The sequence below is a fragment of the Lactuca saligna genome, chromosome 9 (genome assembly GCF_052625555.1).
Source record: "Lactuca saligna cultivar CGN05327 chromosome 9, ASM5262555v1, whole genome shotgun sequence".
NCBI classification, from domain to species: Eukaryota; Viridiplantae; Streptophyta; class Magnoliopsida; order Asterales; family Asteraceae; genus Lactuca; species Lactuca saligna.
In genome coordinates, this window is record NC_136425.1 from 49,089,755 (window position 1) to 49,155,421 (window position 65,667).

Genomic DNA, 65,667 nt, shown 5'->3' on the forward strand with positions numbered 1-65,667 from the left:
CAACATAATCGTGAAAAACACTAATTGGGTTTGGATGCTTGTTGGGCCATGTATTGGATTACATACCTCTTGTTGTTATGTAGTAATAACAACTTAAATCTTGAATCTCCTTATCCTTGAAAGCAAGTACCACAAGTGTAGTACCTCTAATGGCTCACAAACACCAAGAGAAAATGGAGAGGAAAGGGAGAGAGGGAGGAGGCTACAAAATTCAGCCTTAGGGTTCTTAGAGAAGCAAGTGGCCGATTTCTGTAGCCTAGGGGCCTTATTTATATTGTGAGCAACTAGGGTTTCCTCCAAAACCCTAATGGACAACTTAGATATTAAGCAGCCCATGGAACCTTCTGGAATAAGACCATGGACAAAAATATGATGGGCTCCCATCATAATTTCGTTCATCCCTTTGTCCCATTGGGTTTCCCAGCCCAAAATCCAACTATCACACATTTGACAGTTTAAGTCCCTTTATTCAATTAATCTCTTTTAGTCACCAAATTAATTCTTAATTTTATGACTAATATTAATTAAATAATATGATTTCTTTTAATATATTATTTTTATAATATATTAATAAACCATAATAACCTCTTTCTTTGTTATTTCTCCAGTCAAGTTACTTTTGTGAAGGTAACCCAAAAGGATCATGCACAACCGGATCAAGTACTTACCAAATATGGCTACGGGCTTAGACATTAATCCAACAGTCTCCCACTTGGATAAGTCTAGTAACCATAAATGCAAGTAGAATCCGATTAGCAACCGTAGCTCTCAAAGACGTTGTCTAACTCTGATATCATCAATACTGTGTCCTTTAGATAAGGGATCAAATGATCATTTGTTCTAGATATCATGCGGAAAATCACATGGAACATAGTCATACTTTTTTTCCAACATTTTGTTTCTCGATCTCAGATTCTTCTAACATGGAACTTAATCGAACACATCAATTTAGTCCTGATCGGGCCCGACACATAAGTCAAACCAAATCATCAAGGTGCCCTGCTATTGCTTTTACCCTCTTAGGATAAAAGGAGCAGATAAACTTCGACTTATATGCATTTAATATTCACTAATTAAATCATACACAAAAAATGCGTTTGATAACATCAAGTTACTGATGCGTTTTCGCATTATCAATGCACAACCAATCAACAAACAATAAATCATATATCTAGGTTTTAAGACCATATGATATTATCGTCTTGTGATCACTCGAGATAAATTCGATGAAGTGATTCATAAACGTTGCAGCAAACATTTGCTATGTCTAATACCTTTCAGACAATCTACACACCGATTTATGACAGTCTTCATTCATATCTACTTCCAACATATGAACGACTGTAGACCATTTGAATAATCTTATTATTTAGGAACTCAAAACATGCAAAATGAAAAAATTGGTAAACAATTAACACAAGACAGTAACCTTATAAATAATACCATTTATTTAATCATCAAATTTCAATTACATTTATCTATTACACGTTTCTAATCTATCTAATCTAAACTAATATCGTCCTTCAGCCCAATGCTCCTAGCGTGTTGCAGGTGCTTAACCCTACTCAGTCCCTTCGTAAGTGGATCTGTTGGGTTATCCTCTGACGATACCCTCTTTACTATGAGGAGTCATGTCGAATAAAGTGATATTTTTTGTCGATATGTCGAGATCTACCATGATCCCTTGGTTCCTTGGTCAAGGCAACCACTCCTTCATTATCATATAAAATTTCCATAGGATCTTGTATGGCTGGCATAACTCTAAGGTCTCCAATAAAATTCTTTAGCCATATTGCCTGGATGCTTCGCTCGCTGAAATATACTCTGATTCGCACGTTGAATCAGCTATTGTTTCTTGCTTGGAACTTTTCCAAGTCACTGCTCCTCCATTTAGTGTAAAGACCCAACCCAACTGTGAACGGTAGTTGTCCCTGTCGGTATGAAAACTGGCATCACTGTACCCTCACACCTTTAAGTCATCACTCCCACCGAGGACTAGAAACCATTCCTTGGTCCTCCAAAAGTACTTAAGAATATTCTTGACTGCGGTCCAATGTGCTTTTCCAGGGTTCCCTTGATATCTACTGATCATGCTCAAAGAGAAGGCCACATCTGGGTAAGTAAAAGTCATAGCATACATGATTGAGTCAACTGGGGAAGCGTAAGGTACTCGACTCATCTTTGCTATCTCATCTTCGGTACTCTGACTTTGAGTCTTACTCAATTTGGCATTACTTTGGATTGGTAACTCCCCTTTCTTGGAATTCTCCATACTAAAACGTTTTAGTACCTTGTCCAAGAAAGTATTCTGACTAAGTCCTATTAGTCTTTTACTCCTGTTTCTAACTATCCTTATTCACAGAATATATGCAGCTTCTCTGATGTCCTTCATAGCGAAGCACTTCCGGATCCAGGGTCTAACTTCCTGCAGTGTCAGGATGTCGTTTCCTATGAGCAGTATGTCATCGACATATAATACGAGAAAGATTCCATCTGCGAGACGCTTGCTTAATTCCATAAATGGACTTCTCAAGCTTGCACACCCTATTGGGATGCTTTGCATTGACAAAACCTTCTGGCTGAGCCATGTAAACATCCTTAGTAAACTTCCCATTAAGGAAATCGGTTTTGACATCCATCTACCATATTTCATAATCATGAAATGCAGCAATGGCCAGCATCACCCTAATAGACTTTATCTTCACAACTGGTGAGAAGGTCTCATCATAGTAAATTCCGGGAGTTTGAGTAAAGCCCTTCGCAACCAATCACGTCTTATAAGTGTGCACATTCCCATCCATGTCGGTCTGTTTCTTGAAGATCCACTTGCACCCGACCGTCTTACGTCCGGGCATATGGTCAACCAAATTCCAAACTTGGTTGTCATATCTTTCCATTTCGCTGACTTTGGGTTTGCCATGGCATCCTTATATCTGTTAGGTTCATCCAAATTCACTAGTGTACTATCACTAATGAACGTATCCCCTTCCATAGTAATATGAAAACCATAAAACTAGGGTTGAACCCTAACTCTTTCGGAATGTCTAAGAGGTAAGGACTCGTCAATCGGTTCAACTGGAGTTTCCTCCTCGGGTTGAGCGCCAGCGTTAGAGGTTCCTTCATCGCTTGACTCTTGAATCTCTTCAAGGTTGATTGGCCTCCCACTGTCCCCTTGGCTTATGACTTCTCTCTCTCGGAAAATCCCTTTCCTCGCAACGAAGACAACATTGTCACTTGGTCTATAGAAGAGATATCCAAAGGACTTTTGCGGGTACCCGATGAAAATACATCGTTCACTATGAGGTTCGAGCTTTTCATGAGTCTCTCATTTTATGAAAGCCTCGCAACCTCAAACCTTGATATGTTCCAACGAGGGATCTTTCCCTGTCCACATCTCGTGAGTTGCTTTGGCAACCTTCTTCGTAGGGACTAAGTTAAGGATATGGGCGGTAGTCTCTAAGGCATACCCCCATAATGAGATAGGTATTGAAGCACAAATCTTCATGAAATGAACCATGTCTAGTAAGGTTTAATTACGCCTCTTAGCGACACCATTAAATTGTGGTGTCCTTGGTGGCGTCAATTGTGAAACGATTCTGCATTCCTTAAGGTAGTCGTGGAATTCAAGACTTAGGTACTCTCCTCCTTGATCGGATCGAAGCATCTTGATTTTCCTGCCCAATTGATTCTCCACTTCTTTTATGAACTCTTTGAGCTTTTCAAAAGTTTTTGACTTATGCTTGATTAAGTAGATATAACCATATCTGCTATAATCATCGGTAAAAGTCACGTAGAAGCGGCTGGCATCCTTTGTGGTGGATCTAAAGGGCCCACACACATCGGTGTGTATGAGATCCAATAAACCCTCACCCCTCTCACAAGTGCTAGTGAAGGGTGACTTGGTCATCTTTCCAAGTAAACAAGACTCACACACATCATCATCCCTAAGGTCGAATGACTCCAATACTCCACCCTTTTGGAGTTGGGCCATACGTTTCTTGTTGACATGTCCAAGACAACAATTCCACAAACATGCTTTATCCATACTATTGGAAGAATCAACACACAATACATCATTTCCTAAGTTATCTACAACCATCACAGTCTCATATATTCCATTACAAGGCAATGCTTCAAAATATAAAACATTATTAAGATAAGCATAAATAGAACCCCTTTAATTATCAAATGAATATCTAAAACCTTCTTTATATAAACCATGAAATGAAATGATGTTTCTTGCCATATCTGGCGAATATCAACAGCTGTTTAAATCTAAACCTAATCCATTACTAAGCATCAAGAAATACACTCCAATCTTGGTGACAGGCGACGATCTTCAGCTCCCCATGATTAGATTTATCCTTCCACGCTCCACATCCCTATCTCTTCTTAGTCCCTACAAATCAGAACAAATGTGAAAACCACATCCTGTATCAAGAACCCAAGAAATACCATGTGATGAATCATTAGATTTAATTGTGTAAATACCTGCGAAAGATGGCTTGATCTTCCCATCCTTGATGGCTTGTAGATATTTCGGGCAGCTTCTCTTCCAATGCTTTATCTTGTGGCAGTGGTGGCACTCTGCCTCCTTCGGGTTAGAGTTGGGCTAAGCAGAACCAACTTTGGTTCCACTAGAATAGGTACCATCTTGGGACTTTCCCTTATAGTGGATCTTTGAGGGAGCCTTCCTCTTCTTCCCCTTCCCTTGACCTATTGGCAAGACAGGCGCAACAGTGGGAGTGGGAGTTGGCGCAACAGACTTGTCCTTGAGATTGCTCTCAGCAGTCCTTAACAAGCCTTGAAGCTTGCTCAAGGTGACCTCTTCCTTATTCATATGGTAGGTCATGCGGAACTAGTTGTAGCAGGGAGGCAAGGAGTGAAGGATAATGTCAATTGTCAGCTCTTCATCGAAGTTAACATTTAACTTCAGCAGGCGATCGACATATCTCTGCATCTTTTGCAGATAAGCGGTAAGGGACTCTCCACTACCCATTCGGGAAGTGATCATCGAAGTGATGATCTCATACCATTCTTGCCTCGCACTTTGGTGTACCGGTCCAGAAAGTCTTGATGCATCTCATAGGGATACATGTCCTCATAGGACTTTTGGAGTTCGGAAGTCATGGTCGCTAGCATGATGCAATGGACTTTCATGGCAACACGCTCGTGGGCCTTAAAGGCAGCGATCTTTTTCGGAGTGGCAGTGTTCATGTTGATCTCCTTTAGCTCCTTGTCAAGGACATACTCTTTGTCCTTGTAACGGGTGACCATTCTTATGTTACAAATCCAATCATTGAAATTGTTTCCCTCAAATATCACCCCCCCCCCCCCACATAAGTTCATAAGTAAGAATGAGCCGGAGGAACTCGATCCGGAAGCGTTGTTTTTGTTTATGTTAGGCATCTGAAAAGGAAAAGAACAATGTTTGATTAGAAATGAATCCCCAATTAAACACCCAAATGAAAAATTAGGGCTAGGATCCAACAACATTATTTACAAATTAGAAGAGGGATACCGTAATCTAACATGCAAATAATTTGAAGGTAAGTGAATGACGATTCACTAATTCTCCACCATGAAAAACGAAAACGAGATTAAGTTTTAAATGTATTGAAAACTCCTAGATCCTTTGAGATTCATTAAACTTTTCAATGGCATGTTTAAATCTCTATGTGCCCCTTTAGTTTGTGACTGGGATGTCGAGGATCACACAGCGGGTGTGAATAACCATGCAAATGTACATGGTGCCCTCATTGTTACAGTCACCTATTCGATGTGCCGGTTAGACATACATGCTCCATCGAACTATGACAAACAATAAGTCACCCTTTGACACCTATGCTTAGAATCCAATTAGTGTGTCGGTTAACCACATGAGCTCCACTAATGTCTTAGCAAGGGTGCAAAGTGTAATTCCATGAAATTGCACCAACTCACTTTTCCTAAAGTAACTAAGATTGGGAACTGTCATAAAAACATTTAGTTACTTTTATAATTCATTATACTTTTTAATGAGGAAGGGTTTGCCCTATCCTACCCGTTCGGCTAACGAACCTCCACCAATCAAGGAAGCGGTGGGTGAGAGTGGACACCCATTAAACGGCCATTTTATAGGCCATAACCTTATACCCCCCCTTATAGATCGACTTCGTGAATGAAACCTACTAACGGTAAGACTAGTATTTTAAGTTATATATATATATATATATATATATTAATCTTGTAATATTATAATAGTTGTCACACCCCAAAACTGAGAAGGGCGGAAACGTTCCGGGGCGGAGGATGTCATGTAATGTATCACAACAATGTAATGTAGTAAACAAGCAACAACATCATCCATTGCATTAATAGTATAATTTTAATTACAAGTGTGTTCTTTCATAGTATAAGACAACATAATGAATAATCAAAATAAAAGAGGAGTCTTGACGGCTCTATCTTCACAAAACCTGGTCGTCGTACCTGTCAATTTGTGACCTGAGAATACAAGTTATTTTGAAAGCGAGTATCAGCAATAAAACTGGTGAATTCATAAGTATTAATGTGTCTTTGATTTGTAAAACTGTGAACTAAAGACTTGTAAACATTTGGAGAAAAGTTTGTATAAGTATGGAAAGGTTTGTAAGTAATTGTAAACGTTTGAAAACCCTAGAAAATCCCTATAATTCCTACTAGTATAAAAAGTAGTCTTCTACCAAGACCTAACTATTTTGAAAGTAGCCTTCTACCAAGGCCCAACTGTTTTAAAGTAGCCTTCAACCAAGACCCGACTGTTTTGAAAGTAGCCTTCTACCAAGACCCGACTGTACGACCATTATTATTATTATGTAATCTACCTTATCGATTATGTGAATATGACACATGGTAAAGGTATTAATAATTTATTAACTAGAGTTTTATCCTTTTTTAATTGTTGTATAAGTACTGTAGTATTTGTAATAAGTGACTACTTTTGTACTAATTTGCCTTAATTGAGGGTTAACGTGTGACAACCCGATATTTCGAGGCAATATGATGGAACACAAGTCACATTTGGGTCAAAATTTAACTTTCCTAAAATCTTATTTGGGTTAAATAAAGTAGTAGGAATCATATCAAGGTTTTCGTACATATAAAGAACCCTAGAATCCGAGTTATAACGAAGAAGTTATGACCAACCGAAGATTCTCAGCAAAACCGGCAACACCGATTAAACGAAAAACGCGAAGTTTCAATACAATAGTTTTTAGCCTTAAATATCTAAATGAAAGTTTTAGATAACATTAAACCGTAAACGTACGTAAAAAGAACGTCCAAATCTGACTTCATATGAAGAAGTTATGATTTTTCCAAGATCCGGATATAGCAGTAGACAGCTAAAAACTCGAAATAGAGATCGAGAGACTTTTGGCCAAAATAACCAAAATGAGAATCAAAGGTCTCAACAATAGTAGTGTAACGATGAAAAGTCTGACGAAAACGGACATCGGATGAAGAAGTTATGGATTTTTAACGGAATTTTCGTGTCCCGGCTCGTTAAAAATAAATAATTAAAAATAAAGTCAAAATTAGCCAATGAAGTCTAAAAGAGATTTGTATATCATTTTTTTAGCTACGCGTGCATATAAAGAACGTCAAAAATGGAGGTCGTACGCGAAAGTTATGGATTTTACAAGTTCGGGGTCCAAAATCTGAGGCTGTCAGGCCCCCACGACGTGGCACAGCTTGGCCGCGACCTGGCAAGTGACTGAGGGCGTCCAATCAACGGAAGAGGATAAGGCTTGCTCCCCACAACGTGGCCAACCTTAGCCACGACGTGGCACACCAGAAATACCCCTATATATAGAACTCTTGGGGAGTCGGGTTTAGGTGCTCCATTCTTCCATTTCCTGCGCCGAAACTTTGTGTTTAAGCCCCCGAGACCCTCCCAAAGCCCCGGTTTTCACCTTCAAGTCCTGAAGGAAGGTTTTGTGTTCCCGAGATTCCCGATAATCCCGAGATTTTCCCGCGTTTTCAACTCTTCCTGTCGAAGTTCTGCTCGATTCTTCTCTCGACTACTTCAAATCAGCCATTTTAATCAAGTGAGTTCATACCCCTATAAACTACACTTTTAAATGTTTTATAAATACTTTTATATTCTTTTAAGGGGGGGAATACAAGTTAAATACTCGACTACTATCGAGTGTTATATATAAAGATTATTATACACTTTTATTAAGTAGAATCATATGTGATTTATAAACTTTATAGGAAACTTTTGTATGCAAAATATATCACGAAAAACATCAATATTTTGGGATACTTGTTGTTAATAAATCAATCATATGGGATTTATAACTAGTATACAAATGGATTTACTACAAGTTTAACAGTTTTACTAAACATATTACTTCAAATGACTTTCTTAAACGTTTTTACATGATTAAAGCTCGTTATCAAACTGTCTTACACACTGTAAGCTTCCTTTCAAACTCGGTTACAAGGTGTTTTAAAACGGTGGTTTTCCGTGTACTTAAACTGTCTTATCAAACAAAATACTTTCAATCATTTTATAAACTGACATCAAGTCACAAATTCTTTATTAGACTTTTCAACGGTTTTACAAAACTTCTTTATGCTTTTATATTATAAATTGCATGCCTCTATATGTATAGTTATATAAGAAATGTTTAAAAGACTTAGGAAGGCTATCCACCCTATTTCCTTTTCCTCGATTTGGATGTGGTCTGGTGGGATATCGGGTACTCCTCCGAAGGTCGTTTAAATATTAGTTATATATCATGTATACATATATGGTCATAAATGTTCCATCAGTTAATTTAGTTCCGATACTTTGAGGGACTAACCATTCCTAGAACCACTGTTAGCTACAGAGGTAAATGAACAATCTACGGATGTTTTAGGTTGATACCATTACAGGTATACTTAAGGGACTAACTATTCCTAAACCCGGCTGTTAGCAACAGAGGTAAATGCACATCTACGGATGTCTACGGTTGATACCTTCTTATCTTTACTTTGTGATTCAATCACATAATCGACGAGATGAATTGGACTTTATATCCTAGTACCAAAGGATACTTTGAGACTGTTAGCTACAGAGGTAAATGAACAATCTACGGATGTTTTAGGTTGATACCATTGCAGGTATACATAAGGGACTAACTATTCCTAAACCCGGCTGTTAACAACAGAGGTAAATGCACATCTACGGATGTCTACGGTTGATCGGTTTAAGGTGAGTTTCCACGCCGTGTGTATCTTAGTACCTGTGACATCCCCAAAAATCACGGCCAGAAAAGACCGATTTTGTTTATGCTTTATAAAAATCAGAGTACTTCATTTTATAAAAATGTTGCGGAATTTGTTCCCAGAAAAACATGGTAAATACGTTATTAAAACATTTTCGATGAAACGTATTTATTTCATTTTAAAACGTTTGGGATGTCATCGTTAATACAGAAACATAAGCATAAACAGAACTTACAATTATTTACACTAGTGATCTACATCTCTTTAAATCTCTCAGTGTATTGTGACTTCATATCAACACTTGTGATAAAAATAAACTGAGTGGGTCAGGTTGGGAAACCTGGTGAGCACATAGGGTTTTCAACCTACAATAATATAATTATTTTTTTTTTAAACATCAAACAATCAACCCAATTACCCATTCCCGTTATCCTCACATTACGTCCCTAAAACACCTAACACAAGGGACCTAGTCAAAGGACTATCATTGGGATGGAGTATATCTGGTGAGCACACAGTTCACACAGTTCGAATAAACACACAGTTCGAATAAACACACAGTTCGGTTAAACACAAAGTTCAAATAAACACCTACAGGTTGCGAGCCTATTAGTGTTCCACTGGACTGTCTAGAATAGTCCGTGGTCGTCATCTATACTCCGCTAGATGACTAGATCATCAAGAACATCTATAACGAGGCATCTCATTATTTCATTTTATCACACAGCAACTAATACATCTACCCATGTCTTACCCAACACATTCTGTAGATATAAAATACATATACAGTTTAAATCATTGAAAACATGTATAAAACGTTCATCCAGCATAGATAGCAAGTATACAGATAATATACACACACAGCACGTAATTTATATAAAATACTTCATATCTATGTGTAAGCTGAAAGTAACTATGCACTCACCTGAAAAGGTGGTGATTCCGAACTCAGACAGCGCTTCGCTTCTTAAATAGAATTTTCTTCGACGAAACCTAGTATTATTACCACTAGAGTTTAGTCTATTATTCGCCGAGACTAATTAATAGTCTAGCTATTATTATTATTATATAAGCGTTAAAAAAAATACTTATATAACCCATAATAATAGCCCAAGTATTTATTATAAGTTCATAATAACAATACTAATTTTAAATATAAGCTATATTAAAATAAGGTAAGCATAACTTACTTACAATGGGGTTTTAGCTAGGAGTCGGGCTCTGCAGGGGCAGAACTTCGTCGCTGAATCTTTCTAAGAAAGATTCGTGCAGCGCTTCAGCGCTCACCTTACTATACTAAACTACAGAAAGAGAAGTCGAATCACGAGGGACCGAAATGCTCGGGGGATAAGGAGAGAAAGACTCTTGAATCAAGAGAATGGTGCAAGAAATATGAGAGCCCAAGGCTCTTATTTATACTAATTGAATTTTCAAAAACTACCCTCCATAATTACTTAATGACCTTTTAGTTATATAAACAACTAAACACCCCTCTATAATACTATTTTAAATGGATTTAATGATATTTGTACTAAACTAATGTCGAAAGAACTCAATATTAGTCTTATAATGACCGCATCGTCGATACCTTTCTAATGATATATACATATGTATATATATGTGTACGTATACATGATTTATACTTTATTTTAATACGTAAATATGCTATTATAATTTGTAACTCGTTCATACGAACTCCGTTTTTGACGTTATTTATATCCACGCGTAGGTAAAATCAATATCTACAACTTTCATTTAGACTCTATCGGCTAATTCTCGACCGATCTCAAATTTAACAGTAGGAGGAGTTTAGACTGTTAAATGACCGCGAAGAGTTCATAACTCCTTCATACGGACTCCGTTTTCGTCTGTCTTTTTACCTTTGAGTTCCTATTAATGAGATCTTCAACTCTCATTTAGGTCATGTAAGCCAAAAACCGCTCGAACTAAAATTCGAGTTTCAGGCCGTGCACTGCTAAGCCGAATCTTAGAAAAATCATAACTTTTTCATACGAAGTCAGATTTGGGCGTTCTTTTTATCGATGTTCTTAGTTTAACATATTCTACGACTTTTGTTTAGATTGCTAAGGCTAAAAAGTCTCTTATCGTAAATTCACTATTTACGTCTCCCGGTGCCGTGCCGGTTTTGTCGTAAAACTTCGGCGGGCCATAACTTCTTCCTTATAGCTCGGATTTCGGCATTCTTTATATGTACGGAAACCTTGAGACGTATTCTACAACTTTAGGTAGAGATATCGGGATTATCTCACACTTTAATTTTGACGCTCATTTTTATTCTTTATTAATTATACATTTATAATTAAATAATAAACACATAAACACACATAATTCACATAATACTCAAATATTTTATATTTATTACTTCAAAAAGAGTTACAATAGTTGACCTAGACTATTACATTGACAAAAATGCTTAGCCCTGAAAACCCGGGCGTTACAATTCTCTCCCCCTTAGGATGATTCCGTCCCGGAATCATGCATCAGCAAACAGATGTGGATAGCGACTCATCATGTCATCCTCTGTTTCCCAAGTGAGATTCGGCCCATTCGAATGTTTCCATCGGACTAGCACCAAGTTGACCATCTTGTGTCGTAACTTCTTAGTCTTATGGTCAATAATTGCCTCAGGCTCTTCGATCAGCCTTTTATTCTCATCCATCCTTAATTCCGAGATTGGAATTATGTCGGGAACATCTCCCATGAATTTCCTCAAATAACACACATGGAAGGTGTTATGAATACCATTGAGTTCTTCGGGCAATTCCAGCTTGTAAGCTTGGTTCCCAATCTTCTGAAGAACTTTGAACGGTCCAATAAACCTTGGACTCAACTTTCCTCGTTTCCCAAATCGTATAAGTCCCTTCCACGGTGAGACTTTAAGTAAAACGGAATCCCCAACTTCGAAGTTTATCGGTCGTCTTTTCTTGTCAGCATAGCTCTTCTGACGATCCTGAGCTGCTAACATTCTTTCCCGAATCAACTTCAATTTCTCAGCAGTCTCATGGACTATCTCGGGGCCCATAAACTGCTTCTCTCCGGCTTCAAGCCAACAAGACGGCGTACGACACTTCTGTCCATACAAGGCTTGATAAGGTGCCATCTTGATGCTCGAGTGAAAACTATTGTTGTAGGAAAATTCTACTAGAGGTAAGTGTTCATCCCAATTCCCTTGGAATTCGAGGGTACATGCTCTCAGCATATCTTCCAACGTCTGAATCGTTCTTTCGCTCTGACCATCAGTTTGCGGATGGTAAGCAGTACTCAAACACAAATTTGTACCCAACTCCTCTTGTAGACTCCTCCAAAACCTCGACGTGAAACGACTATCACGATCTGATACAATCGTAAGAGGGACACCGTGAAGTCTTACAATTTCCTTCACGTAAGCATTTGCGAGCTTATCCATAGACCACTTCTCGTTGGCTGCTATGAAGTGTGCACTCTTGGTGAAACGATCCACGACTACCCAAATCATGTCGTGTCCGTTTTTCGTTCTGGGCAGTTTAGTCACAAAATCCATGGTGATGTCTTCCCATTTACCCATGGGTACAGGTAAAGGTTCTAAACTCCCATACGGTTTCTGATGTTGTGCCTTAACCCTCGCGCATGTTACACACTCAGCCACATACTTCGCAACATCGAGCTTCATCGTCGGCCACCAGTAGTAGGGCTTTAGATCCCTATACATTTTAGTGCTACCGGGATGAATCGAGTACATGGTCTTGTGTGCTTCTTCCATTAGAAGATCTCTTATTCCTCCCGTCTTAGGTACCCAAATTCGATCTTGGAATACCTTCAGTCCTCGACTGTTCGTACCGAACACTAACGTCTTTCCCAAACGTTCTTCCTTTCGGTCATTCTTTTCTAAGGCTTCTTCTTGAGCTTTCCTGATACTTTCCACAATCGTCGAGACGACTTCAATTCTTAACGCTCTTGGCCTTTTTCTTTCAAGATTGACTTTCCGACTGAGAGCATCAGCAACAATATTTACTTTACCTGGGTGGTAAAGTATCTCACAGTCGTAGTCCTTGAGAAGTTCTAGCCAGCGTCGTTGCCTCATGTTCAACTCCTTCTGATTAAAGAGATACTGGAGACTCTTATGATCAGTGAAGAGCTTGCACTTCGTGCCGTAGAGGTAATGCCTCCATATCTTTAAGGCGAATACTACCGCTGCCAACTCCAGATCATGAGTGGGGTAGTTCTTTTCGTGCTCTTTCAATTGTCGAGATGCGTATGCTATCACCTTTTCTCTTTGGGTCAGAACACAACCTAACCCGACTCCAGATGCATCACTATAAACTGCGAAATCTTCGACTCCATCGGGTAGAGAAAGTATCGGTGCTTCACATAACTTCTTCTTTAGCTTCTCGAACGCCTCATCGTGTTTCTCACTCCATGTATACGTAGCTCCTTTATGGGTCAAAGATGTTAATGGAGCAGCTATCGAAGAAAAGCCTTGGATAAATCGTCGGTAATATCCGGCTAATCCTAGAAAGCTTCGAATCTCCGTGGGATTCTTCGGACGTTCCCACTTCATTACAGCCTCGATCTTGGCGGGGTCAACCATTATTCCTTCCTGGTTAACAACATGACCCAAGAATTGGACTTCCCGTATCCAAAAGTCGCATTTAGAGAACTTTGCAAAAAGCTTCTCCTTCTTTAACACCTCCAACACTTCTCGTAGATGCTTGCCATGCTCCTCCTGGATTTTCGAGTAAATGAGAATGTCATCGATGAACACTATCACAGATTTATCGAGGAATGGTTTACAAACCCTATTCATCAAATCCATGAATGCTGCGGGAGCATTGGTTAGTCCGAATGACATAACCAAGAACTCGTAGTGTCCATATCTTGTTCTGAATGCAGTCTTCTCAATATCCTGCTCCCTCACCTTCAGCTGATGATATCCTGACCTAAGATCGATCTTTGAGAAGTAGCTCGAACCTTGCAGTTGATCGAATAGATCATCAATCCTTGGCAATGGATACTTGTTCTTCACCGTTGCCTTATTCAGCTCTCGGTAGTCTATGCACATCCTCATGCTTCCGTCCTTCTTCTTCACGAATAACACCGGAGCTCCCCAGGGTGATGAACTAGGTCGAATGAAACCGCTGTCCAACAGCTCCTGAAGTTGTGTCATGAGCTCCTTCATCTCCGTCGGTGCTAATCGGTAAGGTGCCTTTGCTATCGGTGTTGTTCCTGGTAATAAGTCTATACGAAACTCTACTTGCCTATCAGGTGGTAATCCGGGAAGATCTTCGGGAAAGACTTCCGGATAATCGCACACAACCGGTATATTCTGCACCTCTTTCTTTTCCTTCTTAGCATCGATTACGAATGCCAAGTATGATGCACATCCTTTGGATAAACATTTCCTGGCTTTCATCAGGGAGATGATTCCAGAATTTACTCTGCGTTTGTCCCCGTACACCATAAATGATTCCTTTCCGGGTGGGTTTATCCTAACTATCTTCTTTCGGCATAATATCTCAGCATCGTTGGCGCTAAGCCAATCCATACCCAAAACGATGTCGAAACCGTTTAACTCTATGGGTAATAGTTCCTCATGGAATTCGTTTCCGTTTAGGTCAATGACGATGTTCCTAATACGATTACTAACAGGTACGAATTTGCCACTGGCAACTTCTACAATCAGGGCATTATCTAGTTTTTCTACAGGTAATGCTAATTTCGCACTAAATTTATGCGACACAAAGGAGTAATTGGCTCCGGAATCAAATAGTATATTTGCAGGCAAACCATTTACAAGAAAGGTACCTGAAGCGACGTCTGCTGCCTCCTTTGCAGCCTCGAGCGTCAACTGAAAGGCTCTCGCCTTTGGCTTTGGTGGTATGTTGGGCCTTCCCGCATCTTTCTTCCTTGGGCAATCCTTAGCAATATGCCCTTCTTCACGACACTCGTAGCACACCTTCTTGTTGGTGGTGCACTCATTAGCATAATGCCCTGTTTTCCCACACTTGTAGCAGGTTACTTCATCACCACATTTTCCTGAGTGCTTCTTATTGCACTTCTCGCACCATTTAAATTCGTTTCCTCCCCCGAATTTTTTTGAACCGAACTTGCTCTTCTTTTTGTTGGGTTTAGCAGACCCTTCAAATTTCCTCTTCTCGCCAACCTCGATTTTGCTGGCAGCTCTTCCCTTAATCATGTCCTCCACAGACTTGGCAGCCCAGATAGCTGCCTCCAAAGTAGGTGCCTGACGTACTGGCACCGCGTACTCCCATGGAAGTCCCTTCGCGTACTTATCAATTTTCGTCAGCTCATCCGGAACAAGACGCATGGCAAACTCCATCTTTTCTGTGAAGTTGTTCGTGTATTCATCGATTGACATGTTTCCCTTCTTCAGGGTTAGAAACTGGTTCTCTAACTCAAGCAGGTTTTCAGCTGAGCAGTACTTTCGTTTAAATTGCACCAGAAATTCTGCCCATGTCAGTTTCAGGGGCTCATTAGGGCTCAGAGTCTTCCCCAAGGTATTCCACCAACGTACAACACTTCCTCGAAACTGACGCACTGCAAATGTGGTCTGTAGCTTCCCTCTACAACCGCATGTCATGAAGGCTAACTCCATCTCTGAGATCCAATCCATGACCCCGATCGGATCCTCCTTTCCAGTGAAAGTCGATGGCTTGCAAGTCAGAAAATCCTTGTACTTGCATCCATTCCTCTCGACTTCGTCATCTTGGTTGTTTTGTCGAACTATTGGTGGGTTGACTTGACCAACAGTCCCACTGTAGTTTCCTTCCTCAGTCCGCCCTTCGTTCAACTCGGGCTGTTCGATCTGAATAGTGGCTTCCTCACGATTTTGCTGGAGCAAACGTCTGGTTTCCTCCATTTGACGATCCAACATCGCTTGGATCATCGCTTGCACTCCGGCCATTGTGACTGGCTCAGCGGCGGCTTCTATCACCGGTATTTGCTCAATCACTGGGGGTTGGTTTCTGTTCCCATTTGCATTCATGTTTCCACTACGGCTTCTTGCCATCTTGATCTATACACCGAATAAGGTGAATCTAGATCTTTACTTAGGATTGATGGTTAAATCATCCTTATCACTCCGAAACGTTTATATGCTAGTTCTAATATCGTAGTCGTACGTTTAGAATCCTAAACACATAAGGTTTCCAGATCCGGTCGGCAACAGACCATAGATCCGAACAACTAACAGCATATCAGGCACAAGTATTTAGCACATAAAAGCATTTTAGGCACAATTCCTAAAATAATCTAGTGCTCACACCTCACAATCATCGCTTAGCATTCTAAGTTTAAGTCTAGAAATAAATCCATATTCCTAGTTCGCTTAAACTAATGCTCTGATACCAACTGTGACATCCCCAAAAATCACGGCCAGAAAAGACCGATTTTGTTTATGCTTTATAAAAATCAGAGTACTTCATTTTATAAAAATGTTGCGGAATTTGTTCCCAGAAAAACATGGTAAATACGTTATTAAAACATTTTCGATGAAACGTATTTATTTCATTTTAAAACGTTTGGGATGTCATCGTTAATACAGAAACATAAGCATAAACAGAACTTACAATTATTTACACTAGTGATCTACATCTCTTTAAATCTCTCAGTGTATTGTGACTTCATATCAACACCTGTGATAAAAATAAACTGAGTGGGTCAGGTTGGGAAACCTGGTGAGCACATAGGGTTTTCAACCCACAATAATATAATTATTTTTTTTTTAAACATCAAACAATCAACCCAATTACCCATTCCCGTTATCCTCACATTACGTCCCTAAAACACCTAACACAAGGGACCTAGTCAAAGGACTATCATTGGGATGGAGTATATCTGGTGAGCACACAGTTCACACAGTTCGAATAAACACACAGTTCGAATAAACACACAGTTCGGTTAAACACAAAGTTCAAATAAACACCTACAGGTTGCGAGCCTATTAGTGTTCCACTGGACTGTCTAGAATAGTCCGTGGTCGTCATCTATACTCCGCTAGATGACTAGATCATCAAGAACATCTATAACGAGGCATCTCATTATTTCATTTTATCACACAGCAACTAATACATCTACCCATGTCTTACCCAACACATTCTGTAGATATAAAATACATATACAGTTTAAATCATTGAAAACATGTATAAAACGTTCATCCAGCATAGATAGCAAGTATACAGATAATATACACACACAGCACGTAATTTATATAAAATACTTCATATCTATGTGTAAGCTGAAAGTAACTATGCACTCACCTGAAAAGGTGGTGATTCCGAACTCAGACAGCGCTTCGCTTCTTAAATAGAATTTTCTTCGACGAAACCTAGTATTATTACCACTAGAGTTTAGTCTATTATTCGCCGAGACTAATTAATAGTCTAGCTATTATTATTATTATATAAGCGTTAAAAAAAATACTTATATAACCCATAATAATAGCCCAAGTATTTATTATAAGTTCATAATAACAATACTAATTTTAAATATAAGCTATATTAAAATAAGGTAAGCATAACTTACTTACAATGGGGTTTTAGCTAGGAGTCGGGCTCTGCAGGGGCAGAACTTCGTCGCTGAATCTTTCTAAGAAAGATTCGTGCAGCGCTTCAGCGCTCACCTTACTATACTAAACTACAGAAAGAGAAGTCGAATCACGAGGGACCGAAATGCTCGGGGGATAAGGAGAGAAAGACTCTTGAATCAAGAGAATGGTGCAAGAAATATGAGAGCCCAAGGCTCTTATTTATACTAATTGAATTTTCAAAAACTACCCTCCATAATTACTTAATGACCTTTTAGTTATATAAACAACTAAACACCCCTCTATAATACTATTTTAAATGGATTTAATGATATTTGTACTAAACTAATGTCGAAAGAACTCAATATTAGTCTTATAATGACCGCATCGTCGATACCTTTCTAATGATATATACATATGTATATATATGTGTACGTATACATGATTTATACTTTATTTTAATACGTAAATATGCTATTATAATTTGTAACTCGTTCATACGAACTCCGTTTTTGACGTTATTTATATCCACGCGTAGGTAAAATCAATATCTACAACTTTCATTTAGACTCTATCGGCTAATTCTCGACCGATCTCAAATTTAACAGTAGGAGGAGTTTAGACTGTTAAATGACCGCGAAGAGTTCATAACTCCTTCATACGGACTCCGTTTTCGTCTGTCTTTTTACCTTTGAGTTCCTATTAATGAGATCTTCAACTCTCATTTAGGTCATGTAAGCCAAAAACCGCTCGAACTAAAATTCGAGTTTCAGGCCGTGCACTGCTAAGCCGAATCTTAGAAAAATCATAACTTTTTCATACGAAGTCAGATTTGGGCGTTCTTTTTATCGATGTTCTTAGTTTAACATATTCTACGACTTTTGTTTAGATTGCTAAGGCTAAAAAGTCTCTTATCGTAAATTCACTATTTACGTCTCCCGGTGCCGTGCCGGTTTTGTCGTAAAACTTCGGCGGGCCATAACTTCTTCCTTATAGCTCGGATTTCGGCATTCTTTATATGTACGGAAACCTTGAGACGTATTCTACAACTTTAGGTAGAGATATCGGGATTATCTCACACTTTAATTTTGACGCTCATTTTTATTCTTTATTAATTATACATTTATAATTAAATAATAAACACATAAACACACATAATTCACATAATACTCAAATATTTTATATTTATTACTTCAAAAAGAGTTACAATAGTTGACCTAGACTATTACATTGACAAAAATGCTTAGCCCTGAAAACCCGGGCGTTACAGTACCAAAGGATACAACATGATTTATTATATTATTACTTTTATAGTTTTATAATAATAGTTAAACAGGGAAAAACCGTCACATTTTCAAGTGATGCGTACTTTCAAAACATTCGAGTCTTGGTAGAAGACTACTTTTATACTAGTAGGAAATAAGGGATTTTCTAGAGTTTTTCATACTTATACTATATGTTTCATCAATCATTCACCAGTCTTTCATAACAACTAATCAAAGCAATGACATTAAATACTTATGAACTCACCAGCTTAAATGTTGACCTACACTTTCAAAATAACTTGTATTCTCAGGTTACAAATAGACAGGTGTCGATGCAAGGTTTAAAGAAGACGGAGCAGTCAAGACTCGTCTTTTATTTTGATCAGTTATCTTGTTGTCTTGAACTATGAAAGAAAATAATTGTAATTAAAATTTTACTATTAATGCAATGGATGATGTTGTTGCTTGTTTACTACTATGCAATTGTTGTGATGCATACATGACGTCCTCCGCCCCAGAACGTTTCCGCCGTTATCAGTTTTGGGGTGTGACAGATTGGTATCAGAGCATTGTTTATAGTGAATTGGGTATGTCAACCCATAAAAGATATACTAATTATAAATACAATGATATTAAAAATACTCTGATTTAGAGTTTATACTTTAAATAATAAAATATTTAAGTAAGTATACGTGTCTGCATTCATACTAAAACCAGTGTCACTAGGACAGTACAAAAGAATTACGATTGTTGGGCAACACAAGTGGGCTTAGAGTCATATGGTCAAAACTGGGAAGATATAGCCTGATCACCTATATTATCCGAGGGTTGACTAGCATGTGCCTAAGTTTAAATTGGGTAGTTGCAACAATGCTAAAATCTTACCAACCCTACCTCAATGAGAGCAATAGAACATAACATTAAAATTTAAATACTATAGGAGTATTTGGTGTTACTATAAGTACTTTATACTTGAGAACTAAAACGGGATCTTCATCACTAAGTTGATAGTTGCTAAGTGGATACACAAAGACTATATGTAATTAGAATGTTATAGACTTAGAATCTTTGAAAATTTTACTTCACCCCTATTATGTGTGAATACGGAGTTAAGGTCACTTATTCGAAGGTCTATCCTGTTAAATTACACATAGCTGGTATGCACTTCACAAATAGCGATGTAACTAATGAAGGTTTTCTAAATAATTATCTAGATAGTTCGTCTAATAATTATTCTCTTACCCTTAAATTCTCGCGTAGAAAACATAGTTGGACTCCATCCTCACGACAACCCGTACTTCCCGAACAAAGGCAGTGCTGGATGGTTCAGAGAAGAACCAGAGAATGATCATCCACTCCCTTTTGAATGATCACCATGCTAAAGACCTTTCGGATGATGATAACTCCGAACCCGAGGACGAGAACCTACCCCTAGTGGCTCCCAATTCAAACCCTAACCCTCGTCCGACTTTTTCATAGTCCGACGCTCTTGGGTAGAATGCGTGGAAACAGGGAGCGAAGTGCAAGAACAACCCATGCCATTTAATGGTGACTAAAACTCTTATGACCTGAGCAATGGGAGCTCAACAGACCGAATCTTGCCAATCCTAACCCATAGAGTTGCCCGAAACGAAATTCAGGGCAGGACGACTTTTCGACGTATCAAAGAGGTTAATGCCAATGCAAGAATGCATACCATTCACACCAATCACCTTGATCACCAGTGAGAGAGCTGAGAGAAACCATGAAACCCTGCTGCAAGCACTAGCTGAAACCCGAGCCGAAGTCATAGAGCTCCAAGTACGCCAGAGGGTGTGCGAGAGATACCTGCTTGACATGAAACGTCAACTAAGGGTTCACCATAGGGGTGACCATCGCCAGTAGGAGATACCTTACTTCCTTCTTTGTTTTAAAGAATTGTGTTCCTGTCTATGTTCTGTGTAGTACTTTTTATGTGACTACCTTGTACTATAAGTACTTTTAGTTAAGTCTTTATGCTGTCAAATACTTTTCTACTCCGGATATGATGTATAACCTACCACAAGGTCAGTTTCCCCAAACCTATTACATCTTAAACATCAATGATATCGAAAGTCGACTAACTTCCATGTTACTCTTTGTTCAAATACCTTTATGTTACTACCGTTGGAGTCTATCTGAAACTCCATCTAGTCAAGTTATTGGACTATGGTAATTTAACTCCAAAATCATTTTCAAGCCTCTTTTAAAGGTTGGATCATTTTATCCACCAACCTATAATACCTCGGCTTGAACGATAAACGTTTAAAGACCATTCTACAAACATACTTCTACTATGAACTAGGACTGCATCATAGGGATGTAGGTCAAACTATCATGAACATACTTCTAATCTGTACTAGGACTGCATCATAGAGATGTAGGTCAAAACTTCAAGAACATACTTCTACTCTTTACTTAAGCGATCAAAGTACATTCAGGTTCAACCATTCTCACTCACAAATTCATTTTCTTTCCATGTAACAGAATCATGTCGCCAAAGAAAAATGATCGACCCATCAACCAAACTACAACTCTTCAGATTGATGCAGCTACCTTTCAAGCTGCAGTCTCGGCTGCCGTGTCAGTTGTTCTGACCCACCTTAACGCTAACAATGCGAATGTTAGCGGGATTGTTAACAATAACTCCAATCCAAGTAACAATCAAATACCTCAACGGGCAACAAACTACCACGAAACCCCGAATCCCAAGCCCAAGAATAACAAATGAAAGTTTTGGGCTAAAGCTAAAGGAAAATCACCCCAAGGGGCGAGCAAAAGACAATAACATGCGGCAACCTTTGCATCCATGACATCTGTACATCCTACTACCATCCCTTCTGGTATCCCAATTGTCCCTACACCAGTTAGGCAGTATGTCGAAAACCTACCGAAATTCAATAAGTGCGGCTTCCATCATCTGGGTAGTTGTCGTCCGTTACACTACTTTAAATGCAACAAGAACGGACATACTATCAATTGCTGTCGGACTCGGACCCAACACATTACTTCAAACACCAATGTCGAAATCTCTCGAATATGCCATCTATGTGGCGTAATGGGACACTTCAAGAGGGACTGTCCAACAGAGAAGGATGACGGTGAATCCAGAGGAGTTTGACCTCAGAATGAAAAGAAGCAACGAAAGAACCTACTATAGTATACGTTCACTTCCAATCGTCAGTATTATGTATGTCTTTTTAAAACATGTTTAAAACTAGTGCAACTAGAGTCTTATCTTTTGCGGGATCCCATCGGTATAGGGATGCTCGTACTGCGTATACTTACCTTTTGTAGTATACCTTATTCGCAACAATAGTCTTATAGTAGTCTAAAGTGATGTAACTCTGTTGATGGTTGCATGGTAGTGTTTTGTCTGCAAACATCTTACGTTCAAATCTAATGTCTTTAAGTTTCCTTATGATTTCGACATTATCATATGACGTGATTCAATTTGATCCTCACAAAAACAGCTTCATACGTACATCTCTTCCTCCGAAATTGTCTTTCTAGCAAAGCCGTCATTCCAGAATACCAAAGTACTCGTGCATAGAGCACTTATTGTTTCTCATCCTTTCCGAAGAAAAATTCAACAAACCGCCCCGAAGTACCACTCGTGTAGTACGTCAAGTTCAATCCAAAGACCCACAGTTTCAAGCCTAATTATATACGGCTCAAATACCCGAGACTATGATTGATGAACCTGGTATGGGTTCTACTATGAATTCCAGGACGGAGACTTCCCAAGACTACGAGTGATCGTGCTGCCATGCAAATAAACTTAGAAGCCCAACGCATTCCCTTTCTGTAGATTGGGACAAGAAAGACCGATAGAACAAAAGTACCTATCCTTTTCCCTTAATTCATGAGTAACCATACCTTATTTTAGATCTTCACGACATCTAATCGACCACGAGGTTTTGACTTCATAATCAGTACGACTAGGTTGTGTTCTTATGCAAGAGGAAAGGTCACTGCCTATACCTCAAGACAGCTTAAGACACTGGAAGTTAACTATACAACACATGATCTTGAGTCAGGGGCAGCGGTAATTGCTCTGAAGATCTGGAGACACTACTTGTAGGGTACAAGATGTACTATTCTCACAGTACACAAAAACATTCAACATACGTTCGACCAAGAAGAGTTGTCATGCCAGTGAAGTTAAACGAAAGAAGCAAAGTCATGTCCCGATAGTGAAAGGTTCGCTGGAATGCCAAGCGAGGGACCGAGTTGACTTAAGAACACGAGAAGCAAATAAAACATCTATCCGTAGCATGTTTACTAGTTCGGTTTAAACTCTAATTTCGGAATGAAATTCCCTCTAACAGGGGGATGATGTGACAACCCGATATTTCGAGGCAATATGATGGAACACAAGTCACATTTGGGTCAAAATTTAACTTTCCTAAAATCTTCTTTGGGTTAAATAAAGTAGTAGGAATCATATCAAGGTTTTCGTACATATAAAGAACCCTAGAATCCGAGTTATAACGAAGAAGTTATGACCAACCGAAAATTCTCGGCAAAACCGGCAACACCGATTAAACGAAATACGTGAAGTTTCAATACAATAGTTTTTAGCCTTAAATATCTAAATGAAAGTTTTAGATAACATTAAACCGTAAACGTACGTAAAAAGAACGTCCAAATCTGACTTCATGTGAAGAAGTTGTGATTTTTCCAAGATCCGGATATAGCAGTAGACAGCTAAAAACTCGAAATAGAGATCGAGAGACTTTTGGCCAAAATAACCAAAATGAGAATCAAAGGTCTCAACAATAGTAGTGCAACGATGAAAAGACTGACAAAAACGGACATCGGATGAAGAAGTTATGGATTTTTAACGGAATTTTCGTGTCCCGGCCCGTTAAAAATAAATAATTAAAAATAAAGTCAAAATTAGCCAACGAAGTCTAAAAGAGAGTTGTATATCATTTTTTAGCTACACGTGCATATAAAGAACGTCGAAAATGGAGGTCGTACGCGAAAGTTATGGATTTTACAAGTTCGGGGTCCAAAATCTGAGGCTGTCAGGCCCCCACGACGTGGCACAGCTTGGCCGCGACCTGGCAAGTGACTGAGGGCGTCCAATCAACGGAAGAGGATAAGGCTTGCTCCCCACAACGTGGCCAACCTTAGCCACGACGTGGCACACCAGAAATACCCCTATATATAGAACTCTTGGGGAGTCGGGTTTAGGTGCTCCATTCTTCCATTTCCTGCGCCGAAACTCTGTGTTTAAGCCCCCGAGACCCTCCCAAAGCCCCGGTTTTCACCTTCAAGTCCTGAAGGAAGGTTTTGTGTTCCCGAGATTCCCGATAATCCTGAGATTTTCCCGCGTTTTCAACTCTTCCTGTCGAAGTTCTGCTCGATTCTTCTCTCGACTACTTCAAATCAGCCATTTTAATCAAGTGAGTTCATACCCCTATAAACTACACTTTTAAATGTTTTATAAATACTTTTATATTCTTTTAAGGGGGGGAATACAAGTTAAATACTCGACTACTATCGAGTGTTATATATAAAGATTATTATACACTTTTATTAAGTAGAATCATATGTGATTTATAAACTTTATAGGAAACTTTTGTATGCAAAATATATCACGAAAAACATCAATATTTTGGGATACTTGTTGTTAATAAATCAATCATATGGGATTTATAACTAGTATACAAATGGATTTACTACAAGTTTAACAGTTTTACTAAACATATTACTTCAAATGACTTTCTTAAACGTTTTTACATGATTAAAGCTCGTTATCAAACTGTCTTACACACTGTAAGCTTCCTTTCAAACTCGGTTACAAGGTGTTTTAAAACGGTGGTTTTCCGTGTACTTAAACTGTCTTATCAAACAAAATACTTTCAATCATTTTATAAACTGACATCAAGTCACAAATTCTTTATTAGACTTTTCAACGGTTTTACAAAACTTCTTTATGCTTTTATATTATAAATTGCATGCCTCTATATGTATAGTTATATAAGAAATGTTTAAAAGACTTAGGAAGGCTATCCACCCTATTTCCTTTTCCTCGATTTGGATGTGGTCTGGTGGGATATCGGGTACTCCTCCGAAGGTCGTTTAAATATTAGTTATATATCATGTATACATATATGGTCATAAATGTTCCATCAGTTAATTTAGTTCCGATACTTTGAGGGACTAACCATTCCTAGAACCACTGTTAGCTACAGAGGTAAATGAACAATCTACGGATGTTTTAGGTTGATACCATTACAGGTATACTTAAGGGACTAACTATTCCTAAACCCGGCTGTTAGCAACAGAGGTAAATGCACATCTACGGATGTCTACGGTTGATACCTTCTTATCTTTACTTTGTGATTCAATCACATAATCGACGAGATGAATTGGACTTTATATCCTAGTACCAAAGGATACTTTGAGACTGTTAGCTACAGAGGTAAATGAACAATCTACGGATGTTTTAGGTTGATACCATTGCAGGTATACATAAGGGACTAACTATTCCTAAACCCGGCTGTTAACAACAGAGGTAAATGCACATCTACGGATGTCTACGGTTGATCGGTTTACGGCGAGTTTCCACGCCGTGTGTATCTTAGTACCAAAGGATACAACATGATTTATTATATTATTACTTTTATAGTTTTATAAGAATAGTTAAACAGGGAAAAACCGTCACATTTTCAAGTGATGCGTACTTTCAAAATATTCAAGTCTTGGTAGAAGACTACTTTTATACTAGTAGGAAATAAGGGATTTTCTAGAGTTTTTCATACTTATACTAAATGTTTCATCAATCATTCACCAGTCTTTCATAACAACTAATCAAAGCAATGACATTAAATACTTATGAACTCACCAGCTTAAATGCTGACCTACACTTTCAAAATAACTTGTATTCTCAGGTTACAAATAGACAAGTGTCGATGCAAGGTTTAGAGAAGATGGAGCAGTCAAGACTCGTCTTTTATTTTGATCAGTTATCTTGTTGTCTTGTACTATGAAAGAAAACAATTGTAATTAAAATTTTACTATTAATGCAATGGATGATGTTGTTGCTTGTTTACTACTTTGCAATTGTTGTGATGCATACATGACGTCCTCCACCCCAGAACGTTTCCGCCGTTCTCGGTTTTGGGGTGTGACATAACGCATAATGTGATGGCTAGATCCCATACTAAACGCTCCCTGTCAAGAGATTTTGGGAACCAAACGCGACCCCTGCATGATCGCAAGCCGTGAACATCCACATTACTATGATCATGTATACCCAATATAATTATCACAAAGTATTAGTGATTCATTGGTATAGTTAGATCCTGAACTTGTTCCATGCTATAGCACTTTGTTATGTCTGTTCTATTATCGTGTATTGTAAGCGTATTTATGTAAGCGTATCTATGTAAACGTATTGATGTAAGCGTATCTATGTAAACGTATTCATGTAAGCGTATTCATGTAACATGTAATACATTTGTATAGACTCATGAGTGAACTGACTCTTGTGTGATTCCTTGTACTAGGAATGGTAAGTAGTATCTCCTAACTATGCCTATTATAGTTACTAGTAATGTACGAGTATAACCGGAAGTATACCTTTGCTAACCAAAGGTACTGAACTAACTAATGGTACCTTTATACCTATATATGTATACATGATATATTACTAATATTTAGACGACCTTCGGACGAGCAACCGATGCCCTTTAAACATTATTTATATAACTATACATATCTAGGCATGCATTTTACAATATAAAAGCATAAAAGAAGTTTTGTAAAACCTTTGAAAAGTTTAATACTAAGAAACGATGACTTGATGTCAGTTTATAAAACGATTTGAAAGTATTTTGTTTGATAAGACAGTTTAAGTATAAGGAAAACCTTTGTTTGAAAACACATTAGTAACATAGTTTGAAAGGAAACTTACAGTATGTAAGACAGTTTGATAAAGAGTTTTAAACATGTAAAAATGTTTAAGAAAGTCATTTGAAGAAATCTGTTTGGTAAAACAGTTAACGTACAGTAAATCCATTTGCATGCTAGTTATTAATCACATGTGATTGATATAATAATTAACATGATTCAACTTGTATCCCCCCTATAAAGCATTTAAAAATATTAAAAAGGTTAATTAAGGGGTATAAACTCACCTGCAGCGAGTGGATCGGATGGAAGTATCAGACAGTTGCTTGGTGTCAAGTGAAGACTTAGACACACACAATGAGCCTAATAACATATGAAGACATATGTATATAAACAATTAGTGATTATAACACTAATTAATCCTGTATAAACATCCTAATGTGAGGAAAACACTTTGGTAAAAGTGTTAGGAGGCTATCGGGTTACAACAAAGGAGTGGAAGGCCTCATATCGGAGTTTATGGTCCAATGACCATGTTTGTTTGAGTTTACGGCCCAGGGGAGTTTACTCCTGGCCGTAAACTCTTAATTGGTCACCAAAAAGGGGCTTAAAACTCTAAGGGCTTAAGTTGTTAAGTGCTCCAAAGCTTAAACAAGTGTTTGGGTGGGTTTAAGGTCCTAAAATGACCCTATCTTGAGTTTACGGTCTAGGGACCACTTCCCCATGAGTTTATGAGGTGTAAGGTTCTAGGCTACTATCCAAGGCTTAAAAGGGTGTTTAGGGCATTAAAACACACTTTGGGGGAGTTTACGGTTTTGGGAGATTCCCAAACCGTAAACCCATATTCAAGGGGGTTTTATGGTGCTTTTCATGTGCTAAAACCATCAAGGAAGGGTTCCATACTAGTTTCCAAAGCATAAGGAAAGATTTGGGAGCACTTTGGCATCCAAATTAGGGTTTACGGTCCAAGAAGATCTTGGGCTGTAAACTCCTTTTTCTTGTGATTCTTGAGTGATTTCAATGATATCTAAACATGTATTAAGCTTTAAAACACTCATAGGGTAGAAGTACTTACAATTTGGGATGAAAGATTGAATATCCTTCGGAGAGAATCGGGTTTTTCTCTAATTAAAATGGAACAAATGAATAAAAATGGCTAAGGTCCATATATATACCCCATGGAGTTTACGACCGCAAACTCCATGTTTGGGTCGTAAACTCCAATTTCTTGGAGTTTTGATACAACTATGATGTACAATATGCCCTGGATTATACGTCCTATGATTACCACTTGAAGGATTAAATCTCAGAATTGCTCAAACGGACACCAAACATGCTAAAAGGTAGCAGAATGAGTTTGACTCTCTATGAAGTGTTTGACTATACAGTATAGAAAATTTCGGGTTGTCACAATAGTATAGGGTGTATTTTAAACATTTCAAAATACTAGGGTTTTAATTTCAATTTAAAATTTCAAAATTTAAAACCTTTAAATTTTTAAAATTTTAAATATTAAAACTCTTGATTTAATGCTTATCTTTAATTAAACAATTAATTTTAATTATCAAATCTTGAAGGATTATCTTTTAAATTAAACAATTAATTTAACCTAATCCCTTTAATCCCCTAAAATGCGAAAATATGGGATGGGATAATTCAAAATCTTTAATTATCATGTTTAAACATTTAAAAGATAATTACAAGATATGGCATTATCCTGAACCCTAAAATTTAGGATCTTATCTTGGGGAAGGAGGCCAAATTCGAAAACCCTATAGTTTGCAAACCTTAGAATTCAAAATCTTGGGCTAAAGAAAAGGTTTGAAAAACCCTTATCAAAATTTCGAAATTCAGGGTTAAAGAACCCTAATTTTGAAATTCATGCCTCCTAAAGTTTATTGGCCATAAACCCTAAAGTGTCAAATTCATACAATTGTATAGTTATAATTGAAAACAAAAACCATACACTCTGATACCACTGATGGGTTTATACAAACAATCCTATGTGTGCATGCAACCCTAGATACGAATCTATGTTTTCATTATTAGATACACAACATTATGAACACATGAAGAACCATAGCATGCTTCTATGAATTTTGAAATTTATAAGATGAGATGGATTACATACATCTTGTTGTTATGTAGTAATAACAACTTAAATCTTGAATCTCCTTATCCTTGAAAGCAAGCACCACAAGTGTAGTACCTCAAATGGCTCACAAACACCAAGAGCAAATGGAGAGGAAAAGGAGAATGGGAGGAGGCTACAAAATTCGGCCTTAGGGATCTTAGAGAAGAAAGTGGTCGATTTCTGTAGCCTATGGGCCTTATTTATACTGTGAGCATCTAGGGTTTCCTCCAAAACCCTAATGGACAATTTAGACATTAAACAACCCATGGAACCTTTTGGAATAAGGCCATGGACGAAAGTATGATGGGATCCCATCATAATTTCCTTCATCCCTTTGTCCCATTGGGTTTCCCAACCTAAAATCCAACTATCACACATTTGATAGTTTAAGTCCTTTTATTCAATTATTCTCTTTTAGTCACCAAATTAATTCTTAATTAATTTATGACTAATATTAATTAAATAATATGATTTCTCTTTTAATATATTATTCTTATAATATATTAATAAACCATAATAACCTCTTTCTCTATTATTTCTCCAGTCAAGTTGCTTTGGTGAAGGCAACCTAAAAGGACCATGCACAACCGGGTCAAGTACTTACCAAATATCATTACATACATTCACTTAACATGATTGCAGTACCATCACAATATAATCAAGAATAAAACTGACATGAAACCAAAAGATACTCACCTGGAACGCCCAGTGCTGCTCGCGCCTCCACTGTAGACAACTGGAAAGCTTTGCTCCCCACCGCAGGCAACTCTACTCAGCCCTAACGACCGTCCGTGATCCTCAAGGTTGCAGGGACAGGTGCCATCACCTGTCCTGCTGAAAGCAAACTCGGGTACTAGGTCTTCTTGTGGCCCCTCTAATTGCAATGAAAACATATCAAGTTTGATCCCTGAGTGGTGGTAGCAGTACAATCCCTACTGAAATGACCAGTCCGGCTGCACTTGAAGCAGCCATAATCACCCCCACTGCCACCCCTGCACGCACCCTTGTAAGTCCTGCCACACTTTCCACAATGATTGCGGCCCTGATAATCCCTCGATCTCACATCCGACCCTTTAGATCTCTTGCCTGAACCTGCGGCTATCTGCACCTCTTCCAGCTTCCTCTTCCTGATGTGCTCCAGATCGATCTCCCTTTCCCTGGCCCGAACACTCATATCCTCCAGCATCTTGCAGCTGGACCTGCTCACAAACTCCCTGATGTCACTCCTCAGCATCTCGTGATATCGGGCCTTCTCATTTCCTCGTCTGCGACATACTGCGGAACAAGAAGAGCCCTATCTCTGAACTTGGCGGTGATTTCCGCCACTATCTCAGTAGTCTGCTGGAGGTCCTGGAACTCCCGTACTAACTGCTGCACCTCAATAACTGGTGCAAACTCAGACATGAACCTAGCCGAGAAATCAGTCCATGACATCGCGTCCAACGCGGCATCATCTCTAATAGCAATACCAACCTCCTCCCACCAATCCCGTGCTTTTTCCTTCAGAAGACACGAGGCAAGTCGGAGCTTATCCCCTTCGGGACACCAGCTCGTACGGAAAGCGTTAGCGACATCATCCAACCACCTGCTGCTAGCAATGGGGGTCCCTGGCCCCATGGTAATCCAGAGCTCCACAAGCCCTGAACTCTCAGAATGTCAAGGTATGCGCCCCTACCAAAGCCATCATCTCAGCGCGAAAAGCCCCCACCTTCTCATCCAAAAGCTCTAAAATACCCTCCTTGACCGAACCAAAGATCACAGGAGTCTGTTCTAGAATACCGTGCGTAACCTCAGATAATATCAACTCCCTCATCCGCTCCTCGAGCTGCTCGGCTCCTGATCCTTAGCCTGATCCCTCTCCCGCACCTGATTCACCCACTGGTCTCTCACGCAATGTCACCATGCTGAAAACATATCATAACAACCATCAGAATATTTCTTACTGACGAGGGATCACACACTCACTATAAGTTTCCTGGCCTAATCTTGGCTCTTCTTGAATCGAGTACGGATCCTCTACTTTCAGTAGTACGGGCCCATACTACCTTCCACATATATCCGTACTTTCATCAAGAATTGCCTTAACTCCACCAAGTCCCTTCTACTCACACTTCTCACAACACTAATCTCATCCTAAGCTTGCCCTAGGGTAACCTCCAACCTGCACCCAGTCCTTAGCTACTGAAGGTATCCTTGTGATGCCAATTATCCACTACCTGAATACCATCACATGTCATGAGGCTCAGATAATCCTTCGAGTAAAGGACTCGTCCCTACAACGGTTAGACTCAGAAAAGAGCTGCGCAATAGGGCCAAATCCAACACTCTGAGATTATTCAACCTTGGTCACATGTGACTTGACGCATTCACCTAATGGCTAACTCCCATCACTCAGAGTCCCTCTAAGCACAAAGCAAGTAGCATTCAGACAAAAGGAAAATCTAACAAGAACATAATCAAACAATTCTATCCACATAACAAGAATTTGTACTAGTATGCAATTCATAAAGCTCATACACATATAACAGGCACATAAGGCATCCTTCCTAGATCCTCATCCCTTGTCTAGCATGCAGTTCTCATACTCATATCATAACATAAGCTTGTATGGGTAATTTGGGGTACTTACTTGAGCTCGGTTGATTGCATGCACCATGCCCTTTTCTCTTTTCAAAGTTCTTCTTTTTATACTTTTCTAAAGTTGTTTTCTTTGCTCAAAACCTTTTACAAAATCAATTTTTTTTCTTTTTGAAAATTTCTATACCAATTCCTCAGTTTGAGTCCAGACACACCCGAGGGTGTATCCGAATCCCTCAAACCATGGCTCTGATACCAACTTGTAACGAACCAAAAGTCCATACCAAAAATTTCACTTTTAGTTTGATAAACAAACCACAAATTGTCAACCATTCATACAAAACATATCACGTCATATTATCATGACCAAAACATTATTTTATTTTATCAGAGTAAACATCCCAGGCTGAATAAACAATGGTGTGTGCCATGCGATCACACCGATCTCTTCCCTCCTCTACCGGAAGTACCTGAAACCAAAACTGAAAACCGTAAGCACGAAGCTTAGTGAGTTCCCAACCTACCACATACCATGCATAATCACATACTGCAAGCAATGGGCCACGCCCGCTACATCGGGCCCCACCCGATACCAAGCCCCGCCTGGCTTCGAGCACCGCTCGGTATACAGATCTGTTTTACTTTAGGCCCCGCTTGTCTATGGGCCCCGCCCGCTAAACGCATGCAAACATATAACCATAGCACATAACACATAAACTGAACATACCCTATTGCATTATTGTCCTAAGGCCTCGCCTGTCTTGGGCCTCGCCCCTGTCCTGCTATTAGTGAGTCATGGAACCCCGTCAAAGCTCCTGGTGTTAGTGAGATACGGGCCCCCGCCCACACTCACCTTCCTCTTATCTCGGGCCTCGCCCTTGCTCTACTATTAATGAGATATGGAACCCCGTCCACACTCCGCTAATGGTGGGGTACAGGATCTCGCCCACACCCACCTCCCTACCAGGCACATACAAGTATCACATAGACAACATGTATAAATTATCATGCAAACAGTCCTCGGGCACCCGCCCCGCATCGGACCTTAATCCAGAATCCCTTACTAGCATACAGTGCCTAGGTCTAACCCCCGGGTCTTCCTACTCATAAACTACATGGGTCAGCATTGTGGTCGTAGACCCATTCACACAATGAGGAGACTCACCTTGCACTGTTGAAACCTTGCTGATATCCCTCTGGCTGCTATGTGACAATTCTCGAACTGCTGCTCCTTCGACTTCTCGAGCTAACAACACCAAATATCACTTAGTCCAATACATTAATCCATCTTAGGGTAAAAATGACCATTCTACCCCTAGTCCAACTTGGTCCATATCTAATGCCCTCAACCAAGGCCCAAAACTAAGTAAGTATCCCAAGTCCACTAGTAGCCCATTAATGGCCCAATTTGCTATATTGGGCCTAATACCTTATTGGGCCTTGCCTTAAGCCCAAACACATATACTTGGCTCATATCAACTGACTCCTGATGGCGCACTAAGGCCCAAAGACCCAAAGTCCAAAGCACATCCCACATCGAGGCCCAATTACTCAAAACCCAAACTGACAGAGTACGCGGGGCGTACTCCTAGGTACGCTAAGCGTACTAACTGATGGCTTGTACGTCGTGCGTACCTCCTTATACACCCAACGTACAGCCCTGTTAATCCACTTTTCCATTAAGTGCTTAATACCCCGATCCAAAGGCTACAAACTCAGATCCAAGTCCTCTTCCATGTCTTAATTCATAAAGTCACTAACTTGGTGACTTGCAATCTACCAAATAAGCCCAAACTCAAAATGTGACAACATACTTTCATTCCAAGGGCTAGATCTCAAGCATGAGCACAAATAAGTCATAAATGTTGGAACTTTACTGCTTATGGGACTCATATGACTCTAAGGGGGGCAACCCTGGTCTTAGAAAGGTGCTTGAGTCCCAAAGATCCATTCTTGGGACCAAAAGAGTCCATACTAAGAGAGATCTAAGAGATTAATCATCAAGTTCAAAACTTTATAAAGGTCCGCAATGAGGCAAATATCCCAGATCTATATATCCTCCTTCAGTTCACCACCTTCCTTGATCTTCACTTGTTAAGAAAATGGCTTTAGAACACTTGAATACTTTCCAAAGGCCTCCAAAGCTCCAAAAACACTCAAAGGAGGGTTAGGGTTTTGTAACAGCTCTCTAGGGTGGAATGGAGGCTGAAACTTGAGGGTATAACATTCCTTATATAGTGGCATGCCCTGAATTAGGGTTCCTGGACACTAAGCGTACGCTAGGCGTACATCCTGTACGTTGGGCGTACGCCAAAAGCTCTCGCGTCCACCACCTTTCACACGCTGGGCGTAACCCATCTTATGTTGGGCATACCCACGCGCCTTCTACCTTCCATGTATGGCCCTTCCTTGCCAACTTTTCCATTGAGGGGCCATAAATGACAACAACTTCAAAATGTTACAACTCCTTCATCCTAAGTCCGTTTCCGACAAAGTTTAAATCCACGAAAAGGTGGCGAGAAGCTCTACGCTTCTAGCAACACACCCCGGCCCAAAATCTTCTCGAATAAAACTCAAAGCCCATAAATGTACAGAACACCCCTAGCATTGGCTTCTAAAACCCCCAAATGAATATTTTAGAACAGTGCGTTATAGAAGACACCAATACCTACCCATGTTTATGCTATGTTAGTATGCTAGTTGTCTGCGTGACTCTTGCATGTATTATGTGATTATCGGGCTAGGGCCCAGTGACCATCTGTATGTTATGTATCTTTGTGATTATTGCATGTGTATGTGATTATTTTATATATGTTATATGTATGCTGGGCAGGGCCCGAAGACAGGGCGCGACACATTATATGTTTATTGTATGTATGATATGTGGTATTTTAGGGAACTCACTAAACTTTGTGCTTACGATTTTTATTTTATATTTTAGGTACTTCTAGTTCCAAAGGGAAGAGTTTGGGTTGACTGCATCGCACACATCTTATAGATTCTGTTTATGGGACATACTCCGATTTTTATGATGTTTGACATATTTATTCTAGTGGGATGTATGAATAATGTTTTGGAATATTGTTTTTACTTAAATCAAAAATAAAATTTTTGGGTCATAATTTTTGAATGTTTCATACATAACCATTTTGTGTGATTCATCTTGTTAAAAACATACATGACATTGGATGGAATTTACAAGACAATAAATATATGACCATTTTGTGTGATTCATGCTGTTAATCAATTGTTTTCAAATGCTTAACATCAAAAAGATATGTTGGATTTGAATTTATATGATGGTTTGTATTTTTTTAATTTGGTTTTTATATGATGTTTTGTATTTTTTTTCTTTAATGATTTGTATTTTTATAATTATTTGGTAAATCCATTCAAATCTACTCTAATAAATGAATGTTTTTTTACCACTTGTCACACTCTCATTTACTTTGTCAAATGTCATTTTCTGATTATTTTGAATTAATTTTTTTTCCACATATCATTTTATATGTTTTTTCTATTTTTTTTTTTTTAATTCTTCATAATATTTTAATATAGTAATTGCAATAAATATAGTAGTAAATGGATATCAATGTCATTAATGAACTTACCTTTTAATTTTAAAATTCTCAAAATTAAAGCTCATTAGTTTTTATTTATTTATTTAAATTATTTGTTTAAATTTAAAAGATAAAAAACATTTTCATTATAATCATTCATTAATTTTCTTATTTTCTTATAAATTCAAAGTTTTCAATAAATAAATAAATAAATATATATATATATATATATATATATATATATATATATATATATATATATATATATATATATATATATATATATATATATATATATATATATATATATGTCTCAAAACTAATACTTAATAAAACAAAACCATTTCATTCAACATCAATTAAAAATGTTAAAGATGATTATTTTTATCATTTATCTAAAAACCAGTTTTTAAGAGGCAGATAATATATTTTTATTCTGAGACAAAATTAAGCCTCTAATCGTTGCCAAAATCCCCTTAGCTTAAGATTTGTAATTACTCGCAATTTAATTTAATTAGCCTCCAAAGTCCAAAGTCCAAAGTCCAAAGTCCAAAGTCGAAACGCCTCTTGGTTACGCGTGGAGGGTGATTTGGGCTTCCAGATTCCAAGTTGTTCACTGGCCTTTAGGAGGAAAATGGAAATGGAAATGAGAGGAGAGCAAAAAGACACGTCGACTAGACGTATACACAAACAAAAACAAGACACAAATGTCGCTAATCAACCACACAGTCACAGTCTACCCACCTTGTGACTTGTGATCCCGCTCAAGCCAGGGAGGAGATTTTGTATTTCTTCCATTTTTATGACCAGGGTCGTCTCTAAAATAAGAGGAGCCCGTTACATTTACAAGAATCTTTATCTTCCTCTAAAATTCTGAATCAAAGAGAAAGGAGATTCCTTTGCCACGTGGCTTCCACCTTCCACCTTGCACCTTCCTATTCAAGGAGTGGAGGAGGCTCAGCTGCTGCTTACTTAAATATTCTCCTATACGACAACCGGGCATGGCGGAACTGCAGGAGGTATAAGTCGAACACGATCTAGATGGTGATGCAGGTAAGCGGTTGTGGTGTGGGAGGCGTGAGTGTAACAGCAAATAGAATTGTGGGTATTGAAAGATGGAGGATGGAAGCGTCGCCAACCCTCCTCCGATTCCGTCACTTTGACTTGAATATTTCCTCATTCTCATCTTCTTCCTTTCATGGATGCTCTCCTTCGCAATCGTCTTGGACCTTTCCGTTACGATTCAACATCCGGAACAGTTCCGATAAGAAAACCGCCGTCAGTATCAGCACCGTTAAGAGAGGACGACGCACCGGCAATAACAAGAAGAAGAATCGTACGGAAGTCACCGGTGAACCTGTGGTGGCTGATAATTACTCAGAAATCAGAGGAAAGCAGGAAGACAGAACCCAGGATAGACCATTCAGCGTGCGTAGTTTATCCCAAAACGGTGATCCTCTTGGCCGGAAAGATTTGGGGAAATCTGTGGTCAAATGGATAAGCCAGGGGATGAAGGCAATGGCCACCGATTTCGGGGAGGCGGAGTTGCAGGGAGAGTTTTCCGAGGTCAGACAGCGAATGGGTCCGGGTCTCACCTTCGTTATACAAGCTCAGCCTTACCTCGGCGCCATTCCAATGCCCTCCGGCCTTGAATCTGTATGCTTGAAAGCCTGCACACATTACCCTACACTCTTCGATCATTTCCAGAGAGAGCTAAGGGACGCCCTTCAACAACTTCAGCACAAATCCTTAATCGAAGACTGGCAAAAAACCGAATCATGGAAGTTGCTCAAGGAACTTGCAAAATCAGGTTCTTTTTACTCTTTCTTTATTCTATACCATTCGATAATCAATCCTAAACAATCTTATAAAGTTGTTATAATCACTTTCAGCTCAACATAAAGCCATTGCAAGGAAGGCGTCACTACCAAAAGCTGTTCATGGTGTTTTGGGCATGGAATTGGAGAAAGTTAAAGCAATTCAAAACAGGATTGATGATTTCACAGAAAGAATGTCTAACCTCCTTCGTGTTGAAAGGGATGCTGAGCTGGAATTCACCCAACAGGAGCTAGATGCTGCTCCTGCTCCTGCAACTACAACTTCTGATTCAAATAAACCGATTGAATTCCTTGTAAGCCATGGACAAGCAGAACAAGAACTATGTGATACAATATGCAATTTGGTTGCAGTGAGTACTTACACAGGATTAGGTGGGATGCATTTGGTGTTGTTTAAAGTGGAGGGAAATCACAGGTTGCCACCTACAACACTCTCTCCTGGAGACATGGTGTGTGTGAGGACATGCGATAGCAGGGGTGCAGCTGGATCAACTTCTGGTATGCAAGGATTTGTGAATAACTTGGGGGAAGATGGATGTAGTATCACTTTGGCTTTAGAATCCAGACATGGTGATCCCACTTTTTCAAAGTTATTTGGTAAAACTGTGCGCATAGATCGGATCTATGGATTGGCTGATACAGTTACATATGAGGTACTTGTTAATTACTATCGACTATTGTTATTAATACAAATAGGATGCTATAAATATAATTTATTTACCATTCTTTCTTCATGTTCGTTTCAGCGCAATTGTGAAGCTCTAATGATGCTACAGAAAAAAGGTCTACACAAAAACAACCCTTCAATTGCAGTTGTAGCAACACTTTTCGGGGACAAAGATGACATCAAATGGCTGGAAGACAACAATTTCACCGACTTAAGTGAAACAGAAATTTCCGGAATCAAATACATAGAAAATTACGATAACGCCCAAAGAAAGGCAATTGCGTTAGGTTTAAACCAGAAACGTCCCGTGTTAATCATCCAAGGTCCACCTGGTACTGGAAAAACAGGTCTGTTAAAGGAATTAATAGTCCGTGCTGTTCAACAGGGTGAAAGGGTGTTAGTAACAGCACCTACAAATGCTGCTGTTGATAACATGGTTGAGAAATTATCAGATGTGGGGATCAACATAGTAAGAGTTGGTAATCCTGCGAGAATATCTCCGGTTGTTGCTTCGAAATCTTTAGTTGAGATTGTGAATGTGAATCTTTCGAAATTTCGATCTGAACTTGAACGGAAGAAGTCGGATCTCAGAAAAGATCTGAGACAATGTCTGAAAGACGATTCATTAGCAGCTGGAATTCGACAGCTGTTGAAGCAATTAGGGAAGGCGTATAAGAAAAAAGAAAAGGAAATGGTGAAGGAGATTTTGGTCAATGCACACGTTGTGTTGACCACAAACAGTGGGGCAGCTGACCCGTTGATCCGACGTCTTGATGCTTTTGATCTTGTGGTTATAGATGAAGCAGGACAAGCTATTGAGCCGTGTTGCTGGATTCCAATATTGCAGGGGAAAAGATGTATTCTTGCTGGTGATCAGTGCCAGCTGGCACCTGTGATTCTTTCTAGAAAGGCGTTAGAAGGTGGACTTGGGATTTCTCTTCTAGAAAGATCCATAAGTTTACATGAAGGTGTTCTTGCCACTAAGTTAACAACACAATACAGAATGAATGATGCGATTTCAAGCTGGGCTTCAAAGGAAATGTATGGAGGATTGTTGACATCTTCACCTACAGTTTCCTCTCATCTTCTTGTTGACTCTCCTTTCGTTCAGGTATTATCAGGTTTTAATTTATTTTTTTTAACATTAAGATTTTTCGCCAAAAATGTAAATTTTACATATTCTTGTGTTATTTCAGCCAACATGGATAACACAATGCCCACTACTACTCCTTGACACAAGGAAGCCATATGGAAGTTTATCACCTGGTTGTGAGGAGCATTTGGATCTAGCTGGCACTGGCTCCTTTTACAATGAAGGAGAAGCGGATATTGTTGTTCAACATGTTCTTTCATTAATATATGCTGGTATGTGGATATTTGGAGTAATTAATATATATATATATATATATATATATATATATATATATATATATATATATATATATATATATATATATATATATATATGTTTTCAGGGGTAGTTTGGTCATTTTACATTTACACAGGTGTGAGTCCAGCAGCAATTGCGGTGCAATCGCCATATGTTGCTCAAGTGCAGTTACTAAGGGACAGTCTGGATGAGATTCCATTGGCTAATGGTGTTGAGGTGGCAACTATTGATAGCTTTCAAGGGAGAGAAGCTGATGCAGTAATCATATCTATGGTAGGTCATATATATGTTTAATCTTGAATAGTCTATTGAAATCTTTTTCTTTATGATATATATAAAAAGACTACATTTTTATCTTGTTTAGGTTCGATCAAATACTCTGGGGGCTGTTGGGTTTTTGGGGGATAGTAGAAGGATGAATGTTGCAATAACAAGAGCAAGGAAACACGTGGCAGTTGTATGTGACAGCTCAACAATATGTCATAATACGTTTCTGGCAAGGTTGCTGCGTCATATCAGGTATTCTGGTAGAGTGAAACATGCAGAGCCAGGTGGATTTGGTGGATCTGGACTTGGGATGAATCCTATGCTGCCATCTATAAGTTGATTCTGATGCAATCTTCCAATACTTTGTGTACATCTTTCTTTCTTTTGGGAGATTGGTTTTATTCTTGTATAAGGTTATATTCATAGTTGTATATAAGAAACATAGATACACTGTCAAATTGTAAATTGCATTAAAACTTCCATAATGTGTGTTTTCATTCATATAAGAAAGTTTGTTTTTTTACCTGATGGAATGAAATAGACCAACCTTGGTTATGTTGTTCATTCCTTAAGAATGAATATAAGCGATTTGATTCCTTTCATTTTGTTCATGAACATATAAAGATTCTTCTCATTTGATTCCATTTCCTTTATTTCCATGCAACAAGAACATAACAGTTAAGCTACTTCCATAGTATTAAAAAATAAAACAGTGAAGAATGTTGAAAAGATTCTACCATTATATCACCCAATGATTACAAAAGTTGCAAATAAAAGTGAATTTTAGCAGAGCAGATGTATAAGATGATTCATATAAAAAGATTCCCAAGAAGACTTCATTTCCCTGATGCTGCTTCCTCAGGGGTCTTGGTTGTCATTTGGTCAACTGCATGCACAACGTTTTGAAGTTCCTCCCATATGGCTTTGTATACCATCCGCTGTCTATTCACAGCAGACTTTCCCTCAAAAGCTGAAGACACAACATCAATGCTGCAAAAGAAAAAAGAAGAAGGTTTCAAATTCAATTCCTTAATGATAACAAGATACATGGAAAAAATCATTTGTATATTTGCATTCACTTAGAAATATTAACAATAATAGCAATATAAGTTAACTATTGATGTTCAATCAATATAAATCATTGACATGGTTGCAACAGTGTGAAGAACTTAGAGATGGTATATGAAAACTCAGAGGCTAGAGGTAATGCACATGAGGAATTTGCACAATGATTTGTACAAAATGGTAAAAATGGCATGCACAAGTTGAGGTCAAAGAAGTACATAATATAAAAAATAAGCAAAACTTTAGGCTTCTGTGATTCTTAAGGCATAGAATCAACTATATAATCGGGAGAGAGAGTACTTTCATCCAACACTACAAAAGTAAAGGAGATGCTTATAATCCATTTGATGAAAGTAAAGAAAAAATAATTAAGGAAGAAAGTTTCATATGGTGTTTACTCGAATAGTGAAACATGTGATAGGATACCGATTGACATGCAAGCAACTAACATTCCTTCAGTAATGATTCATTCCATTCCATCATACAAACAAACAGCTTTTTTTTTCATGCCAAACACTACCCTAATCCGTGTGATTGTATTCCAAGAAAGATCTCTCTGAAATAACAAATCAGTCTGTTTCATTACAAGATGGAAAGAGCAGTCTTTCATGTTACTTAGTTGAACATAGATGCATAATCAGACATATAAATTCAACCAATCTTTTGAGTGAAAATTCGAATGCAAACTCACCTAACATGCCGCCCATCACCATAAGCATCATTAACTGTTACTAACTCCGCATTCAATTCTTCTTTAATCTGTCCAAAATATATGCATAGTTAGCCATGTCCAATTAGGTTCTCTTAGATTTCTCACAGCCCCTTGTAATATATCGCAAAATAAGGGATTTTTCATCTTGTTCTCAACTCGTTTCGTATTGAACAAATTCAAAGATTTCATATATGATCCATGGGGGTAATAGATTAAAGATACTAATAATCGAATGGAAGACACACAACTAGCATGATAATTAATACCTTTAAACTTTAAAATGAACCAAAAAATCACGGTAAAAACCAGGTTTCCAATTCGCATCCAGTCATTTCATAAGCTTAGAAATTATCAAACCTTGTTCTGCATCGACTGCATCAATGGCGAATCGATAGGTCCAGAAGCGTTTGAGGGAGATGTAACCCGGGTACTGATGCTCCGACGACCCACCATGTGAAGCTTGGGCATGATAAGCTGTTGACGACCTAACTTCTCCACTGGAACAATTAGGCGAACACGAGCTTGAGACTTGAAATGGCGCAGACTGTGGCATCTGAAGAGATGGGTACCGTAGGCACACAAGGCCGTGATATTGGGGCGGGTGAGCATCGCCATCGCCGTAGTAGCTTGTGGCAACCTGCTCTGTTGACTGTTGAGTATACGATAATAGGGTAGCAAAAGAAGGCCACGCAACCTTCCCACACGATATCAAGCTTTGCCCTTTGGTCAAGGTGTTACAGATGTTTTGTACTTTTCGTCCATGAATAGTAATATATGGCCACGTTTAGTCCTTCAGCATCAAAAATGTGAAGATTCAGTCCTTTAAACTGATTTTTCAGATGTCATCGTGTTTTGTTTCGTTTTCGAAATATCCTCGCGATTCGATTCTTTGTTTGATTCAGTCCAATTGAAAACATGACGATTTTTCTTTTCAAACTTTTAATGGTCATTTATATTATAATAGAGGTTATTCGATTAATACGTTGAAAATAAATATTATATTATATTATATTATTTTAATACTTTTAGTATTCAATAATAAGAGTGAACATCACATATACCATTGAAATATCCCAAAATAGAAACTTATGATTTCCAGAATTTTGTAACCCATGCATATGCTGGTTCAACCAAACAACAGAGAACAACGATATAAGGGGTCTTGCTACCCATTGATTTATGTTTCTTAAACAATATGTGATAATAAAATATTAACTTATTTTTTATAGATATTTGATTTTTCTTTAATCGAGTCATTTAAGTGATATAAAATAGGAAACATAATAAAAAAATCATTAGATAGAAACAATTTTGATCCCACATCATTGTATTAAATAAACTTAAAAAGGCGTTTTTATTCTATATATAAATAAAGGATAAATTTCATAATATAATTAATTACTATGTGTGAAACCCGTTTATTACACGAGTTGATTAAAATAAAAGATAGATATCAAAGTGTAAATATTAAAAATCAAAAGTTTGTTTTAACTCAAAATTAATGATACAATCGTCATGTTGTATTATAAAATATAAATTTTAATATATATATATATATATATATATATATATATATATATATATATATATATATATATATATATATACTCATACATTGTAATATCAGTGTTTATGAAATAATTTAGTTTGTTAATCACTTTTATTATTTTATTATTCTCAAAAAGATATTTAAACAAATTTTATTTGAAAAATAAGAAAACAAAGAACAAAAATCTAAGAAAATATATAAAAACAAAGTATGTTATTAGCATAATTTTAAATCCGTATAACATATATAGATACATTGGAAAGTTTTTGAAAAAAATGAATATATGTGAATTTAAATGCCAAATGGTAGCATAATTTTAGGTTAATAATATCGAATAAGAAATATAAACGAAAAACTGATTTAAATTACCCTAAATGTAGGAATTCAAATTTGGAAGGAACATGTATTCTTAATCCTCATAAATACATAATTATGTCGCATTTTTAAATAAAGTTGATAAATACAAGAAAATGACATGTTGATTTTATAAAATTTAAAAACACCATAAAATGCTAAGTGTTATAATTCATGACAAAATGATATGTGACAAAAAAAAAACATTTATTTATTAGAAATGATAATATGTCTGGGTTTTAAGAGTCGGTCATGAAGTCAAAATATCCATTTGAAGCTAAATAGTTAGCAAATATAATATTACTTGATTTTCTTGCAATTTAATTCCATTGATATATCATAAGGTAATTAAATTATAAATTACCAAATATGACTATTTAAGGAGGGCCTCCTTTCATTCCAACTCATTCAATTTAGGGTCACATTAATTTTTCTTTTTCCTTTTTCTTTCATCTTTTTTAACCAACAATCATGAAAACTTTATTTTTTCAATTCATTCAATTTTTAATTTTAAAATAAATACACACAAATTAAAATCATTCAAAATAATTAACAAAAACATTAAAAACATACAAACACAATTTAATATAAGTTTTAAAATATGAGGTATAATTAACTAATGCATAGAAGAATATAAAGAGAAAGCTAGAGATAAAAAACTAGTTCTACGAACTTATTAAAGAAGAACAAATATTTAAACCCACTTGACCTATTTGTTGAAGGAATTGTATCTTAGAGGTACCATTCTCTTACAACTTAAATGATTTTACAATCGAAATTACTGAAGGTTTTACATGCAATAATTAATTTATGAAAATATCATATATATAATATATATGGTATAAAATTGCACATGATAGAGACAAATTTGATCTCACATCATCATCATGTTAAATAAAAGTCTCCTTTCAAAATTAAAATAAATAATTCAAAGTAAAATTTATTATATAATTCATTCTTATGTTTATCCTTATAAAGTGTTTAAAATATTAAAATTCTAAGGAATATATATTTAATGTTATATTATTTTAAATGCAATGAGCATAGTCGGGCCTACCATGGGGCAGTTGCCCCACAACAAAAAATGATAATAATAACAAATAGGTATTTTTTTTAATTTATTTTGCCTTTTCAAAATTACATATTTTTACCCTTTAAATTTTTCTTGCCCCCATAAAAGAAAGGGATAATGACTTCAGAGGGTAACATACTTTTGATTTTGATCACATTTGGTCACTGAACTTTTTTTCGTGCTCTATTAACCCTTTAACTTGTTGATTTGTGCAAATTTTCCCCTTCCGACCGGGTTTAGCCGGTTTCAAACGGTTTATTGATCCTACGTGTATTTTTTTATCTTACGTGGCGAAAGAGGTGGCATGTAGGGCCCGATTTTTCGTCTCCGTCTCATTAAACAACACCCCGAAGTCTCATTTGGTCCTTAAACTCGACTAGGTCACAAAATTCTCCATCGATCATTCATCTCCTTCAACCGTTCTATGGCATCATCTCCAAATCCTACTGATCAGAACTTCATTGTAGTGGATTTCCACTACAATGGTCAGTTTGCACCCAATCCCTTAGTTTACTTTGATCCCAACAGAGCATCAGTGCGAGATGTGGACTTCAGTGGGTTTGGGTATGAGCAATTCATGGAATTCCTTCACAAGCTCACCAACTCGAGAAGCAAAGACATCTATTTCTACCTTCCACAAGAGTCTTTAGGTCTTGGAATTCATACACTGGTGAACAACGGTGATTACAAGGAATTTTTGGATTTGGCGTATGCTAATGACAAGAGAATGAATGTATATGTGGATCACCATAATGAACCTATCTTCGACTGGATTGAGGCTGAGGAAAGTGAAAGTGAAAACGAAGACTTAGATGAAGATGAGGATTCAGTTATTCAAGATTCATATTCTGTTGATCATGAAGAAGATGATGCTACCTATCCATTTCCAGCAAACAAAACTGCACGTGATAGATTTTTAAACATCCTTTGTGAACCTATAGATAGTGAAGATCAAGATGATGAATACGTGCCACCCCAGTACCCTGTGTATGATGAGAGACAGCCATGGGATCAGATGAAACCAATTATAGGTATGCGATTTTCTAACCCTACTAAGCTTAAACATATGTTAAGCAATTATGCAGTTGCTAATGGGTATGATCTATGGTTTGAATAAAAATGACTCTGATAGATTGTTAGTGAAATGTTGCAAAAAGAATAAGTCACCATCTTGCCCTTTCAGACTATGGGCCTCCTGGATGGGTAAAGAAAAGACTTTTCAGATCAAATCTCTAGTGAATGAACATAATTGTTGTAGGGTGTTTAAGTTTGGGTCAATTGTAACTTATAGATGGATAGGGAAACATTTTATGAGTCAAATTATAGAGAACCCAAAAATGAGTGCAAGGAAGATGAAAGCTAAAGTGTCAACAACATTCAACATAAATGTGAGTGTAGGGCAATGCAGAAATGCAAAGAAATTTGCATTACAAGAGATTGAAGGAAGTTTAATTGAACATTATGGGAGATTGTGGTCATATGGTGAGGAAATTATCAGGTCAAATCCTGGGTCTACTGTGAGATTGGATGTAGACATCATGCCAGATTCCACAACTTTGTTTTCTAAGTTTTATGTGTGTTTCAAAGCTGTAAGGGATGGTTGGTTAGAAGGGTGCAGGCCAGTAATTGGGCTTGATGGTTGCTTTTTAAAGGGTATAGTTAGAGGAGAAGTTATTTCAGCTGTTGGGAGAGATGCAAACAACCACATCTACCCTTTAGCATGGGCTGTGGTATGTGTTGAGAATAAAGAAACATGGAAGTGGTTCATAGATTTGCTTATGGATGACATTAATGGTGGTCTTGGTGCAGGCATTACCCTTCTTTCTGATGGACACAAGGTTAGTACTAGGTCATTTTTATGCTTCATTTTTATGCTTTTTCACTCATAATGATGTTGTGATTTGTAGGGGTTATTACAAGCAGTTAAGGAAAAATGTCCAGAAGCTGAACATAGACAATGTGCTAGACACATTCTGGCCAATTTTAATAAAAGGTTTACTGGTCAACAATACATAAAGTTATTTTGGAGGGCTGTAAGGGCTAGTACTGTGGAGAAGTTCAGAGGTGTAATGGAGAACATCAAATCTATTGATACTCATGCTTATGATTACCTTATAGACAGAGATCCTACTACCTGGTCTAAGGCATTCTTTCAAGAAGGAAGAGACTGTGATGCAGTGGAGAATGGGGTCAGTGAGAGTTTCAATTCTGCTATTAGGCATGCTAGAAGGAGACCTATAATCACTATGCTGGAGGAGATTAGGTTATTTGTGATGGAAAGGATAACTCAAAGAGTTGAAGGAATGGAATGGGATTTGCTTATATGTCCAACTATTAGGAAGCGTATAGAACATCTGAAGGTTAAACAGAGGTAATTATTTTACTTTAATATGCTTATGTTAATTATGAGGATGTGTTATTGATTCACTGATGTTAATATGCTTAAACAGATTGTGGGGAGTTACTCCTTGTGGTTATCAAAAGTATGAGGTTAGATTCACTAATGTTGCATATGGAGTGGATCTAATTGCAAAGAAGTGTGCCTGTAGAATATGGCAACTTACAGGGATACCATGCTTATATGGAGTGGCAGCAATATCTTACTTAAATCATGATGCTGAGGCATATGTGTCCCAATCATACACTACTGAGGCTTACCTAAAATGCTACAAATATAGCATTAATCCTCTCAATAGTAGTGAAATGTGGCCAGATGTTCCATACCATAAGCCTTTGCCTCCCAAAAGAAGAAGATTACCTGGTAGGCCATCTGTGAAAAGGAAGAGGGATGCAATTGAACGAGAGTTGAGTGGATCAAGTAGACAAACTGTCTCAAGAAGGGGTAGCATAATAAAGTGTGGTATTTGTAAGGAACCAGGTCACAACAAGAAAAAGTGTCCATCTAACCAACAAAGCAATACATCAGGTGAATATTTTTAAAAAAATTACATCATTTGAACAAAGAATTGACATTTTAATTTTTGTTTGCAGTACCAAGTTCATCCAGGGGCAGTGGATCAGACCCAAGTTTATCCAGGGGCAATGAAGGACCACCACCTCCTCCACCACCACCTGCAGCCCAACAACCTCCTCCACCACCACCTGCAGCCCCCATGCCAAGAAGAAGGGTCCCAGTTAGTAGAAGTGGAAGGAGGAAATATTCTGAACGGATTATCAAACAAGCATTAAGGAGGCAGATACCTGGGGTTGGGAGCAATGCAGATAACCCTTCAGTTATTGATTAATTTAGGGGATAATAGTGGGTGGGTAGGAATATCTTTTGTAAGGCAGTTGTGATGTAAAGACAAAGTAGTAGTCTTTTTATTATGCTTTTCTATGGTACTATCAAGTAGGTGTATGGGCACATGGTGGCCCTTCTTTTGTCTATGCAGGAATCTTTTGTGTTACCTAGAAACTACTTTTGTGTATGCAGACAAAAACTTATATAACTGTAGAATATTAATGGCGTATTACAATGAATCCAACCACCACATTCACTTACTTTTTTTATTATATGTATTTGTTATATGTATGCTACTTTGTGATTCCATTCCAGTCAAAACTAATTCTTTATATGCATACTACTTTGTGATTCCATTCCAGTCAAAACTAATTCTTTATATGCATGCTACTTTGTGATTCTATTCCAGTCAAAATCAAATATGTATTCATTGTTATATGTATGCTTCCTTATGATTCCATTCCAATCAAAAATATTTCTTGGTGATTCCATTCCAGTCAAAGTTACTTCATTCCATTCTTTGTGATTCCATTCCAATCAAAGTTAATATGTATGCAGTTAATATGTATGCTTCTTTATAATTAAATTTTCCATTACAATCAATGTTACTTCATTCCATTCCAACAAGAAGTTAATATAACAACTCTATTCTATTCAAACAACATCTTTCAATACATCCTGTGACTTCATTTCATCATATACACGATGATCAGAAAAAGAAATCCAATGGTAAACTTATATATTTTCTCCTTCATTGCAATGGCATCAGAGTACTTTTCCTTCTTCATCTGTTCCATGTCTTCCTTCACCTTCTCTACTTCGGTCTTCAATGCTACTAATTCAGCTTTCATTCCCTCCACCACTTCCATCAGAGGCATCTGTACAAGTTCTACATCCAACCATTTCCAATATTTGCATTTACCCTTCCACAATAAAATTTCAAAGTGAGATTTCAAATCTGGAATAAATGAATCAGAAAAGAGGGAAAATTTAAGTGAAATTGCTTACCTCATTGCACACCATGAAATGCCTCCCTGGATTCTTTGGTGTTGTTGATGTTAGAATACGTGCAGGGAACCCACAATCACAAGTTTTTGGATCATTCACTGTGGATTTCTTGCTTGATCGATTGAGGGAGGATGAAATGCTGTAGGAGGAAGCCATCGGGTATTAGGGCAACGGGGTATTAGAGCACAATAAATGAACAACAAACGCCCCTCCTTTAATAACAAGAACCCTAGATGCCAGTTAGGATCAAAACTGACACGTAGGATCAATAAATTCATTGAAACCGGCAAAAACCAGTCGGAAGGGGAAAATTTGCACAAATCAACAAGTTAAAGGGTTAATAGAGCACGAAAAAAAGTTCAGTGACCAAATGTGATCAAAATCAAAAGTATGTTACCCTCTGAAGTCATTATCCCTAAAAGAAATTAAATTATTTTTTGCCCCCTCTTTGAAAAAATTATGAGTCCGCCCCTGACAATGAGGTTGAGTTTAAAAAATGTACCGATTTGATCTTTGACTTCCTTTAACAAATCGTACATGGTTGTCTACTCATTGTTTAGAACATTTACAGTGTTGTTTGTAATTTTCAACAATCTCAAAATACACACATTGTGTTCTACGATTTCTGACTATAAATCACACTATGAACACCTTTAAAAGTTTTTATTTTTTATCTTAAAAGCGTTTTTTTTTTTAATTTTAGAAAGATTTGAATAGCAATGAAAGTCTTAAATTATTTATATTACAGTGAAATACATACATAACCCTTCAAGTATGTTCAAATTTGCATATTTCATCTATTTATATATAATATATTCTTTAACATTAATGGTATAAGGTGAAGATTTTTTCCTAACATTATCCATCACATAAAAATAATGGTAAATGTTAGGGGATTTCGAAATTGGGTTATGGGAAATCTGGATCACAAACAGGAATCGTGTAAAACACTTTCCTTGTTTGATATTTCGACCCTAATTACCTTGGGTATCACGAAATCCAACCTAGGATAATTCCTGAAGTTACAATTCTGATATTAGGCACAAAAAACATAATCAATTTTGAGAGAAGAATGAAGATGAAGTCGAAAGTGTTGTCCAGTTTTCTGTGTTTTCAAAGGAATCGACGTTTTTCCCGGACTTATCCGCACAACGGATAAAACGAGAACAGTTTTCAACTTTCAGAAAATCCGAATTAATCCTTGATTTTGCATCTTTAAAGAATGACAGATTAGTCCTCGTACTGTTTAGTAAATACAAGTGTGCACTCCCACACCTCATAACTTGTATTATAATTAAAACATTATTCTTGAAACACTTGTTAAGTCCATTACAGTAAAATATTGGTGATCAAATCACCAACAGTAAACAATTTTTTGTTTACTTCAACATAAAAGGTTTGAGAAAATTTAATAAAAAGAAAAAAAAAATCTTAGGTTAGACGTTAAGAACGTTACACTTTATTTTAATGTTATTTTTTTTGTTATATCGGTGAGCTAAAATCCAAATATTGTTTGTAATTGTGAGTGTTAGTTTGATTTTACTATACTAAGGTCCTGTTTGATAGTTTATGTCGGGGAAAGTGTTGTCTGGTAAAGTACTGTCTGGGAAAGTTTTCTAACTGGGAAAGAAACCATGTTGTTTAATTGTACGTCTGATTGAATGTACTGAATGATGAAAAAAAATAATATTTCAATAAAAAAATAAATTTAAAAAAAGTTATTTAAAAAAATTAATAATCCAATAAAGAAATAAAGAGGCGAGGTTTGGTGTATAATTGTCTTTCCAGCCCATTCAGCCAGAAAGATATGATTTTGGGGCTTTCTGGGAAAGACATATCTTACCGGGAAAGACTCTATCTTTTATGCAAATCAAACAATCTTTCCGGTCCATTCAGCCAGAAATATATGTTTGGATCTGAAAAAATGCGTATCAAACGGAGCCTAACAATAGAATCTTCCTATCTAATAAATAAAACTAATTTGCCACGTGTCCTTTAAAAATCACTAATTTCATCCAATGTTAAATACCACTTTTGCCCCTGTTTGATTTATCTTCTGTAATCACGTTATCCCCTAATCTCGCATATATCGTGTGCCACTTCTTAATTCGTATACTATATTCAAAATTGAAATCCAAAATCGTAATTCTTCATCTTCCCAATATCTCGCCAAAACCCTAGCCTTGGAAGCCGCCTTTCTTCCTTTGAACTGACGAATTCCACTGCTACGATTAAGCTCTCCTTTCTTTGATTTACCAGGTATGATATTGATATTTATTCGATTTCTCCTTCTGAAAAACATGCCTACATCTATTACCCTTGAACATCAACCACCATCGCAATTTCAGTCTCACATCTTCACCACCGAACAATCAACACAATCACACCTCATTCAGCAATTGATCATCAGGACATGTATGTAAGGTTAAAGTTGTTTTTTTTTTTTTTTTAATATTTACCCTTTTCATTATACCCAAAAAGTATTTATTGTTTTAGTGTTTGGTTTCCCTTTATTGATTCAGGTTGAAATGAATATGCATGTGGGTTATGTGTTTTCTCTTAAGACATGGGTTTTGCATCTTCTATGTGTCTTTCTACATTCAAGCAATAGTATTCTTTTAGTTTTCTTTGTCACAAGTTTTAAGTATTTTGTTTTATTTTCTTTGTTACAAGTTTAAAATATGAATTTCTCCCTTCTTGGTGGTGTTTTCAATGCTAGATCTGATCAATTTTAAAACATCTGCTTTAAAGCTACAGGTGATACACATGATGGATTGGAGAGAACACGAATCTCACAAAATGCTTGGTTTTTGACACTTATAATCCATATGAAATTTTGATTTGTACAAACTTGTGTCTCCAGTTTTGTAATTAAAAGTCTCAAACTTTGACTTTGTAGGAAAATGAGAAACAATTAGAGTATTAGACATTGGTTTTTGAATGGTTTTTCCAAACATAACATTTGAGTGGTTCAGAATGAAGCTTTAGTTGGTTGGAGGTGATTTTGTTGGAGGGTTTTCCTCACAAAAGCAAAAGTAAGCTCATGTTTTCTTGCAATGTCTTGATAAAAGATTGAAACCACAATGCTATAATTTAGTGTATTTTTCAAAACCTAATGTCTTGATACGAGAACAAGTTTGAAACTTTAATGTTTGGTTGAATATTATGAAGTGCAAGATCGTAATGAGTGAAATATTGAAAATTGGGTAGATCTTATCATATTTAATCATTTGTTTTATGTCATGCCTCCAATTACTAACTATATTTTGTTTCTCTGTGTGCAGAAAATGCAAAGGTTGTTTCCATTGATATTCAAGTCGGGAAGTTGTTTATACAAAGAAACTACTAGAAGACGCCACTCATTGACCAAATGCTACAAGAGTCGTGTTGTGAAGTTATTTATGGGCTAAGAGGCAACCTGCAGTTTTGCGTTTTGCATACTATAGAAGATTAAGCAGGTAATTTTGAAATAATTGATTTTATTCTTTTTTATACTACATGAGTTTTAATGATGCTATTGATGGATTTAATGATGACAGGTGGTCATTAATGAAATGTGATGGCGCTGAATATGAGGATGTAATGATATAACCCCATGTATGTGTGTGGCTGTTACTATGATTTATCATTTATCAAGTTTTCAACAATTTTAATAATGTCATCTTTATTTTTTTCAACTTAACATCAAATGCTTCCAAGGGTTGTTACAGGGATGATTTGTATACTTTTTATTCTTGATGTCAATAACTATTAGGGAGGAGGGAATCGTAGCGGGTTGGAGTGAGCGGGTTTGACCAGACAGGAGGATAGGGGTGGGCGGGAGGAGAGCAAGAGAGAAAATAGGGTGTTGAGCGGTTTCTTGAAACCGCTGGAGGGTTGAATCGCAGAAGAAAAATAGGGAAGATGGGTTGGGAGGGCTGCGGTTTAGGCGGGTTTGGCTCCCTCCACAAAGGGTTTGGCGGGTAGCGGGAATGATGGGGACGATTCCGTCCCCCTTACGTGGATTCCATTGTTAAGACATATCAAGATGGTTGCATGGCACTAGGCCTTTACATCTTAAAAACATTTTGAATAAACTTCAATAATTTACACTTTTGAAATAATTTACATCTTCAAAAAATTTGTGGATTATTATTTGCTTTTGGAGGATGAATATTAACTAATCCAAACATCAACATGTATGATCTTAACATCTTTTGTATAAACATTGGGCACACCAAATCGATTCAACTTTTTTTTTTTTTCTGTAAATTCAATAATCTGTTGTTCATACAATTTTGTTATCATGGAAGACTTCACTTGGTGTGAATACTTAAGGGTGATGATAAATTAACTGCTAAAAAAAACTATTTCGTGATGGTCTCCATGATGCATTCTGGAAAGGTAGTTTGTACAAACCCCTTTCTCAGTCTCTTCTTTGTTCTTATGCTACTGGTGCTCATAAGATATTTTTAAATCTGGTTGTGTAAAACTATATATAGTTGAATGAAATACATTATGGAAAGTTTCTAGAATATTTAAGTTTATAAAAAACACTTGTTTGCAATCTATTATTAATTACGATATGAGTTATACAGTATATGAATTAAATGTTCTAATTGTGTTGAAATATAAAATTTGGACATGTTATACAAAGTCTGTAAATAATTATTATCGAGATGATTAAATCTTTTAAAGAATTACAAAAACAATTAATCTAGGTATTTAGAGTTAAGTTTGGTCGTACATTAATTAAATTATCTAATAAAATACTTGAAATGAACATATGTTTTTCTTTTATTATTTAAATTATTATTAAATGTATAATGCTTATTCATCTTTCTTTGCTATTAATTGTTTAGGCACGTTGATGCACCAAGTGAAAATGGTTTGGTACTGGTGTTTTTTCATTTTATACAAGACGTAGATGCGATATTCATAACAATGCATATTAATTTTCAGTACTAAATTATAAAAGTTTAAACAAAACTTATATCTTATTAATTTAATAAAATTTATAAATATTTGATTTTTCATTATAATTTTGAATCATCAATATGATTTTTCTTTTTTACCTGTGGTTTCCACGTGTTGTAACCTAATAAAGATAATAAAAAATATATACAATGAAACCCAAGTATGGAGATTATTGAGATCATGCGGTTCGAATATATACTAATTACTAAAGTTGGGAAAAGAATACACCAATTGTTTTAAGTCATTATATTTATATAAGTTTGATTTTTAGCACGACTTTCATAGGATGTTGCATTGCTATCCACACAATTTTATACGTAAGTACTTTATATAATAATTATTAAAATAAAAATATGACAAACTATTTAACAATGTTAGCAAAAGAAAAAAATATAGAAAACGATTGATCCCACGTCACCAACCTTTGGGAAAATATGAACGAGTTTGTTTTATATAAAATGAAAAGAATGAAGAGAATATGCATTACAAGTTTATGATAGTGACTTAGAAAAATAAATAATGATTATGGGTGCTACATTTGCTATATTTGAATTTTGAACCGTCTTAACATTTTAACATTTCAAAAATTACAATAATTTTAAATTTTTCTAAAACAATGCAAATCATAAAGTGTTTATAAAATCAATGTTTCCAAAGTGTTTATAGATATCAGAGTATCCCAAAATCATAAGGCTATAAAGCAGAATGATGTGTACGGTCACGCCTTCGTCTTTCCGTAATCATCAAAAGTATCTGAAACAATAAACTAAAATCGCAAGCCAAAGTTTAATGAATTTCCCCCAAAGTACCACCACATAAACACAACCAAACAACAGCATGCATACAGAGCCTTCAGCATGACTGGACCGTCTCACTAGACTTTCAGCCTATCTGGACCGCTCTCCGGGCCTTCGGCCCGACTGGTCCGCCTTGCAGGTCTTCGGTCTATCCGTACCGCCCTGGGTATCTTAGTCTTCAACACAAAGCAAGATCGCCTCAACCCGAAACACCATCACATATCAACATATACCATAACAATCAATAGCTAACATACACATGTGGTCATACAGATCTAACATATCACTACAGCATAGCAAAATCCTATACACCAGCATACAGATCTAACAAATCAATGCAACATATGGTAAAAACCAGGATATCGATCCAGTGAGCCGACCTTTGTGCCTTCGACCCATAAGTACAGTGAGGCAGACTCACCTCATAGTTTAACGAAAGGATGAATAATAAACTGCTCCAAATATCGGCTCTACAGGTCCACCTATTCAACAAATATAGACCAAGACTCAAATATTGCTTAAAATACCCTTAAGTCAAAGTTGGTCAAGTCCATGATTCACCGGTCACATCGTGACCTCTAATGGTCACGTCATGGCCCAATAAGTCCAACATAGACGCGGATTGTTATCCTCACATCGTGACATCCAGATTCTCACGTCGTGAGAGCATCCCCAAATGGAAATTCTTATTAAAGTTCTTATTCCTTTTTGCCAAACAACAAAATCTTTCCTAGGGTCTTAACTGTTGGATTAGTGTCTAAGTCCATAACTATATTTGGTATGTACTTGACCCGGTTGTTGCGTGGTCCTTTTGGGTTGCCTTCACCAAAGCAACTTGACTAGATGAATAATAGAGAAAGAGGATGTTATGGTTTATTAATATATTATAAGAATAATATATCAAAAGAGAAATCATATTTATTTAATTAACATTGGTCAATAATAAATTAAGAATTAATTTTGTGGTCAAAAGAGGTTAATTGAATTAGGGGGAATGAACTTGTAATTATGTGATAGTTGCAAAGTTGGGTAAGGAAACCCTGGAGTATAGGGTGGACGAATTCTAAGGATAAGGCCTTAGGAATTCGTCCAAGGGGGTTCTAGAATTATCCTAGGGCTGCTTGGTGGCTAAGTAACCAGATACGGATAATGACTAAAACCCTAATTTCCACACCTATATAAAGACCCCTAGGGCATGGGATTTCGGCTACACTTAAACCCTAGGAGTCTTGGAGCCGATTTTTCCATCTCCCATCTCTCTCTTGCTTCATCCAATTGATTTGGTGTTTGTAAGCCATTAGAGGCACAACATTTGGGGCACTAAGGTTCTCAAAGCTTCAAGATCTACAATCAACAATCAAGGTATTCATCTAACTTTTGTATTTGATATTCAATTAGTTTGGTTATATACTAGATTAGGGTTTATAAGTTTTGGATAAATTTGCATGTACAATAGAGAAACCTAGATCCAAAGCTTTAGGGTTTTGCATAGGATGTTCTTTTGCTCAAAACCCATCAGTGGTATCAGAGCCTTGCTTGGTTTCTATTGTATTTGAGCATGGTGTGTTTATTCATTGCTTAAAATCTTTTTTTATGTCATCTGCTTGACAGACTCATCGAATCCTTTGAGGTACTCGACAAGTAGGATGAACTCAGAGAGTCTTGTAAGGGACTCAACGAGTCAGGCTGTCAGATAGACGGGTTTTCGGGATTTTGGCCTATTTTGACTTGGGATAATTACCAAAATTGTTTTTGATTAATAAAATCCGAATTTTATTGATTCCATGTGATTATCTTAGTCAAAATAAAATGATATTTATCATTTAATTAGATAATTATTGCCTTATATGATAAATCTTAATTATTTAAATTATTTGACCAACTAATTGTTTAATTGTTTTATTTGAATTTTGATCTAGATAGTTTTGAAATGTTTCAAAACTTGCCATCAAGTTTTAGAATTTAAATTTTTTGATTAAAAGTTTGATTTTGAAATAATTAAATTCCAAACCCTATAATTTTACAAGTTTAAAATTCAACACTATACTATTATAATATTATAAGAATATTTATTATATATGTATAAGATAAATGCTAGTCTTACCGTTAGTAGGCCTCATTCACAAAGTCGGTCTATAAGGGGGTATAAGGTTGATGCCTATAAAATGGAAGTTTAATGGGTGTCCACTCTCACCAAGCGCTTCCTTGATTGGTGGAGGGTCGTTAGCCGAACGGGTGGGATAGGGCAACTAATTCCTCATTAAAAGTATAATGATTAATAAAGTAACTAAATGTTTTTATAAAATTCTCAATCTTAGTTACTTTAGGAAAAAAAAAATGTGAATTTGATGCTATTCCATGAAATTACACTTTGTACACTTGCTAAGACGTTAGTGGAGCGTGTGTGGTTAACCGGCACACTAATTTGGTTCTAAGCAAAGGTGGCAATGGGTGACTCGATGTTTGTTATAGATCAATGGAGCGTATGTGGCTAACCGACACATTGATTAGGTGACTGTAACATTGAGGGCACCATGTATATTTGCATGGTTATTCACACCTTGTTTGTGATCCTCGGTATCTCAATCACAAACTTGAAGGGCATATCGAGATTTAAACATGTCATTGAAAAGTTCAATGAATCTCAAAGGATCTAGGAGTTTCAAAACATTTAAAACTTAATTGCTTTTGTTTTTCGTTGTGAAAATTAGTGAATCGTCATTCACTTACCTTTAAATTATTTTGTTGTTTAGATTACGACATCCCTCTTCTAAATTGCAAATAATGTTGTTGGGTCCTATCCCTAATTTCTCATTTGGGTGTTTAATTTGGGATTCTTATCTAATCAAACTTTGTCTCTTTTTCTATTTCAGATGTTTAACCCGAACAACAACGCTTCCGGCTCAAACTCTTCCGACCCATTCTCACTCATGAATTTGTGTGGGAGGGTGATCTTCGACGGAAACAATTTTAATGATTGGATATGTAACATAAGGATGGTCACCCGCTATGAGGACAAAGACTATGTCCTCGACAAGGAGCTGAAGGAGGTAGATGTCAACACTGTTACTCCCAAGGAGATAGTTGCTTTTGAGGCCCATGAGCGTGAAGCCACGAAAGTCCATTGCATCATGCTATCAACAATTACCGCTGAACTCTCAAATTCCTACAAGGACTTCTACCCCTATGAAATGCATCAGGATCTGCTAGACAGGTACCACCAGAGTGTCAGGCAGGAGAGGTACAAGATCATCACTTTGATGATCACGACCAAGATGAGGGACGGAGAGTCTATCACTACTCATCTGTAGAAGATGCAAATGTATGTAGACCGCCTGCAGAAGTTAAATGTTAACTTCGATGAAGAGTTGGCGATTGATATCATTCTTCACTCCTTGCCTCCTTGCTACAACCAGTTCTGCATGACTACCACATGAACAAAGAGGAGGTCACGTTGAGAAAGCTTCAAGGCATGTTGAGGATTGCTAAGAGCAACTTCAAGGATAAATCCGTTGCACAAATTCCTACCACTACAGTTGTCCCCGTCTTGGCTATTGGTCAGGGGAAGGGTAAGAAGAGGAAGGCTCCTTCAAATAGCCACCATAAGGGAAAGTCCCATGATGGAACCTCCGCTACTGGAACCAAGGCTGAACCCGTTGGACCCACCTCCAACCCAACGGATGCAGAGTGCTACTACTACCATGAGAAGGGGCATTGGAAACGAAGTTGCCCAAAATATCTACAAGATATCAAGGATGGAAAGATCAAGTCGTCCTATGCATGTATTTATACTATTCAATCTAGTGATTCATCACATGCTATTTCTTGGGTTCTCGATACAGGGTGTGGTTTTCACATGTTTTCTGATTTGAAGGGCCTAAAGAGAAATAGGGATGTAGAGCATGAGAAGATAAACTTGATCATGGGGAACAGAAGAGCGTCGCCTGTCACCAAGATGGGTGTTTACTCTTTAGTGCTTAGTAATGGATTAGGACTAGATTTGAATAATTGTTGCTATCCGCATGAAATGGAAAGAAAAATTATTTCTTTTCATGGTTTGTATAGACAAGGATTTAAATATTCATTTGATAATGAAAAGGGTTTTATTAATGCTTATCTTAATGGTGTTTTCTATTTTGAAGCATTGCCTTGTAATGGAATATATGAAACTGTGATGGTTATAGACAATTTAGGAAATGATGTGTTATATATCGATTCTTCCAATAGTTTGGATAAAGCATGCTTGTGGCATTTCCGTCTTGGACATGTCAACAAGAAACGCATAACCTAACTCCAAAAGGATGGAGTGCTGGAGTTATTCGACCTTAGGGACGATGAGGTGTGCGAGTATTGTTTGCTTAGAAAGATGACCAAGTCACCTTTCACTGGTACTTGTGAAAGGGGTGAGGGTTTGTTGGATCTCATACACACCGATGTGTGTGGGCCCTTTAGATCCACCACAAGGGATACAAGTCGCTTCTATGTGACTTTCACCGATGATTATAGCAAATATGGGTATATCTACTTAATCAAGCACAAGTCAGAAACCTTTGAAAAGTTCAAAGAGTTTAAGCAGGAAGTGGAAAATCAGTTTGGCAAGGAAAATCAAGATGCTTCAATCCGATCGAGGTTGTAACATCCCAAAAATACAGGCCAAAAATTTCATTTTTAAATACCTCATTATAAAACCAACAGTGTAATAAAACATTTTTAATGTCATGTCATGTCAAAACCAAAGTAGAAATAATTAAACATGTTATCATAAAACTATATCATAGTGTAATCCCAAAGATCTCATGTGCGGAAAACCATAGTGTGATGCGCTGCGATCAAGTCGTCTCCTTTCCTTTAGACACGAAGTACCTGAAACCAAAACTGAAAACTGTAAGCACGAAGCTTAGTGAGTTCCCCCCCCCCCCCCCATTATACCACATATATCACATACATACTGCCAGACATTTATGGGGTGCCCGACCTACCCAGTACGGCCATTCTGGGGTGCTGACTACCCTTCGGTCCTAACAACCGAACCACGGGGACTATTTCACCCCTACTACTACTATCACATATAACATAACATAAACATGTTATCAGACATACATGGGTTGCTTGAGCTACCCTTTAGTCCTAACAACCGAACTCGGGGACTGGTCCCCTACTACTACCTCTATCGCATATAACATAAAAAGCTAGCATGCAAACATATCATCACATACTGTCAGACGTACCTGAGGTGTCTAACTACCCTTCGGTCCTAACAACCGAACTCTACTACTATCACATACAACATATCATGCTAGCATATAACATATCAGGTAGTAGCAAACCTAGATGATATCACAAAGCCAATCATCTTTCATACGTCTCCTACTGGTGGGTCGACATTGTGGCCTTAAACCCACCGCTACTGGAAGGTAACTCACCTTGCACTGCTGAAGTCCCGTAAACACAATCCCACACTTGCTGAAGTCCCGCAGACTCAACCCCAGCTGTTGGATGATAGATTCCCGAACTGTCAACACCAAAACAACATCCAATTAATAATTGGGTCCCAATACATAACCATAATACATACTTGGATAATTACTTCATTACCCCAGGCTTGGCTTATATAAGCCCAAGTCCCAATCCACAGGCCCAAAGCGAACTAGGAATCAAAGCCCAACATATGGCCTAATTTTCCAAATTGGGCCCAGGCTTATATGTAGTCTTATTATACAATCATTAAGGCCCAACTAAGGTCCATCTATGGCCCAATTTTCTAAATTGGGCCCAACCCCTTACATGGGACTTACCCTAGGCCCATTAAATTATTTTAGTCCATATAATTATTCTTGGATGGCCCATTAATAATCCAATCATCAAGGCCCAATAGAAAGGCCCAACAATAAACCCAAGTGAAGTTAGGGTTTCACATAAATTGTCGATTAGGGTTAAGTTTCCTACTTAACCCATTAAAGAATTATTCCTCTAAGGACTTAATCCATTAAGTCCACCATTCTTCTAAATAAGTCATATGGTGTGATTGGGCTTAATCACACAATTCTATTCCAATGGCCCAAATGTGGGTCTCGATAAGTCCAAGCTCATAATCCCAAATTAGAGTTTTCACATGAAATGATGATTAAGGTTCTGTGTTTCTTTCTTAACCTATTAAGGACTTAATCCATTAAGTCCATTATGCCTTATGCTAGTTTGCCAATGATTATTAATTATTATTTAAGATTTAATAATTAATTATCGTGTGTGTCCCAAGCAATTTCCACAAATTAGGGTTTTATTGGCATTATGGTGTTCCAATTCAAATATTAGCCCATTTATCAATTTGTTGGCCTTTTATGACAATTAGGGCTTTATTGGGCCTAATAAGCCCACTAAAATCTTATTAAGCCCATATGGGTTTAATTGGGTCCATTAGAGTCCATTAAGCTTCATTGGACGTATTAGAGCTCCTTTGAGCCTATTAGGGTTTCTAGCACCCCAAATGAATCTATCACAAGCGGCAAAGCGCACCGCCACCCGATACGGCGGCCGGTGGCGGCAGGAGGCGACAGCCACCACCCTACAGTGGTGATTTTTGGTTTTCTTTTCATTATTCCAATTTGTAGTACACTTTTACAATGGTAAATATCAACTAAAAACGCACACACCCACTAAACATACACATACATGGCGGTGTATGGTGGCAGCCACCACTTCACGGTGGTGGCAGCGGCTTTTCCGACCAACAAGCTACACACAACACATGTTATAGAAAGAACAAACACCGACACTCTTTTCTTGCTTGCAAACAGGTCCAGCCACCCTCCTGGTGGCGGTTGGCGACGGCAACACCATAGAGAGGTGGCAGCAGCAGTCTTGACGACGTTAGGCAGCAGCATACACGAAGGGTGCTCTTCAGGAGCTCGCTCCCAGTGACAGCAAGCCAATAGTCACATGAATCTCGAAGCAACATCATACATCCACCCAACTCGCAGTCACCACCCACGGCGGCTGGTGGTGACAAGATAAAGCAACGACAACAAGCAGAGTAAGAAGAAGAAGAAGAATGTAACAGTGGCGCCATATGACGGAGGTAGCGGTGGCAACGACGTCTCACCACAGCTGTTTGGAGTGGCAGCGCTCAATAGCCCTAGCGACACCGTCAATGTAGTTGAAAGAGAACATGAGAAGAAGAAGATACGAAGCGCATCTAGGCACGACGACTTATAGCCATGACGATGGTCTTCGGTGTTCCCGTCTCCATTACCAAGCGGACGACAGCTGGGCGACGGTGTGGCATTGTGGTGGTTCTTGGCGGCTGGAGAATGAACGAGGTCCATGGCGGCTCAGAATCGGTGGAGATGGGTGATACAACGCTGAGGAAGGTGAAGGGGAGTGTAGATGAAGTTGGCGGCTGAACAAATGAGGCTAGGGTTAGGGTTTCATAACCCTTATATACTGGCTCCTCATACTATTTTCCATAATGACCAAAATGGTCCCTCCAGCTTCAATTCAATTCGAAATAGAGCCATATTTTACATTTCTAACCCCTCCTTCAGAAAACCCTTACAAATCAAGTCCCAATGATCACTATGCAGCCCCTCATCTACAATTATTTTCAAATAAGGTCCATAATTACCTCTTTAGCCCCCACTTTTCGTAATAATTATAAATCGAGTCCGGAACTTATACTTTTAACCCTCAACTTATGAATTGTGCCAAATAACTCCTCGAAACCAACACCCTGTATATATAATTATTTGTTTTAGGGCTACGAGCCATTCATTAATTAATTTATTTATTTAATAAATAAACGGGGTTTTATAGAGGTGGAGAGTATTTAAGCCTTGAACTCCACGACTACCTCAAGGAATGCGGAGTCATTTTGAAATTGATGCCACCTAGGACACCGCAGCTAAATGGTGTGGCTGAGAGGAGTAATCGAACATTGTTGAACATGGTTCACTCCATGATGAGTCGTGCTTCTTTATCTATCTCATTATGGGGGTAGGCCTTAGAGATTGTCGTCTATATCCTTAACTTAGTCCCTACGAAGAAGGTTGCCAAAATACATCACGAGACGTGGACAGGGAAAGCTCCCTCGCTGTCACATATCAAGGTTTGGGGTTGCGAGGCTTTCGTAAGACGAGAGACTCACAACAATCTTGAACCTCGTAGTGAGTAGTGTATTTTCATCGGCTACCCACAAAAGTATTTTGGATATCTCTTCTATAGACCGAGTGATAATGTTTTCTTTGTTTCGAGGAGAGGGGTTTTCCGAGAGCGAGAAATCATAAGTCAAGGAGACAGTGGGATACAAATTGATCTTGAAGAGCTTCAAGAGTTAAGTGATGAAGGAACCTCTAACGTTAGCGCTCAACCCGAGGAGAAAACCCCGATTGAACTGATTGATGAGTCCTTACCTCTTAGATGTACCAGTAAAGTTAATGTTCCGCCTGTGTTATATGGTTTTCATATAACAAGTGAAGGTGATACATTTATTAGTGACAATACACTAATAAATTTAGATGAACCTAACAGCTACAAGGAAGCCATGGCAGGCCCGGAGTCCGCGAAATGGAAAGAGGCTATGGACGACGAGATTCAGTCCATGTATGATAACCAAGTTTGGAATTTGGTTGAGAATGTACCATGTCGTAAGACAATCGGGTGCAAGTGGATCTTCAAGAAGAAGACCGACATGGATGGGAAAGTGCACACTTATAAGGTGTGATTGGTTATGAAGGGCTTTACTCAAACTCCTGGAGTTGAATATGATGAGACCTCTTCACCAATTGCAAAGATAAAGTCTATTAGGGTGATGCTATCCACTGCTGCATTTCATGACTATGAAATATGGAAGATGGATGTCAAAACCACTTTCCTTAATGGGAAGTTGGTTAAGGATGTTTACATGAGTCAGATAGAGGCTTTTGTCGATGCGAAGCATCCTAATAGAGTGTTTAAGCTTGAGAAGTTCATTTATGGATTAAAACAAGCATCTCGTAGGTGGAATCTTTGTTTCGACGAGAAAGTCAAAGAGTTTGGCTTCCTGCAAAGCGAGGATGAGTCATGTGTATATGTCAAAGCCACCAGGAGTATATTTATAACTTCAATCTTAGTTGGGTCAACCATAATCCATTTTAGGTTAACCACGTAACCCAAAAATTGGACTTCTTGAATCCAAAAATCACATTTGGAGAACTTTGCATACATCTTCTCCTTCTTTAATACTTTTAATACTTCTCGCAAGTGTTTGTCATGCTCCTTTTAGCTTTTCGAGTAAATCATAATGTCATCTATGAACACTATCAAAGATTTATCAAGGAATGGTTTACAAACCCTGTTCATCAAATCCATGAATGTTGTTGGAGCATTGGTTAGACAAAACGACATAACCAATAATTCGTAGTGTCCATATATTGTTCTGAACGTAGTCTTCTCAATATATTCCTCTCTCACCTTTAGTTGATGATATCCTGACATAAGATCGATCTTCGAGAAATAGGTCGAATCTTGCAGCTGATCGAACAGGTCATCAATTATTGGTAACGGGTACTTGTTCTTTATTGTTGCCTTATTCAGCTCTCTTTAATCTATGCACATTCTCATGCTCCAATATTTCTTCTTCACGAATAACACTGAAGCTCCCCATGGTGATGAACAAGGTATAATGAAATCATTATCCAACAACTCCTGAAGTTGCGTCATAAGATCCTTCATCTCTGTCGGTGCTAATCGATATGGGGCTTTTGCTACCGGTGTTGTTCATGGTAACAAGTCTATTCCAAACTCAACTTGTCTATCAGGGGGCAATACAAGAAGATTTTCAAGAAAAAACTTCTGAATATTCTGTAACAACCCAAAACTTTCCATTTTGTTCAACCATCCACTTCAATATGAGTTAAAACTATTTCTACTGACTTTCAAACATTTTGGAATAAGTTTGAGTAATTTAAAGTTAGTGCTTCAGATGATATCAGGAGAGTGGATACCCTAGGGTTTATTATGTTGCAATAAGTGCCCAAAACTTCAAGAGTTTTGAGTTTACGGTCCAAAATGGTTTTGGGACCGTAAACCCAAAAGACTATATAAGTGAGACTTAGTTATTTTATTCACTTTTTCACATTTCCAAAGACTAAGGCCATTTCTCTCTCAAGTATCATCCCGGTTTTCTTCAAGATCTTCAACTAGTAAGTGTTTCTAGCCCTTTTATGTATAGATCAAGTGTTAAACATCAAGAAATCATCAAAATACCCCAAGAACAAGGTGTTCACGGCCCAAGATCTTCTTGGACCGTGAACACTAAAAATAAGGCTTAAATGTGCCTTTTGTCCCTTTAGACCTTGGAAACAAGTATAGCAACAACCCTTGACATGTTTTAACCTTAGGAGCTTCAAGAAACACCCAAAAACACAAAAGATAAGGTGTTTATGGTCCAAGAATCTCCTTGGACCGTAAACCCTAAAAAGGGTGCTAAAAGTGTGCCAAAGTTCCCTAAACTCTTGCCAAGCCTTAGAAGCAAACATGGAACATTACTTAGATGTGTTTAGCACATGAAAACCACAAAAAATGTCCCATATATATATATATATATATATATGTGTGTGTGTGTGTGTGTGTTTACGGTTTGGGGAAACTCCCAAAACCATAAACACCTCTTAAGCATGTTTTGATGCCCCAAACTCATTCCTTAAGCTAAGAAACTAGACTAGACCTTTACCTAGAAGTGTTTAGGACTTGAAAACTTCATTTGACCATAAACCATTTGAGTTTACTACCGTAAACTCAAAGCCATATGGTCCAAAAACCGTAAACCCTATAAAGGGGTGATATGTTGCCCTAATCACTTCCTAAGGCTAAGACTTGAAGTTAGGATGTTTCAAAAGGACTTCTAGGACTTCAAACCACCAAATGGTCAAAATACCATGAGTTTACGGCAGTAAACTCATGGGTTCCAACCGTAAACTCAAGTGGAGTTGGTTACAAAACCATAAACACCATTTAGTGCCATTTCACTTTCCGTTGTTGAATCACATGTGATTCCAACACCTAGCCAAGATGTTTCCTAGTCCCGGAAGGTGTTATCTTTCATATAGTTGTTTATAAACACTATATTCATGTCAATATGTGTCCTTTCTATATATCATTTAGGACTTACTGTGTCTTGGGACTTCATTCGTGGAACTTCTCATCAGTACGTGCATACCCGTTTGAATCACCCACATCAGGTGAGTTCATACCCTGTAATGAATCTTTTAAATATTTTAATTGTTTTAAGGGGGGGGGGGGCAATACAAGTTGAACACAATGATAATTGTGTAAATGTTTGTTATAAACATCTTTCAAAATGTTACTTATGTTATTTATAAGTTGTTAAAACATTTCAAAACTCTTCTAAAGGTTATGTTACTTTATAGTTATACAAAACTCCATTTTAAAGTATAAGCATAAACTTAGTAGATAAATGAGTCTTTTCAGTAACAGTCCAGTTAGAGCATTAGCTATTATAGGTATAGTTTAAGAGAATGCTATTCATTACTTCTAGTACAATGAAACACACAAAG

The 65,667-nt window shown here is 37.5% G+C and overlaps 3 protein-coding genes and 1 long non-coding RNA gene across 6 annotated transcripts; 2 read left to right on the forward strand and 2 right to left on the reverse strand.

Annotated features, from left to right (window-relative positions):
* Positions 1-16,343: 16,343 nt before the first annotated feature.
* Positions 16,344-17,960, reverse strand: LOC145018192 (uncharacterized). Its single transcript, XR_013666874.1, has 3 exons — positions 17,786-17,960; positions 17,517-17,584; positions 16,344-16,892 (listed from the first exon to the last, which is right to left on the reverse strand). It is a non-coding gene; the product is annotated as an uncharacterized LOC145018192 (long non-coding RNA).
* Positions 17,961-35,977: 18,017 nt separating this feature from the next.
* Positions 35,978-39,887, forward strand: LOC145015153 (P-loop containing nucleoside triphosphate hydrolases superfamily protein). 3 transcript variants are annotated; one of them, XM_078973598.1, is made up of 6 exons: positions 35,978-37,012; positions 37,095-37,693; positions 37,787-38,818; positions 38,904-39,072; positions 39,183-39,370; positions 39,462-39,887. In XM_078973598.1, exons 1-6 carry the CDS (start codon positions 36,244-36,246, stop codon positions 39,702-39,704), a joined length of 3,000 nt encoding a protein of 999 aa, XP_078829724.1. In that variant the 5' UTR covers positions 35,978-36,243; the 3' UTR covers positions 39,705-39,887. The 3 variants fall into 3 exon arrangements, with proteins under 3 accessions (XP_078829724.1, XP_078829725.1, XP_078829726.1); XM_078973599.1 differs by having other exon boundaries at positions 39,189-39,370; XM_078973600.1 differs by having other exon boundaries at positions 35,982-37,012; positions 39,213-39,370.
* Positions 39,888-40,084: 197 nt separating this feature from the next.
* LOC145015155 (BolA-like family protein) lies at positions 40,085-41,866 on the reverse strand. The gene is made up of 3 exons (XM_078973601.1): positions 41,499-41,866; positions 41,121-41,188; positions 40,085-40,354 (listed from the first exon to the last, which is right to left on the reverse strand). The coding sequence occupies exons 1-3, from the start codon at positions 41,754-41,756 to the stop codon at positions 40,201-40,203; spliced, it is 480 nt and encodes a 159-aa protein (XP_078829727.1). The 5' UTR covers positions 41,757-41,866; the 3' UTR covers positions 40,085-40,200.
* Positions 41,867-46,712: 4,846 nt separating this feature from the next.
* Positions 46,713-47,596, forward strand: LOC145018520 (uncharacterized). Its single transcript, XM_078976399.1, has 2 exons — positions 46,713-47,042; positions 47,108-47,596. Exons 1-2 carry the CDS (start codon positions 46,820-46,822, stop codon positions 47,359-47,361), a joined length of 477 nt encoding a protein of 158 aa, XP_078832525.1. The 5' UTR covers positions 46,713-46,819; the 3' UTR covers positions 47,362-47,596.
* Positions 47,597-65,667: the final 18,071 nt, after the last annotated feature.

Bases quoted from the DNA above. Each gene is read 5' to 3' on its own strand.
- LOC145015153 (XM_078973598.1), top strand. From the start codon at position 36,244: ATGGTGATGCAGGTAAGCGGTTGTGGTGTGGGAGGCGTGAGTGTAACA. The intron at 37,694-37,786 runs GTACTTGTTAAT...TGTTCGTTTCAG, and splicing joins CTGATACAGTTACATATGAG to CGCAATTGTGAAGCTCTAAT. The intron at 39,073-39,182 runs GTATGTGGATAT...ATATGTTTTCAG, and splicing joins TCTTTCATTAATATATGCTG to GGGTAGTTTGGTCATTTTAC.
- LOC145015155 (XM_078973601.1), bottom strand. From the start codon at position 41,756: ATGGCGATGCTCACCCGCCCCAATATCACGGCCTTGTGTGCCTACGGT. The intron at 41,189-41,498 runs GTTTGATAATTT...TATTTTGGACAG, and splicing joins TGCAGTCGATGCAGAACAAG to ATTAAAGAAGAATTGAATGC. The intron at 40,355-41,120 runs GTGAGTTTGCAT...TTTCTTTTGCAG, and splicing joins GGTGATGGGCGGCATGTTAG to CATTGATGTTGTGTCTTCAG.
- LOC145018520 (XM_078976399.1), top strand. From the start codon at position 46,820: ATGTGGCCAGATGTTCCATACCATAAGCCTTTGCCTCCCAAAAGAAGA. The intron at 47,043-47,107 runs GTGAATATTTTT...TTTTGTTTGCAG, and splicing joins CCAACAAAGCAATACATCAG to TACCAAGTTCATCCAGGGGC.